This window comes from Chenopodium album, chromosome 4, assembly GCF_948465745.1.
Source record: "Chenopodium album chromosome 4, dcCheAlbu1.1, whole genome shotgun sequence".
NCBI classification, from domain to species: Eukaryota; Viridiplantae; Streptophyta; class Magnoliopsida; order Caryophyllales; family Amaranthaceae; genus Chenopodium; species Chenopodium album.
Window position 1 is genome coordinate 24,327,463 of NC_137837.1, and position 72,089 is coordinate 24,399,551.

The 72,089-nt window shown below is 37.8% G+C and overlaps 1 protein-coding gene and 1 non-coding gene across 2 annotated transcripts; one reads left to right on the top strand and one right to left on the bottom strand.

Annotated features, from left to right (window-relative positions):
- Positions 1-44,131: 44,131 nt before the first annotated feature.
- Positions 44,132-46,132, top strand: LOC145627797 (uncharacterized). Its single transcript, XM_081680143.1, has 2 exons — positions 44,132-44,553; positions 44,641-46,132. The coding sequence occupies exons 1-2, from the start codon at positions 44,132-44,134 to the stop codon at positions 46,130-46,132; spliced, it is 1,914 nt and encodes a 637-aa protein (XP_081536269.1).
- Positions 44,681-44,787, bottom strand: LOC145629667 (small nucleolar RNA R71). Its single transcript, XR_014111825.1, has one exon. It is a non-coding gene; the product is annotated as a small nucleolar RNA R71 (small nucleolar RNA).
- Positions 46,133-72,089: the final 25,957 nt, after the last annotated feature.

Below are 72,089 nucleotides of genomic sequence, written 5' to 3' on the forward strand. Positions count from 1 at the left end.
AACCCCTCCCCCACCCCTATTTCTTCCCCTCTCCCCCGCCGTTTTCTGACCCGAATCCCCTTCCCCTTCCCCTTCGTTTTCGTCGTTTCCGCCCCCTTCCCCTTCGTTTTCGGCAGGTGGGGAGTGGTGGTCGGGGGTGGGGGCAATTTTCCGGCTGCGTGGGGGGTGTTTTCAGGTGGGGTCTGGTGGAAGGGGTGGGGGAGGGCTGGTGGATGGGGTGGTTTGGGTGGGGGCTGGTGGTTAAGGGGGAAGGGGTGGGTTTATGTTTTTTTTTTTTTTTTTTTTTAAAAAAAATTTTGTTCTTTTTAAATTTTTTTTTTGACCATTCATGTAGTGACACGTGTCCAAAAAAAATGTAACACACAAATGTTGACCGGATTAACCGATTGCAGGTAAGTTGGGTGCAACGAAAATTAATACCCCCCAAAGTTCGGTGCAATAGAAAATAAACGAAAGTTGGGATTATTTTCGGCGGACGAGGCAAAGTTCAGATTAATGGGAGCAATTTTTCCTAATAATAATAATAAAAGGAATGTACAACGTCCTATACTCTAGTAGAAGTTATGGCTTGGTTAAATATAAAACCCCCATAACTCCCCACATATGTTCATAATCAAGGTATATACGTTCCAAGAGTTTTGGTGCGTAATCTCTTTCACTTTACGTTATTTACAGATTATTAAAATTGGTGATGACTCTCAAACCATAATCATTCAATTAATAATAATTATTCAAACAATCAAATATGTCAATTTAATTCTTGAATAATTAGTGACCACATAATATTTAATGTTGAACCCTTTTTAAACCTACCTCGGTTCCAATGACACCTTAAACGCATAAAGCGCCACAAATTCTATCCCTCGGTGTTAAAAACACCTTAAGTGCACTAAGGCACCAAAATATAATTTACTCCTCGTGTACAAAGACACTTAAATAGCTCCTTCCTCATTCTTATAGCATCAATAAAATTATATGAACCATAATATAATTCCTTTTCAATATTCCAAACCAAATTAAACATTTAGTTTAATTAAACATGCTCTCTAACATGCCACAAATAAATATGTGGTTCATAAATAATATTCCAAACTATTATTTTCCAACAAATAATCCATCACAAATAAAACATGCTTTATAATCCAATCACCAATAACATCCAAATCATAATTTTCATTCGAAATCTAGCATGATACTACTTGTAATCAATTAAACACATTTAACATGCTATTACATCAATAAAATTATGCTAAGTACGCGAACGTACCTTGTATACGATCTTAAAATCGCCACGGCTAATAAAAATCGCTCACTTCAAAGTCTCCTACAATTTAAAATCATAGAAGAGTATTAAAATCCCCTCTACACAAATTTCTAGCAATATATAATATTATAAAACCCCTCATAATTTAATTAAAATAAACTGAAATTATATTTTAAACATCATACTTTAATCCTAATTAATGGGTAATTAAAATTCCTTAAAGAAACTTGATTTTTAATGCTCTACCAAAAATTCCAGCAATATATTTTAATGAAAACTTGCTGTAATTAAGCCTTAAAACACTTCAATCAAAGGTTTAAACCATTATACATCATAACCCTTCAATAATTTATAAATCAAGAACCTAGGGTTTCTAAAATTGGGGCTTTTTAATTAAAAACATAATCTGAAAATTAATTAACATGATACTCATAATCAAACATCAAAATCAAATACCAAAACTCATAATTAACAATTAGATCTAGGATTAAATTGATTTTTTTAAAATAAAGTTTTAATTTTTTTTTCGAATGAATAGGTGGCAGCCGACAGCCACCAGGCTGCTGCCGGCGGCTGGCACTGCTGGCTGCTGGCTGTTGGCGGCTGGTGGCCACCGCTGCTGGTGGTGGTCGGTCAACGGTGAGGGGGAGCCGAAAAAGGGGAAGGGAAAAAAGAGAAAGAAAAATAAAGAGAAAGGGGAGAGAAGTTTACCTTGGGTTTTCTCCACTCTGAGCAAAGTTTGATTTGCCTCATGTGTTGAATATTTATACCCCTTCTCTAAAAACCCTTCTCCCTAAACTTTCCACTTTTAATTTTCCTAATCCCTTCCCTAATACAACTTTACTAAAATAAACTTTCCTTAAATTAAACCCCAACTTAATTAAAATAATTAATTAAATAAACTTTCCTTTTATAAATATTTCCAAACTTATTTAAAATAAATAATTAAAATACTTTAACTAAAATAATTCAATTTAATTAAATACTTCTCAAAATACTTATTTTAATTAAAATACGTATGAAAATACGAGGTATTATGATGAGTGACATTTATGTCACTCTTAGGGAGTAGTTTTAGAGTCATTTTCGTGTTTATTTTATCTTATTTTCCTTTCTTTCTCTTTAATAAAGTTTCTAATTTATTTTGGTAATTTTGTCGTGTTTTAATTCTTTTCGTAGTTTTTAGTTTATTTTCGTATTTTATTTGCTTTTGATTTGTTATATTTCGTTCTTTATTTTGATGAGTGGCATTTATGCCACTCTTTTATCCTTTTTCTCTAAGGATTCTCCCCTCGTTTGCACTTGTTTGGCCCTCTTTCTAAGCATTTTTACTTAGCTTTGCTTTCTCTTTTCTTTCTCCTTTATCCTCCCTTTTCTTAGTCTTCCCGCTTTGTTCTTATTGTGCTTTTCATGCTTATGCTTTGTAGGAACCATCGAGATTTTCAAGAGGAGGAAGCTAAGCTCAAAGGAAGCTCAAAGGAAGCTAGAGGAAGCATGATTCAGAAGAGGCTCGGCCGAACCTCCTGATGGTGTGGCCGAACCAAGGTGTGGCCGAACCTGCTCAGTGGTTCGGCCGAACTTCGAGGCAGGGGCAAGATGAAAATTGGCAGTTTTGCAGGGGTGGCCGAACCACAGAAGTTCGACCAGACCAGGATCAGGGAGGTTCGACCGAACCTACCAATGGTTCGGCCGAACCTACCCTGTAGTCCGGCCGAACCTACCCTGTAGTCCGGCCGAACCTTCCCATTTGTTCGGTCGGACCTCTCCTTTTCTCAGCTGACTCTATACGGACTATATAAGTCCCTTTTTTTAGAACGTTTTGGGGGGGAGGAGAGCTTCTCTCTCTAGGTTAGGTTAGGATTAGTCTTCTTTGGTAGAGAGAGAAAGTGAGGTTTTCTTCATTAATGAACTTGGATTTTGAAGAAGGAGCTTGTTCAATCCTTTGTAGACCTTCATCTTCAATTAATGAGCAATTTCTTACTCTCTCTCCTCTATTTTTATTTGTTTTTTTTATTATTATTTTAGTTGTTGGTATTGCTTTTTGATCATGTTGATTCTTGATTATTTGTTGATTAATCTTGTTATTATCATGATTAGTGAGTAATTTCCCCATTAAGGGGATGGTTGTGGTGTAGTTGGACCTTGAGCATGTTCTAGGGTTTAGAATTGATTTATTTGTGATTAAAGTCTTTATATGCTTGATATTCTTTAATCTTCTTGCAAGTGCACATTGTTGGTTGATTAAAGGTGAATCTTTGCTAACAAGAAACGGAAGTTGACTTAGTTAAGGTTCATTACTATCGATTGTTATTTAATAGTACCTCCTAGTATATGGTTCTAATGTGGAAACATAGAGGCTATGTTAGGAGAAGCCAATTGACCCCGGAAGGCGGCTAGATTGGATTCTTAATTTCGATATTCGAGCATGTTTAGTTCATAATTAATTCAATTTCTATGCCTTTGTTTATGTTCAAGTGAATGCTATACCTAAACCATTTCCCTTAATGTTTTATTTCTTGTTTTAGCATCTTTAGACTTTAATTTATTTATCTCCTATTCCGGACTAGCTTAATTGTCGATAAAATTTGGTGGTGTTTACCGTTCTCTGTGGTTCGACCCCTATGCTTGCCTTATACTCGTATTAGGTTTGTTTAGGTTGTATAAATTGTATTTGATCTAGGGATAGACAATTGACGACGCGTTTATTCCCTTGTCAAATTGGCGCCGTTGCCGGGGAACGGCTTCCATTACCGTCATGTTATCTTATTGAGACTAGTCCATTGTTTATATTTTCTTTTGATTTGTTTTTGTTCTCTTTGTTTTGTTTGAAAAAATGGCTTATATTTCTATTCCTCAATTTGATAATGAACCATTTTGGGTGTATTTCAATAGACTTGAGGATTTCCTAGATGGTGTTAAAGGTTTAACCAAGGGTGATTATTGTGAAATCATCAATTTGGGATTAAATGAGAATTTTAGAGGAGTAGTTGATAATATGTTAAATGGTAAATTTCAAGACATGTCTTCGGATGAAGCTTGGGATTTCTATTCATGGTTAGCTAGGGATAATTATGATTGGGAGAGGGCCAATCATGAGACTTATGTTCGGGATTCTCATGCTTTTAATGTTGATGCTAATTGTCATGATTTGTCTAATATGAATTCCCATGATGTGCTTGATTCTCCCCATAGTGACCATGTAATGCATGATTTCAACTCCCCTCCCTCTATAGCTCAATGTAATGAGGTACATTCTAATGATGATGAAGTGCATGCTCTTTCTCATTTTGCATCCGATTTTTGCATGAATTCTAAAGGTGTGCCCCATAGTCCCCTAGATGATTCCAATGAGCAAGCTTTTGACTCGTCTATCCATGATGATTTGGACTCATTTGAGATTATGGCCCAAATTTTTCTTGAGTTTCAAACGGTAGCCCATAACCTTATGAGTGAGTTCATTGATAAAGCTTCATTAGAAAGAGATGAGTTTGAGAGAAATTTGCCCCCATTCACTCTTGATGTTGAGATAGTAGAAGGAAAGGTTGTTTATTGTGTTGAAAAGGAGGATAAGGTTGATTACCTTGGAGTTTTTGAGCTTGAGGGAGATGTAGAACATGAGGGTTCTTCATTTGAGGATTCCATGATTGATTTTCATTCCCTCATTAGTGATGTGAAATCTTGTGATGAGGGATTAGCTACCCCTTTTTGCCTTTCTCATACACCTTTTTCCCAAAGGTTTAACCATATCTCCTACTATCCTATGTTCCTCCCTTCTTTTCTCAAAGAACCTCTTAGGGATCCTCTTCCTTTTCAAGCTTCCAAAGCCCCTAACCCTTTCATTGTTGATGAGGAAAAGAGTTATAATGCCAACCAAAAAGATTTTTGTGAGGATTTTTCTTTTTCTTCTTCTCCTTTTTCTTCTTATTTTCTTTTGATTCTTTTACTTTTTCTTCTCTCCCTTCTCTCAAGCATAAAGTCTCCTTGTACTTTATGTTTGCTTGTCATATGAGCATCGCGTATGCTCTATTTCTTGATATGTTTGCCGGTGCATATGACAAGCTATTGCGTTCCTTGTCGGGTTATTTACTAGATTGGTCATGCTTGGACGTTAAGCAAGCCTTTGCGGGAAGTAACCCGTGTTTTATTGCTTTCTTTTTCTTTCTTTTGTGTTTCTCATTTTTGTTTACTCTCTTGTCTATGTGTATAGGTACTTGATGCATATACTCATGTGCAAGGATTTTGGATTGAGCTCCTTGAGAAGAAGCACACCAATGATTGCTTGCATTTGGAAAAGCAACGAAGACGAGGAATTAGATGAAATTGTGGACGATGTGCTCAATTGCGGGTTTCAACACCCACCTCACATTTGGTTTACTCTTTCCTTCTTCCCTCATCTTGGATTTGCTTTCTTAATTGCATTTGGATTGTATGATTATGAATTGTTGTGTGAATGAGTTTTCTTCCTTCCCCTCCCACCCACCCTTTGTGCCTTTATTTTGAGCATTGAGGACAATGCTCCATTCTAGCTTGGGGGAGTAGCTATTCGCTAGCTTGGGGGGGTTATCTATATCTCTTGGTGGTTTCTTAATCCATAGTCTCATGATTGCTTGATTTATTTCTCTCATACTTGCCAAAGTCTATTATTGAGATTGGTTTTCTATGTTTGGATGGCCATGAGCGCCTTATTGAGTTGACTTTTGGTATATGTAGTTTTGATTGATCATGCTTTCATATTGCACTATTGTATATGCATTCTTGAGTATTGTTGGTTTTGTGAATATTTGTGTGTATAGTGTCTTTCCATGGCATTCAAGGCAAGTTTCAAAATGTTTTGTTTTAAACTTGGACATAATTGGGCTTTAGCACCTAGAATACCCTCTTTGCTAGTTGTTAGAGGTTTCCGTGCACTTGAATGTCGAGGTTGGTTCACACATATAACATTGCCAAGGTAGTAGAACTTAAGGGCTATGAGACCTTAGCTCACTTGGTTTGTGGTAAGATGGTTGTCGCTCTCTAGCTAGTTGAAGCTTTAAAGGTGATTTTTGCTACTCCACTACCGTCATTTTTGTGAGAATGTGTCTATTTTGTTCTAGCCTTCTACATTTCTTGCATGTGTGGCGTTTGGATCCTTGGCATTGCTAGCTTATATCGAGAATTTGGCTTAACCTACCCAAGATCGAGACCGAACCAACCTAGGGGAAGACGAAGGCAATTAGGATTTTTGTTTTGTTTTATTATTTTTTTTCTTTTATTTTTCTTTTGCATTTGCTCATTTAGTAACCCAATTTGAGCCATTTCACTTCTTTGGCATAACCACATTACAAACCAATGGACCTTTGCTTTATTTTCACCTTTATTAGTTTTTGTGAAGCATTCTTGGGACTTGATTTGTATTTTTGGTTAATGAAAGTGAGAAAAAGAATGAAAAAGAAGTGAAAAAAACTCAAATTTTGGTACTTGAGATTATTTTTGTTATGTTGAATGGTTTGAGTAAATGAAAAGAAAATAAAGGAAATGAAAGAAAAAGCCGCTCAAAGTTAAAAGAGGCGAGAGCAAAGAATAAAAAGAAATGAAAAAAAAAAGGAAGAAAATATCGAGAAAATACAAAAATATTTGTTGTTTGGTTGAAAAAGAATAAGCTTGGGGGAAGAGTTGCTAGAATTTTTGATTTGAAAGTTGGTAGTTTATTGAGTTTGAATTGAGGAATGATCAACCTTGCTTCACTTCTAAGTTTACCACCAATTTTCCAAATTTATTTCCACACCCTTTACCCTAGCCTAAACGTTTCAACCCTTTTAAGACCTTTTGACCTTAGTGAGGTTTAGTTACTACCGATGGAGGGTAATCAAGCCAAGCCTATTGAGCGAGCTATCAATGCCAAGATGTCGGGTAGCCTAAATGTTTTTCATTGATTATTTCTTCCGATTCCTTCGAGGAATCTCGAGATATCACCTTAAAAGTGGATGCAAAACTAGTGAGGATGCGGGAGTTTGGTTGGAGATAAGGAGGAGTGTAAGTCCCTCTAAGTTCTCTACCCTTTGCATGCTTTATGTGTGTACCAACCTTAACTATTCTTTTGCTTGGCTACCTTTAATGTCTAGAAAGGTTTGTATTCTTGTGCATTTAGCCCATTGTTTGTGTTTGGTTTGAAATATCAAAACTCGAGTTTTCTTGATTTCACCTTTGCCTTGAATGTTATGTGTTGCCAAGAGTTGTGGGTTAAACCTCTTAGGAAACCCTCACGAGAGCTCACTCGTCCTCTTTGGCGACATAGGGGTTTAAAGGGCTTGATGCATACGCTAAATGCATCCGTGATTCCTACGACAGTGAGTTAGTGTACATTCTTTCTCTTTGTTTCTATTTTGTTTCTTTTGCCTTTAATAATTCCATCTTGTTCTCTTTTGCCTTAGCTTTGCTCGAGGACGAGCAAAGGTTTAGCTTGGGGGAATTTGATGAGTGACATTTATGTCACTCTTAGGGAGTAGTTTTAGAGTCATTTTCGTGTTTATTTTATCTTATTTTCCTTTCTTTCTCTTTAATAAAGTTTCTAGTTTATTTTGGTAATTTTGTCGTGTTTTAATTCTTTTCGTAGTTTTTAGTTTATTTTCGTATTTTATTTGCTTTTGATTTGTTATATTTCGTTCTTTATTTTGATGAGTGGCATTTATGCCACTCTTTTATCCTTTTTCTCTAAGGATTCTCCCCTCGTTTGCACTTGTTTGGCCCTCTTTCTAAGCATTTTTACTTAGCTTTGCTTTCTCTTTTCTTTCTCCTTTATCCTCCCTTTTCTTAGTCTTCCCGCTTTGTTCTTATTGTGCTTTTCATGCTTATGCTTTGTAGGAACCATCGAGATTTTCAAGAGGAGGAAGCTAAGCTCAAAGGAAGCTCAAAGGAAGCTAGAGGAAGCATGATTCAGAAGAGGTTCGGCCGAACCTCCTGATGGTGTGGCCGAACCAAGGTGTGGCCGAACCTGCTCAGTGGTTCGGCCGAACTTCGAGGCAGGGGCAAGATGAAAATTGGCAGTTTTGCAGGAGTGGCCGAACCACAGAAGTTCGACCAGACCAGGATCAGGGAGGTTCGACCGAACCTACCAATGGTTCGGCCGAACCTACCCTGTAGTCCGGCCGAACCTACCCTGTAGTCCGGCCGAACCTTCCCATTTGTTCGGTCGGACCTCTCCTTTTCTCAGCTGACTCTATACGGACTATATAAGTCCCTTTTTTTAGAACGTTTTGGGGGGGAGGAGAGCTTCTCTCTCTAGGTTAGGTTAGGATTATTCTTCTTTGGTAGAGAGAGAAAGTGAGGTTTTCTTCATTAATGAACTTGGATTTTGAAGAAGGAGCTTGTTCAATCCTTTGTAGACCTTCATCTTCAATTAATGAGCAATTTCTTACTCTCTCTCCTCTATTTTTATTTGTTTATTTTGATTATTATTTTAGTTGTTGGTATTGCTTGTTGATCATGTTGATTCTTGATTATTTGTTGATTAATCTTGTTATTATCATGATTAGTGAGTAATTTCCCCATTAAGGGGATGGTTGTGGTGTAGTTGGACCTTGAGCATGTTCTAGGGTTTAGAATTGATTTATTTGTGATTAAAGTCTTTATATGCTTGATATTCTTTAATCTTCTTGCAAGTGCACATTGTTGGTTGATTAAAGGTGAATCTTTGCTAACAAGAAACGGAAGTTGACTTAGTTAAGGTTCATTACTATCGATTGTTATTTAATAGTACCTCCTAGTATATGGTTCTAATGTGGAAACATAGAGGCTATGTTAGGAGAAGCCAATTGACCCCGGAAGGCGGCTAGATTGGATTCTTAATTTCGATATTCGAGCATGTTTAGTTCATAATTAATTCAATTTCTATGCCTTTGTTTATGTTCAAGTGAATGCTATACCTAAACCATTTCCCTTAATGTTTTATTTCTTGTTTTAGCATCTTTAGACTTTAATTTATTTATCTCCTATTCTGGACTAGCTTAATTGTCGATAAAATTTGGTGGTGTTTACCGTTCTCTGTGGTTCGACCCCTATGCTTGCCTTATACTCGTATTAGGTTTGTTTAGGTTGTATAAATTGTATTTGATCTAGGGATAGACAATTGACGACGCGTTTATTCCCTTGTCATATTACTGTCTACCCTCCTTAAAAGAAGTTTCGTCCCGAAACTTGGGAAATGAAATTCAAAGTTTTTCCTTACTTAGTATTATATTACTGTACTTTTTGTCATACCTTTACCTTTTTGTGTCTCATTAAGAACACCATAACTCAAAATACTCATTAAAATTGTGCAAAAAAACACAAAAATAACTGAAAATATAGGGAAAAAGCGCGAAATTCTACCGCATTCTACCCCTAAAAGAAAACAAGTTACGTCCCCATAACTCAACATACCTGAAACAACTCTGGGTATTTCTTTTTTATTTCATCTTTTGCCTCCCAAGTGGCTTCCTCATACTCTTAGTTAGACCATAACACTTTCACAATCTTAACATTCTTATTGCGTGTACTACGCACTTTACTGTCAAGAATTTTGACAGGTCTCTCTTCATAGGTTAAACTTTGGTCTAGCTCAATGGTTTTAGGTTGTAGCACGTGGGATTTATCAGGTATGTACCTTCTTAATTGAGACACGTGAAATACATCATGCACTTTGCTCAGGTCCGTAGGTAAGGCTAACCTATAAGCTACACTTTGCCTGTCCTTTGTAGTATTTCATCTGGAGCAATGTACTTTGGGCTCAGTTTTCCTTTCTTTCCAAATCTCATTACTCCTTTCATTGGTGATACCTTTAATAACACCTTGTCACCAACATAAAACTCCTCTTCTCTACGCTTCAAATCTGCGTAGCTCTTTTGGTGATCTTGAGCTGCTTGAATCTTAGCTTGAATTTCCCTTACTTGCTTCACTGTATCCTTGAACATTTAAGGCCCTAGAATCATTGTTTCACTTATATCGTTCCAACAAATTGGACTACGACACTTTCTCTCATATAATGCCTCAAATGGAGTCATTCCTATGCTCGCATGATAACTATTATTGTAGGAAAATTCAATCAAATCCAAGCTATCCTCCCATCCTCCTTGGAAGTCTATAACACAAGCTCTTAACATGTCCTCCAAGGTTTGAATGGTTCTCTCAGTTTGTCCATCTGTGGCAGGGTGAAACGATAGATGTACTCATGTTAAGTGTCATACCAAAGTTTTCCTGTACGCTTTTCCAGAATTTTGAAAGAAACCTGGATCTCCGTCAGACACAATATCCTTTGGAAATCAATGTAACCTCACAACATTATTGATGTAAGCTTTTGCAAGTTGCTCCATCTTCCAAGTCTCCTTCATTGGTATAAACACCGCATATTTTGTAATTTTGTCCACCACTACCCAAATGGTGTCATTTCCAATATTTGATTTTGGAAGGCAAGTCACAAAATCCATTCAAATGTAATCCCACTTCCATCCAGGAATTTCCAATGATTGTACAGTTCCCTGTGGCCTCTTGTGCTCTATTTTCACCTTTTGGAAAGTTAGACACTTTGCTACAAATTTCGCAACTTCATTCTTCATTCTAGGCCACCAATACACCTTTTTCAAGTCCTTATATAGCTTATCCCCTCCTGGGTGTACTGAATAGGGTGTATTATGTCCCTCTTCCATTATCTTTCTCTTCACTTCCTCACACTTTTGAGGTACACACCATCGACCTTTGTACCTCAAACTTCCATCCTCATGAATTTTTAAATCTGTAGCTTTGCCTTGCTTTATTTTCTCACGAATCCTATCTAATTTCACATCTCCCGCTTGGTTTTCCCTTATCTCATCGAATATGGTTGGTTGGATAGTCAAATTTGAAAGAATGCCAGCTGGTACTCCCCTTTCTACAACTTTTAAATTCATTTTACTCATTTCCCTACATAACTCATCAGCCACTATCAAGGTATTTAATCCATGACTCGTCTTACGACTTAGAGCATGCAACCACATTTGCTTTTCCTTCATGATACTATATGTCTAAGTCATAATCCGTCGTATACTCTAACCATCTCCTTTGGCAAGAGTTCAAATCCTTTTGAGTGAAAATGTACTTCAAGCTCTTATGGTATGTATAATTCTACATTTCACTCTATACAAGTAATGACGCCAGATCTGTAGTGCAAAGATAATTGCAGCAAGTTCCAAATCATGGGTTAGTTAATTTACTTCATGGGTCTTTAACTGCCTTGATGCGTATGCAATCACCTTTCCATTTTGCATAAGCACACTTCCCAAACCATTCTTTGATGCATCAATATAGACATCATAGATACCACTATCGTTTGGCAGTGTTAGCACTGGTGCTATAACCAGCTTCTGTTTCAAGAGTTGGAATGCTTCTTCACACTTATCATCCCACTCAAACTTCTTATCTTTTTTCATTAGAGTAGTCATATCTTTCAAGTAATGAATGTCAAAATATTGGTGTCTCATTTGATCAATCTTTTCCATCTGTTTCAGACACACATGCAAAACAATTAATTAAATGCTAAATCACAGAAACAATCCAATTCAAAATCCATTTGCAATAAGCAATTCATAACTCAATAAACCAAGTATAATTCAAAATCACCCAACCATGGGTAATACTCCAAAAATTTCGGACCCCCTATACACACTTCAGGGTGTTTTAACACCAACTTTAATGCACACGTAATCGCATACTCAAGTTTTAAATAATTTCAATTCTTTTTATTTTTGAAAATAATAAATATGTACTTGAATCAAGATTAAAGGACGGTCAAGCCCGCGTCTCCCAGGAAATACCTACGACGCTGAGGCGAGCCTTTCCTAGACAGAGAGTCGAACCCATTTTAGGCCTTCGTAGAGAACTCGAGAATCCTTTTTTCCTTCATCTTTCCACAAATAGGAAAATAGTTTTTAAGTAAAAATAAGACTTTTCACTCACACACAAATGCGAAACTCTATCTATCCTATATGCCCTCTTAAGTCTACCCACAATTTTAATTACTATTCCAATTTTAATCTTTTTAGGACCTTGAAAACTGATACCACTTTGTAACACCCCCAAATCCCCCTATACGGAATTACTAGTATAATACTTATAATTATACCGTAGAGATAGAATTAGGCGTATTGCCGCCGCGTGATTACGCAAGGCTACTCAAACTTACTAAATAAATCAATACTTTGCAGCGGAAACTTCAAAACTCTTCTTTATTAATAATAATTATAAATAGTAACCAATGTCATGAGTACTCAAATTAAATACAAGATCGAAAATTCCTAATTTAGTTACAACCAAATCCCGGGACTCCAATGCATCAATTATTCATTCCACCTGAAAATAAGCAACAATGCTTACCATTACGGTAAACAGGACGAATAAAAACAAATAAGAAGTACAGGTTAGCAAAATATGCTAAGTACGATAAGTGCAAGATAATTAAAATCAATTTATTTGCAAACATGCTTTTGAAATCAATTCCAATAATTAATCTAATAATTCCAACTCATGATTCAAAACCGATTCTCAATATTCCAACATCAATAATCAATAAAACCAATACAAATTATTTTAAAACCAATTCCTCATATTAAATTAAAACCAATTCCTCTCCCAAGTGTGCACACCCCCCAAGCTAGTCTCCTTATGTTACAAGGCTATTCTTAAGGAAAGACCCGATCATACAAAGTCCAAGGCCTTATCAATAAACCAAATCCGCATAGTGGGATTACTAACATGCTTATAAAGCATAAATAATAAATTTAATCCAATGATTTAATAAATCCTCTTTAAATCCAATAATTTCAAATAATTCAAACTCTTTTATTAAATTCAGCATGCTTTCAATATCAAACCTTTTTAAAACATGAATAATAATTTAGTCATTCAAAACATGATAAAAAGCAATGCCTCAATTTAATTATTAAAATCAATCATTTAAATATACTTTTATTCCATAAATCATAATTCAATTTAATTCAGACATCACAAAATTATTCAAACATGCTTATTCAACCAATCACTTTCAAGGTATCTAACCACCTAACGTACCTTGATCCTTTCTTAGCCAAAAACACTTCAAAAGAACCCTCAAGTAGCTTGATCAAAAACACCCTAAAAATAAATATAACCTTATTCAATATAAGGTTAACAAATAATCACAAATAATTAAATTAAAACCTTCCAACTATATGTACATGAACCTTAAAATTACTTTCTCAAGAACATAATTAAAATCTGATTTTTATTTAATTAAAACCATTTATTATAATTTTATAAACTCCCCATAATATAAATAATTAATTAAATAAGAGAAAAGGAGAAAAGAAAATAAAAACCGAAGAAGAGAAGAGCAAAGAAGCGGTGGCAACATGTGGCTGCCGCGGCTGGTGGTGGTCGGAGGCGGAGGCAGGTGGCGCCGGGAGTGGTGGCTAGAGGTGGTGCTCGGTGGTGGCGCAAGGGAGGAGAAAGAAAATAAAGAAAAGGAGAAAAGAGAAGAAAAGAAAATGATGAGAGAATTTTGAGAGAAAATTATGATAATTGTGTGAGTGTTTGATCATGAATTAAAGGGGTATCTATAGGCTAGCATGTGTATGAATTATGGTAGGAAAATGTAGGAAGAATTATGGTAAGTAGGGTTTAAGGGATTACTTGGAGAAGTGAATAAAAGAATTAAGGAAAGTTTGGATATTAAGGTGATTGTGTATACTTGAATATGGAAGGTATGTATGTCATGAAAAATATTAAGGAAATTGGAATTACTTGGGGAATAATTAAGAAGAATGAATGGCAAGAAAATATTATGATTAGATATTAAAAATATGGAGAATAAGAATTAAGGAAAATAAGATATTTTAAGGAGATAATTAAAAATACAAATTACCAAAACAATTTTCCAAAAATCCACTTGGGATGGAAGAATTTTTTTGAGCTTTCCTAAGCTCATATTTTCGGCCCTCCTCTTTAGTATTTAGGAAATTATTTTGCTAGTTTTAAGGAATTAAAAATAATGGTGTAAATAATATATTGTATAAAATAATTAATTAACAAAATACCAATAATTCACCAAATAATTTAACTAATAAAATCATTAGTCAATTAAATGGGATTTTTGGACCTTATTAAAATAATAATAAAATATATATTTTTCCTTAATTAAAATATCCGAAAAATATAAATAATCTGGTTTTTAAAATAAAATATATGGATAATAAATCTTATCCAAAATAATAATTTTTTTTTAAAATACTTTTTGCGCCGAAATTAAAATATCACTTTGACTCCAAGATTTAAATTGTAAGTTGAATTACTAAAAATACCCTTTTTAGAAAATAATAATAAATTAATTAATTAGGAAAATACGTATGAAAATACGGGGTATTACATAAACTTTGGAATGTCAGCGGTGGAAAACTTCTCAGGGAGTTTGTCCTTGATAGCCAAAAAAGTGGCAGGTACCTCCACATAGGTGAAGTCCTCAGAAATCTTACTCACTTGGTCCTTGATTTTTTCCATCGCGGCCACAGTGACATTATTTTACTCCATGGTGGTGACCTTGGTAGTGAGAGTTTGCATCATGGTAGTGAGTGCCTCGATGGATTTGTTAATATTCTCAAAATCTTCTTTTGTGGCCATTGGAACGAACTGAAAGTAGTTTGAAGGTGATATATAAGTGATTTGGAGATGGTGAAGTTTTCTTTGAATGCCTCTTAGTTCTAAGAGGTTATTGTCGTAGTGACTCGAATCGCACCAATGTTTTTGGGTTTCGATGAGTCTAACTCACCGCGGAAGAAAACCCGAGCCAAGACCACACTCACAATTAATATAATCAAAAGAAATAATTAACTTAAACAACAAGAATTAAGGAAAGATTAATACCTTTGACGTGTGCTTCTCTCACAACACGAGCTCTTACTTTGAAATCTTTTAGTCTCGCTCGCTCGATGACCTCCTACAGAAGTCCACCTGTAACTCGGCCCCGACAAAGGTCCAATACTTAAAGGTTAGCTAAGATTGACCTAAAACTCGAGTAATTATATGTGTTTAAAGGTTTTCTCAATGGAGATGCCTTTTCTAACTATCCTTACTCAAGTCATTTTCCCCATACCCCAACTTAGGTATTTATAGGGAAAAGCATGACTAAGATTTGCTCTTCCATCAATGTGGGAGAATTGATTATTCCTTTTATTTTTAAATCAAAAATAAAATTAATTATCAAACAATTATTAAATCAACAAGTGGCACATTCAAGAGAAGAGTTAGGTGAGGACCACAAGGAGGGAAGGGGACCAAACTTGATCCCCAAGGAGCTCCAAATAGCTGGCCACCTACACACTAGAAGGACCAATGCCCGGCTGCCACGTGGCACCCCAAATAGAGCACCAAGGTAGCCGGTTGGGCTGCTACCTAGGCCCAGCAGTTGCGGCCATGGCGCGGCTTGCAATTGCAGCCTCGGCTCAGCTAGCTACTGCTCTTAGCCGGCTGCCGTGGCTAGCACCATGCTAGCCATGGTGCGCTGGCACGCACCAGCCAGCCTAGGCTCGGCTTGGTGCGTTTTCTAGCCACCCCGGCTTTACCAAATGCCCCTAGGCGGGCATTCCGATCCTAGGGGTATTTTGTTAAATCGTTAATTTATTAGTAATTTATAACGTCTTGTCCTTTATTATTTCGACTCGACTTTCGACGCTCAAATTCGACGCTCCAAGCTCGAATTTCCGACGTCTAAGTATTAATTACTCGAGTGACTCATTAATCCCTTCTGCAGACACCCATTTGTGTCTCCCCAAAACCAAACCCAGTGATGAATACCTTTCACGTCATTTGATTATCGAATAAAGCGAAAGTGTGAAAATTCTAGTGATGAGGATGTTTTTATTAAAATATCTATTCTTTCTGTTTTTGAAAATATTTCTTTTCTTACCCTATTTATGAAAAACGTGAATTCCAGTTTAGTTTGGTCCATGATATAGGTCCAATAATGGTGTAGTTGGATGGGGCTTAAAAAAGACCTTTCCAACGATATATTATAAGCCCAATTCCGATGAATAATGAGGAAGTTATGGTCAAAATACTAAACTGGGCTCGAACCGGATCTTACCTACGGCCCAATGATCATGTGGAGGGTCCAAAGGTCTAATCCTATTCCTAAACTAATTAGGATTAATTAGAACATTCCTTAAGTTTCTAAAAGATCTTAATTATCCTTTTTAAAAAGATAAGATTAAAGAATTTGAATTAAATAAAAACTTTTCTTTTTTAAAACTTTCCTTTTCTTAAATTCTAATTCTATTCGAATTTAAAGATGTTCAAAGACAGTCAGATTTTATTTTCGTGCCTCATAATATTTATCAAAATTTTATATGGTTGGATAGATCTTGAAATTATCTTTCCAATGATATATTATAATATTAAATCCGAGCTATAACGAAAAAGATATGAATGAGATATGAAACTCTATCCAAAACTGACACCGTCCTACTACTTCGGCCGTACCTTTTTTATCTACGAAATATTTTAATCTGATTCCAATTGAATTGAAAAGTAGACTTCACGAGCTTTCCAACGACATATTATATGCCTTATTTGGACTTCTAGATCAAAAGATACGATAAAAACAAAATCCGTAAAAACTGTTGTCCATCGAGTTCTATTTCGATTCGAATTCGGATTATCTTCTTATTCTTCAACCCTCTTTTTTCTCTATAAATAGAGGTCATATCTCCCCTTTTCAATCATCAATTCTCATCAACTCTCTAGTTTTCTAATTCTCCGCTCTCTCTAAGCTAAAGCTTACTCTCTCTCTTTTCTAAACAAACCCTTTTGCATACAAAATTCCGCATTCACAAGATCTAGACACCTAGCCAAGTTCGAAGTTGCCTTCGCCCTAGACGTGAAAGGTTTTATTTCTGAGGGTTTGGTCCCTAATATTTATTTCAATTATTTAATTTCATTCTTTGATTTATATTTTCCTTGAAGTTACTAACGTGTGTATTTTGTTAGTAGAAAGAGATACGAGGAATCCAAGTAAGTGCTTTAATTGATTTATTGATTTTACGGTTCTTAGAAATCATGTTTAGGTTGTTATTATGATTCCTAGTATCATGTTAGGATGCTTTCCTTAATTTGATGTTTTGAATGACAACAATGATTCCTATTATCATGTTTAGGGTAAAAGTTATAATATCAAATATGCTTATTATGATTTTTGTGATGCTTCCTATTTTCTTTCCTAATATTCATGTTAGGGGTAAAGCTTTGATTTTTATGCTTAGTGACATGCTAGGGTTTGTTATTAATCTTGTTAGTATCATGCTTAGGATCTTGCTATTATTATTATTATTATTATGCTTTAACATGATTATTTTTATGATTATAATTGTTATAATGATTGTTATGATGGTTATGTTGCTTGATATGATATTTATTATTTATTGCTTGATCACACCTTTTATGCATGTTTAATGGGAATTGGTACTTGTAATCATGCTTAATAAGATAATTAATAATCTTGTTTAGGGTTAATTTGATTATAATTCAAGTGATCGCCAATAATAGTTTTATTTGTGCATTAATATTCAATCAACATAGATTAAACAGGTTTATGGTTAATCCTATTGATTGTATGTTAGTCAGAAAGCACACATGAATACGATTAGAATAAAGTAGATGCCTATTATTAGGGCAGGTTCAATCTCTTTTAGGTTGGATTTGTACCTTCATCCCCGAACTACCAGTCATTGTTCCAGACCTATTGGAGTTGACAATCTCCTGGATCGTTAAGGGATGTAACCTTCACCTTGTGAACGGTTTACAAGTTCCTAAAACTTGTTGGCGACTCTTTTGCTCTATCTTCTTTCCCTTCGGACACCACCGTACTTAATTGTATGATCACAATGGGGTTCAAGTTTGGGGTAATGCTTCAAATATTCCCTACAGTTTTTGGCGACTCCAACGGGGAGGATTTCTATTTTAATTCCTGAAATTAATTTCGGCAATGATTTAGAATGAGTAGATGTGACTCGAAAAGTTCTAAGTATTTCATGTGCGTAATTTTGATTAACATTATTGTCATATGCATAAAAAAGATCTAATTTGAAAGACCATCCGTAATGAGTTAAAACATAGGGTTTTTACACGTAGGAAATTTGAGGAATATCTTTCACAACTAGAATCGAAATAATGCTGCGCGAAACTAGAAAATTTTATCGAGCACAGAAAGCTGCTGAGGCATGTAGGAACTAGCGTTAGGAAACAAAGTCTAGCGCCACTTATTTGACTTTAGTGCCAGGCGACAGCTTCTGTCGCCAGGCGCTAAAGCCAAATCGTTGGCGCCGGCCTCTGTTTGCTGGCGCCAAGTTCTTCCAATACCGAGCCAGAAATATGCGTTTTTAATTTTGACCAGTTTTTAGCACTGTTTGCTCGATCCTACTTCCTGATTGAGTTTTTCTCACTTTTCTGAAACCTATATGTGTTCTACATATGGACATAACCCTCTGGGAATTCATGCTCCATCTACCTGATTGAACGCTCTGTGCAACAAAGGGTACATCCGAGAATGTTGAATTCACCAAACCATGGAAGCAAGTTATTTTTAACTCGCGGTGTCCCATCCACTCGCGCTAACCCTTCACGGTTAGGCTTCCGCGCGGTGCATCCAGAAAATTAACCATGGACCCTCTTTGAATAACCTATATCCCGAACTTTAGAGAACTAGAGCCATGGTTAGGTTGCAAACTCATTACATCATGTTGTGACTACTTGACTACTTGTGCATCTCTTACTTGTGCATACTTATTATGTGACTAAACTAACCGTTTGGTTTGACTTGTGATTAAGCCTAAATAAACTAATTAATGACTAAAGGACTTTTATAATTAATTAATTATTTAATTTGAGCTAATAAAGATGCCTAAAATCGAGTCATAGTTCCTTTAAGTCAACCCGGATTTTTATTCCCGTATACTGTACAAACGTCAACTTGTTTTGTTCATAGCTGGAGTTCTAGAAAGAACTACGAGTCGTACAACCTATGGCTCTGTAGCCCCGAGTTTTATCTTTAATTTGGCGTTGGTTTCATCCCAATAAGAATCACAGATCAAAAGTTATGACTAAAATACCACAGCCTGTCCAGTTTAATTCATATACGTGAAGTCTTAACTTAGTCTTTGCTTGAGTCTAGTCACATAGTCTAGCCACATGGTCATGACACGAGTCTTAACATGTCACCTACACTCACTAGTATTAGCACACACTTTGAGTATACATCACCATGACCATGTCTTAGGTTCATGCATGAGTCGGTTTTTTCCATCATTTGAGTTGGGGGTACATTCTAGTCCTAATTTTCCACATCTCCCCATCTACATGCTTTCATCATATCACAACCTTCATTCTTCCTACCTTCTTCCATCCATAGATGTTGAACGAGTTTAAGTCATGTGATTGACAAACAAAAAAAAAAGAAATGATGAAACAAATGCATAAGGCAAGCTTCTCACTAAGATTTCATGCTTTCTTCTTCTTCTTTTCAAACCCTTTCCCCAATAAGTCTAGCATAGACACCTTTTTTTCCCCCTTAGATTAATTTTGTAGATTCCTTCTTTTTCCCTTTTTAAATAAAATGAGCATTTATTTCTTTGCATATGATCATTGCATTGAAAAAAAAAAAAAAATCATTGTCAAACTAAGCACAAGGTATTCAAATGATTTGAGGCACCCCTTGTAGCCACATCATATTACCTTTCACCCTTCAAATATATATAAAATCCTTTTTTGATAAACCACTTTGAGCCTCGTCTAACGATAGACCTTTCTTCTTCAACTCATATATACCTAACCTTGGGATGGGATGGTGTGTAACTTATGCAATTTCAAAAGCTTGAGTGATTTCAAAAGATCAAAATAAATAAAATAAGCAAAAAATTAATAAAAGTGTACAAAAAGGGCAAGTGTTCGGTGTTCCAATGTCTTTGATATGAACACGTCTCAGATTGCGTCTCTTATTGAGTGCTCGGTATCGTGCCAGAGAAACATAAATACCAAATGAGTGACAGACCGCATGATCGGGAATGCCCACACTTATAAAAATAAAATAAATGCTAAAGTAAAAGAGAGAGCTAAAAAAGATCGAGTAGAAAGCCTCAAGCATAAAAATACAAATATTCCAAAAGCAAAGTTGCACACCTTGGGGGCTTATCTAGGGTCTTGAGCCTTTTATCCCCTTCTTCTTCAGTGAGTCAATCGCTCTATCAGTTGGAGTTGCCTTCTATGGAGTTGGATTCCTTCAACCTTTAGCCTAACCACGTTACAAACCTTAATAAGATCTTTGTGAGGTATACACACACTTGTGTGAGGTTTGGCTAGAGCTACGTTAGGCCTGATTCCTAACGGATACCTAGGCAACCTCACATCGAGGTGCGACCGTAATAAAAATGCATTCATATTCACATTCACATTCACACATCATGATCATATCAAGGGATCCCCTATGCTCATTCCTATTTACTTGGAGCTAGACTTGGGGGCTTGATCCTTATATCATTAGCTTACCCAACCTAAGAGTCACCATTATTTGACTCTTTTCAATATATTTTCCACACACTTAACCCTTGCGGCCTAACTTTAGTATCACTTTCACACACCGCACAGATACATGACCAAATATACTTTCCCTTAGGAACCCTTTGTCATGAAATCTTAACATAACGTTGAAGCATGTCTTGTCATATCAAAATCGCTCATCAATCATCATTGCATCACAAAGTATGAAGTACTTAGCCTCCGCGCCTAAGTTACCTAAATACTTTCATTATCGAGTCAACTAGGATAGTCTAAGATGTTACAATCCTTGTACTGTGAGAGACAACATTTGATTAAGCTCATTCAACATGCACCTTCAAAAACTTCACTTCGATTCTTTTTTGTGTCTTTCTTTTTCGGGAGAAAGTCGGTACCCTCTACAAAAATGACGGAAATTTTTTGCCTTTTTGCATTTTTCGAGTCACACGATCACATTACAATGCACACACGAGTCATGTACACATTAAGTCATGTCGTGTTATCACATTGAGTGAACACTAATCCTTAGGTCAACCCTAAGATAATTAAAGAAGGATAAGAAAAGTCCTATAGTCAAAGATATAAATGCAGGTGCATCCCAGCAAGCGGGGACATTCCCGGATTTTTTTTGAAAAAACTGAGAATATGACATAGGAGATTCCTCTAAGATAAGAGGAGTTACATTGATCGAGATGAAGAGCTTTAATTTACAAAAGACTTGAGCGGGTTTGGTTGAAAGGAAATGACCAAGCTCAAAGTTCGGAGCGAAACCGAGCAACAACGGCAGAAAAGGCAGAATATGGAAGACCCGACTCTAGCGCCAGACGACAACATACAGCGTCTGGCAATAGATTTCAGCGCCTGGCGCTAGATCCCAGCGTCTGGGGACAGAGCAAAATCCCGGCGCCAGAGATATTTCAGCAGCGACAGAGCTCGAAGCCTCTCAGAACAGCAATTTTGGGTTCCTTGGTACGCCAGTTAGCCCCTATAAGCAATTTGACATGATTGAGTAGTCGATTTGATTACAACCGCAAATAAGTGATCGACCTGATGAAAGATCGTCTCACTTAGCTTAAAGCGCCTAAACATTGGCTCATCACAAAGGCACCGACATACTGGTTCAGAAGCACCGACGTAATGGTTCACAACACCGACATACAGGTTCATAATTCAAAGTACCGACATACTGGTTTACAAGTAGCAGAAGCGCCGACGCACTGGCTAAAGCAAGTTTAAGCGAGCTTTAAAGATCGACAAGCGTTGGTCTTCAGTGATTTTCTTCGGAATATTATCGCAACAACTGAGGATGACTTCAAGTAAAGTTATTTTCGACGACATTCGCTGAGATTGTGGAGGTTGTCACCCAAGATTTGAGAAGATAGCACGAGATGGGCGGTTTTTGACGACATTCGCTAAGATTGTGGAGGTTGTCACCGAGATTTGAGAAGATAGCACGAGATGGGCGGTCTTCGACGACATTCGCTGAGATTGTGGAGGTTGTCACCAAAATTTGAGAAGATAGCACGAGGTGGGCGGTCTTCGACAGCATTCGCTAAGATTGTGGAGGTTGTCACCAAGATTTGAGAAGATAGCACGAGATGGGCGGTCTTCGACAGCATTCGCTAAGATTGTGGAGGTTGTCACCAAGATTTGAGAAGATGACACGAGATGGGCGGTCTTCGACGGCATTCGCTAAGATTGTGGAGGTTTTCGCTAAGATTTGAGAAGGACGGTTCGTGATGAGGCGGTCTTCGACGACTTTTGCTATGATTGGAAAGGTTGTCACTATGATTCAAGAAAAGGCTCGAGATGTAGCAACATTGATCGACGGCGTTCCCTATATTGCGAAAGATTGTCAAAACAAGCAACAAGATGGCGTTCCCTAGATTGTGGAATGTTATCACGACAAATACAACAGCAATGCAACAACAACAAATCGGTTACTTCAGAGATGTGTGCTCGACGGTGCAAGATACGCGTTTCTTAACTCTTTTATCTGTTTTAACTAACGCTAGTTTTGCAGGTACCGGCGTTACAAGAATGTTTTAGGATCGTAGAACGTTCTGAATCATTCTCCGTCCCTATCGATACTTTGACTTTTGTTTTCGAAACTTGCGTTTCTAAAAACTCAGTCAAAGTGGGGGCATCTGTAGACACCCATTTGTGTCTCCCCAAAACCAAACCCAGTGATGAATACCTTTCACGTCATTTGATTATCGAATAAAGCAAAAGTATGAAAAGTCTAGTGATGAGGATGTTTTTATTAAAATATCTCTTCTTTCTGTTTTTGAAAATATATCTTTTCTTACCCTATTTATTAAAAACGTGCATTCCAGTTCAGTTTGGTCCATGATATAGGTCCAATAATGGTGTAGTTGTATGGGGATTAAAAAGACCTTTCCAACGATATATTATAAGCTACATTCCGATGAATAATGAGGAAGTTATGGTCAAAATACTAAACTGGGCTCGAACCGGATCTTACATACGGCCCAATGATCATGTGGAGGGTCCGAAGGTGTAATCCTATTCCTAAACTAATTAGGATTAATTAGAACCTTCCATAAGTTTCTAAAAGATCTTATTATCCTTTTTAAAAAGATAAGATTAAAGAATTTGAATAAAATAAAAACTTTCCTTTTTTAAAACTTTCCTTTTCTTCAATCCTAATTCTATTCGAATTTAAAGATGTTCAAAGACAGTCAGATTTTATTTTCATGCCTCATAATATTTATCAAAAAATTTTATATGGTTGGATAGATCTTGAAATTATCTTTCCAATGATATATTATAATATTAAATCCGAGCTATAACGAAAAAGATATGAATGAGATATGAAACTTTATCCAAAACTGACACTGTCCTACTATTTCGGCCACAACTTTTTATCTACGAAAAATTTTAATCTGATTTTAATTGATTTGAATAGTAGACTTAACTAGCTTTCCAATGACATATTATATGCCTTATTTGGACTTCTAGATCAAAAGATACGATAAAAACAAAATCCGCTAAAACTGTTGTCCATCGAGTTCTATTTCGATTCGAATTCGGATTATCTTCTTATTCTTCGACCCTCTTTTTTCTCTATAAATAGAGGTCATATCTCCCCTTTTTCAATCATCAATTCTCATCAACAATCATCAATTCTCTAGTTTTCTAATTCTCCTCTCTCTCTAAGCTAAAGCTTACTCTCTATCTTTTCTAAACCAACCCTTTTGCATACAAAATTCCGCATTGACAAGATCTAGACACACCTAGCCAAGTTCGAAGTTGCCTTTGCCCTAGACGTGAAAGGTTTGATTTCTGAGGGTTTGGTCCCTAATCTTTATTTCAATTATTTAATTTATTTCTTTAATTTATATTTTCCTTGAAGTTACTAACGTGTGTATTTTGTTATTAGAAAGAGATACGAGGCATCCAAGTAAGTGCTTTAATTGATTTATTAATTTTATTGTTCTTAGAAATCATGTTTAGGTTTTTATTATGATTCCTAGTATCATGTTAGGATGCTTTCCTTAATTTGATGTTTTGAATGACAAAAAAGATTCCTATTATCATGTTTAGGGTAAAAGTTATAATATCAAATATGCTTATTATGATTTATGTGATGCTTCCTATTTTCTTTCCTAATATTCATGTTAGTATCATGTTAGGGGTAAAGCTTTGATATTTATGCTTAGTGACATGCTAGGGTTTGTTATTAATCTTGTTAGTATCATGCTTAGGATCTTGCTATTATTATTATGCTTTAACATGATTATTTTTATGATTATAATTGTTATAATGATTGTGATGATTATAATGTTGCTTGATATATATATTTATTGTTATTGCTTGATCACACCTTTTATGCATGTTTAAAGGGAATTGGTATTTGTAATCACGCTTAATAAGATAATTAATAATCTTATTTAGGGTTAATTTGATTATAATTCAAGTGATCGCCTGTAATAGTTTTGTTTCTGCATTAATATTCAACCAACATAGATAAACAGGTTTAGGGTTAATTCTATTTATTGCATGTTAGTCAGAAAGCGCACATGAATACGATCAGAATAAAGTAGAAGCCTATTGTTAGGGCAGGTTCAATCTCTTTTAGGTTGCATTTGTACCTTCATCCCCGAACTACCAATCATGGTTCCAAACCTATTGGAGTTAACGATCTCCTGGATCGTTAAGGGGTGTAACCTTCACCCTGTGAACGGTTTACAAGTTCCTAAAACTTGTTGGCGAATCTTTTGCTCTAGCTTCCTTCCCTTTGGACGCCACCATGCTTTAGCGTATGATCACAGTGGGGTTCAAGTTTGGGGTAATGATTGAAATATTTCCTACACCTTTTGAATTAATTAATTCGTCGTGTCGGTCCGATAGTTGCTTGTGTGTGAACCGAAGGGTTCAGTCAAGATTAAGCCGTAATATTAATCATACATTTATATTACTAATCGGAAGCGACCTCCACCTAGGCATTCTGATCACTTGACCTCACTAAATAATTAGCTTTCTAATTATTCCGAACCCTCTATCGGATTAATACACTCATTCGAAGGACACCATTCCTATCAATCTCCCACTTGTCCTTCCGGACAAGTGCGTTTTTAGTGTATAGCCTTTTTCCTATGTCACCTAATGTCTCTTCCTAAACTATAATGTAATATTTATTCGTTATCCTTGTTTTGTCCAGAAGTGTTTCTCGATCTCGAGTCCGACTGTCAATAAACAGATGATTTCTAAAATCCATCCGAGTACAACCATGCATTTTCACATTCTCGCTCTTCGAGAGGCCTTGTAAACAACAAAGACATTTTCCCTATTTTAGTAGAGGGACATTACAAGTCTTTCAATGAAGCTTCTCTTACTGAGAGGACCTAGGCGCCTGAGTGTTTCCGTTATAATCCCCTTTTACGATATACGTTTGACAACATCAAAGTGGACTAGTAATCAAACAAGAAAACTCACAATACTCATGGTCGAGGAAATAGGTTCCGATAGCTATAATGAGAAGTATACTTATAACGATTTTTAATTATTTTAAAGTATTCTCAGGGAAGGCTAGTATTATGCTAAAGAGGAAAGAGAATGATTTTGGTGTATTAGAGAGGAAGAGAGAATGATTTGGTGCCCCGAAACTGATGAAATCGGGTTTGTATCTATAGAGAAAATGCATAGGGTAAAGTATGGAACCCCAGAAATGGAAAGGCTTCGTGAAAAAACCCTAATTGAACACTGCATCATGGCGCGTGTTCCGTGACACGATGCACAATACCGTCACGCGGTGTGCGTACCGTGGCGCGGTATTTTCCTATTTTCACGCGTTTTTCCTATCCGTAACTCAAAATAAGGCGTATAATATATCGTTGGAAAGCTTATAAAGTCTAATTTCCAACCCAATTAGAATCAGGTTAAAAAAATTTGTAGATTGTAAGATATGGCCATTTTAGTTAAAGGGTGTCGGTTTTGGGCCGAGTTTAGTGTTTTGCTCATATCTTCTTAATTTTAAATTGGAATTGGGCTTAAGATATATCGTTGGAAATATTATTGAAATTCTATCCAAAAAAAAAAAAAAAAAAAAAATTTGGATCAAAATTATAGGGCCACAAAATCATTTTATCTCGTTTTTGTGACGTGGACACAAAAAGTGGAAAGTAAGTTATAATTTAGCAAAATAGGCTAGGAATGGGGTTGTTTTATGAAATGTATTGGGATTGAATATGGATTTAAGCACTTCAAGACTAAATACTCAACCCGACCAATAATGGCGGTGAAAGGTTGTTCATCATCGGGTTTGGTTCTACGGAGACATTTTTAGGTGTCTACACTAACGGGTTTTTAAAACATTGAATATTGCCCATCTGATGCTCTGTACCTTCAAAATAACGAAAGCTCCGGATTTTTTGAGTTTCGCCTTAGACGGTCACATTAGTACCGGAATGAGGATTATAGTAATTGGAGGGTAAAATATTAGATTAAATTCCTTGGTTTCGAGTGAATGTAATAAATGTGTATTAAATGTCCACCGTTGTTTACTTATGAACAGTTTTTATAGTGCAAGGGAGTGCGTGCTTCATAGGTTATTAAAAATAGATAAATTTGGTGCGTCGTTTTATGGCTCCTCAAAAATTGGGCCTAAAAGTCGTTTTATCTTGGTGGTTACTGGTGCCACATGTCATGTCCTAAATGGCTCTTTTAAGCATTGGCCTAGGGGACAAGTGTCACCAAATTACTTGTCCACGTGTCTAGCTTAGGGTAGTTTATCGAGGAGTTTTAAAGAGAGTATTGTTATGTATCTATTGGTATGGCACATCACAAGAGCATAATGGCTACATAATACAACAAAAAGGTGATGGGACCAAATATTATACACTTTAATTTTCGGGTTTTAATATTTGTACCACTATAATCCATTTAGTACCGTTACAACTAATAATTACTCCATTACACTCCAATGGCATGATTTTACAACCTAATGGTACACATATTAGCTTCAAAAGTATACCATTATAACAATACATTTTTAAAATATTTACATATTTTCATGTTATGTACCAAAAAATACATAACATTACTCCATTACTACTTCCTCAATTTTATCCTAAACATATATCCCTCACGTGAGGTGACGTGGCCGTCCACGTGGGCACCTGTGACATCTGTCTGACACGTGGTTAGGGGTCCTTTATTTTAACTCTTTATCTCCCTTGTTTTTTTTCTCAATTTGCCCCTTGCTTTACCTTCTATAAATAGAGGTTTTACCCCCTCATTTTTTTATGTTTCCAAAAAATTCTTAGAGAGAGAAAAGAGCGCTTCTTTAGAGAGAAAATTTGTTGATGTTCCCTGTGTTCAAGCCGCTTGTTTATAGCCGTCTCAAAGCTTCAATACATCAACTTTTTCTTACTTTTTTTTAAGGTAATCGTCTCTCTCCTCTTCTCACTCTTTACTTTATAATTCTGTTGATCTTTGCCATTTGCATTTGCTTTCATTTTCAAATGGTTTCACAAACACACACGATATGAACTAAGATAATAGTCAGCCGGCCTTCAAGTACGGTGAAGTCTAGAACTAGGAGTGTTGTTTCACCTTTTGTGCCCCCCTTTTTTTTAATTCTTATACCCCAACCGTCTATGTGTCTATGCAAGGCACTATGGCCTGAATTAGGTGAACCACCCAAGGGTCTTCCTTAGAGGAAGATGACACCAATGACGTGTTGGTTGACAAAGCAACTGGCTAACGTGCTAGTTGGGTTAGTACTCTCGGCTCTTCCATTTCGGAAAAGTCTAATGAAAGTAAGTTTGACTCCGAAGACAAAACGTCTTAGGTAGTGATAGAGGTAGAGAGCAACGAGTCAAGGAACTTAGGGTGTGAAGCGCTTGAGGCGGAAAATGAGGCTGAGGGTCAGGAGGTTGAAGAGGAAAGAGGCGAAGAGTCCTCCAATCCAGCAAAATAAGCCCCTAAAGTACACGTGCTTGGTGTTAGGGAAATTAAAGCCTATAGGGTAAAGCAAGCCTACATACATGCATCATAAGAGAAGGATGTCAAATCTTATTTGATGAGAATTTCTTTTTTGCTTACTTCCCATAATCTTTTTATTAATGTGATCATTCTCAGATCCTTCCTAGGACCTTTTCGTTTTTGGACAACAAGTCGTGATTTTTTGATTAGGTAACATTTTTTTTTGTTTGACCCTACTTTATGTCATTATTTCAACCTAAATTTACATTGTATTAATATATAATTTGTTATATGTTGTCTCTCCAACTAAACTTATGCATGCACGCCAATCATTACCCCATTACTAGTCTATAAAAGATTAAATCATTTTTATGAATATATATCGTTTAATGATTTGTTTAATGTATTGTTGTTAATCCTATATCACAAACTTAGACATGGAAAACAAACATTTAGACTTATCTATTAATGATTCATGCGATTAAAAAGAGACTTAGGTTTACCGAGACTTATATGAAAGACATACTATTTTGACAACTCTATAATATAATATCATACGACTTAGTAATTATAATTCAATTAATAACCCAACTAAGGTATGAAAGTTGATAATTAATTACTAATGGCTCTTATTAGATACTTAATAATAGTAAGGAAGTTGAAAGAAAGAAAGGACTTGCAAATAGATTAATGCACTTGCGAGGGAGACCTCAAAAATCACAACTCGAGGTATACTCATAATAATGGCTAGCCGATTTTACCTACTTTTGTTCACTATGAACACCAATCAAGCCTTTTAGTGGTCACTTTTAAGCACTATGATAGTATGTTTTTGTTGGTAATATTGATTGCTAATATACTTTATCTATAAATTTATTAATATATATAATCAAATAAATATGCTTCCATATTGTTTGATCGACTCGGCAAAGTCAGTTATTTCTTCAAACTTAATCTTCGCTTGGTGTATTGGCAGGTGCGCATTGCCGAGGGCGATGAGCCTAAGACAACATGTGTCATCTTATGAATTCTTGGTGATGCCTTTTTGCCTCACCTATTCCCCGATAACCTTTAATACTATGATGAACAAGATTTTCCAGCCCTTTCTCGATGATGTTAAAGTCATCTATCTCAACGACATCGTCGTGTATAAATACAGCTTGTAGGATCACGTGAAAAATTTGAAAAAGGTGTTCCGGTTTTTAAGGGAGAACGAGTTGTGCATGAAAAGGAGAAATGATTGTTCGACAAGAAGAGGTGTCTTTGTTGGGGAAACAAATCAAATCCGAAAAAATCATGAAGGAACATGACAAGGAGAGTTCCATAAAAGAGTGGGGTGAGCCTAATAATGTCTCAGATATGCATTCTTTCTTGGAGCGACAAATGTCAAGAGGACTTCGATGATTTGAACCGTGTAGTTATCGAAGAACCCGTCTTAGCCTTACCTGATTATTTAAACCTATTCATGTTGCACAAGTATGCCTTCGACAAGCTTCCAAAGAGGTGGCACGAGCAACTAGACATCACGAAGGCAGACTTAGACAAAGCCGCCAAGAAGATGAAGAAGTGGGCGGACAAATATAGACGCCTGTTGGAGTTCGAGGGAGACGAATTAGTCATGGTAAAGTTTTTGCCCAATGTAAAGACGACACACCTAATAAAATTATTATCTCCATAATACAATCCATATTATATCTAGTGGTAATTGCACGAGATACAATTCCATGTTGGGGATTATGTGTTTACAAGGGTTACAAAGAAGAAATGGAAATGAAAATGAAAATGAAAAAGCAGAAATAAACTTTGAGGTGTGAATGGAATCACTTTTCTAAAAGTATAATGTCGACCCTATACTACAACCGGGTATCACGGAAATTTACTCAGAAAATACAACGAAAGTTAATTTCAATCACAAGTAGGATAATTACAATACAATGTAACTAAGCTTTTGTGATTTTGGATGATGAACAATAACTTGCAAATATAGTTTCAAGAGGATATTAAAAACTAATCTCTTGAATTCTAACTTTTCATCATATATAAAGCGCAAAAACAGCCAAAGAAAATGAGGATAACGTTAGAACCACCCCGCGCCCTACCGGGGGAGAGAAACCAAGCAACCCAAATAAATCTGGGTGCTCTCGCGCTTTGTCGGGCAACAGTGGCCCTGTTGAGTGGCTAACATCGTTTAATATTTCTTCGCTCTCGCACTCTAGGGCGCGCCACTGGGCGGAGGACCACTTTTCTAAACCGAGATATTTTTGCTTTTATTCTTTGCTTTTTTTAATCAAAAACACCATCACCTAAGTTAACTAAGCTTAGCAAACGTGAAAATGCCGAGTGCTCTGAATTATTCAGCAGTCCTCCCCCATTTAGAGTATAATATAAGACACATTGTAAAATCATCATCATCACAAAAAACAATCTTATGAATAAATGAAAGTGTACAAAGACTTGAACTCCCACTTAATGTAACATACAATTTAAGAATCCGTATCCAATCGGTATTATAAAACGTTTGAACCAAAAGAAATACAAATTGAATACTTGAAGATATTACAAACACAAGATTAATTACTTTAATACATATTATTAACTTGACACTATAAGCCATGTGTCCATATTTATTCATAATAACATCAAAGTTATGCCCCTTATAGCTTCTTGAATCGGCTAAACCTCGTACTTATAAAGGTAGAATGCCAAACATCCTATGATAAAGCACAATATCAAGAATTCTATTAAGTTAAACAACCTCTTATAAATCACAAAAAATCTGAAACTTTACCTTGGATGATTATAAAGCTCCCAATAAGCAAATGAGAAAGTAAATCTTATTGAACTTAAGATCCAACGTCTTATTGGGCATTAAGTTAAGACTTCCTCATCTGTAATTATTTAGGGCTCCAATCCTAAACCGATTGTCATCCTTTCATTAATATATCTTGCCAATGCCTTTGTGAAACAATCGGTGAGATTAAGGTTTATTTGAACATAATAAATAGTGATCACACTACCCTTGACAAGTCCTTGGATGTAATTATTTTATACTCCAATTTGTATTGACTTACCATTATAATTTGACTATAAGCCCTTGTTAAGTTAGCATTGTTATCACAATGTATCATGGGAATGCGTAAGGCTGAGTGTAGGCGTCGCTCAAAGTGCGGCTACGTTAAAGCATGTGTGAATATACTTGGCACTCTTAGGAAGTGGGAATTGACGTATACGATTAGGGACAAGGAAAGTAGGGTGCCGCCAACAAGTTTTTAAGGAACTTGTAAACCGTTCACGGATCATTAAAGGCAACCACGATAAAGGGACAACGAAAGGCAACAACGATTGACCCGTGAAGGTTAAACCCCATTCATAATCCATGAGATTACTAACTCCATATGGTTCGGAACCACAAAAGGAGGATCGGGGATGATGGTACAAAGTGAGTCATGGAGTCACATTCGCTCGTATTGGCCTCTACTCGATTCTTATAGTGAAAAGTGATTCCTGCGATCTCAAAGGTATACAAACAAAAATTCAATTTGCTCCAATCTATTATTAAGCTAAATTGGTTTAATATTAATGCAACACATAATTCTAAAATATTGTGATCACTTGATTTAATAACAAGATTAAAAAGGAACCTAAACCGGTTGTCCAAATTATCTTATTAGGCGTGATTTTCAATTACATATTCCCTTTAAACATGCAATATAGTGATCGTAAAAATAATAGAATAAACATTAATATTGGAAGAAATTTAACAATAATAACGTTAGTCCAATCAAATATAAAATAACCTAATCATGATGCTAGCAATATTAAAATAAAATAAGAGTAATTAAATTAATTAATCACTCACATTCCACGCGTTCCTTTAAATTGCTACATCATTAATAAACTGTTAGTAACTTCAATAAAAATATAAAGCAAATGAAAATTAAATTAAATAAATATAGATTTGATTTGGTCCAAACCCTCAGTTCTTTATACCTTTCACACCTTGGTTTAAGGACGGAACCTCGGGTTTAGTATAGACTCCTTGGAGTGCTTAAGGGAAAAATGGTGTAATTAGGAATATAGGTTTAAGGCTTAGAATATGGGAGAGAGAGAAGAGAATGATTTTTGGTGTAAAAGAGAGAAAGAGAGAAGGATTTGATGATCAAGCTTGTTGATGATTGAAAAAGGGGTGATATGACCTCTATTTATAGAGAAAAAAGAGGGGTCGAAGAATTAAGATAAGATCCGAATTAAATCAGAATAAAACTCGATAGACTGCTGTAGACACCCATTTGTGTCTCCCCAAAACCAAACCCAGTAATGAGTACCTTTCATGTCGAATCATAATCGAATGAAACGAAAGTGTGAAAAGGTCTAGTGTTGCGGATAGTTTTTATTTCTTTTCTCTTCTCTCTGTTTTTGAAAACTTATTTTAAGAAAACAGCCAATCCAGTTTGGTTGGTCCATGATATGGGTCCAATAATAGTGTAGTTGGATGGGGCTTGCAAAGACCTTTCCAACGATATATTATAAGCCCAATTCCGATGAATATTGAGGAAGTTATGGCCAATTTACCAAACTGGGCCCGGTTTGAGCTTTATGTACGGCCCAATGATCTAGGTGAGGGCCTAATATGATTTATCATTCCTAATGCAATTAGGAATGGTTTTAGTCTTCTAGATTCTTCTAGAAGGTTCTTTTCATTCCTAATTCAATTAGCATTGATAAATTGACTTTGTTGACTTTTCAGAGTTTTATTCAAAATCAAATAGCATTTTCGAGGAAATTATATTATTTTATCCTCCAGTACGACAAACTTATCGGATTTTTGAAAACGCGTTGGAATCAAGCTTGGCGTCTGGAACCAGGCCTGGCGCCTGGCGCTAGCCATTGGCGCCTGGCGCTAGTGCTGGTGCCTGGGGCCAGCTAGCCAGGGTTGGCGCCAGCTCTGTTTTCTGAGCGCCAGACTCTATTTTGTTAATTTATCTTTTTTGCTGATTTTCTCTATAAATATCGTATTAAAAACTCCGTTTTCATTCACCAATTATCATCATCTACATTCATTCACCAATTCTCCTCATTCGCAAGTTTTCATCAACAATCATTAATTCTTTAGCATTCTCTAAATCATTCATCTCTTCATCTTTCTCTTTTTCTAAACTAGCTTTTTAATACAAAATTCCGCATTCATTAGATCTAGAAACACCTAGCCATATTCGAAGTTGCCTTCGCCCTAGATGTGAAAGGTTTTAATTTCTGAGGGTTTGGTCCCAAATCTCTATTTCAATTATTTAATTTAATTGTTTTGATTATTATTTTCCTTGAAGTTACTAACGTGTGTATTTTGTTATTAGAAAGAGGTACGAGGCATCAAAGTAAGTACTTTAATTGATTTATCGATATTATGATGTAGAAATCATGTTTTTATTGTTATTATGATATTCCTAGTATCATGTTTAGGGAAAAGGTTATAATATCAAATATGCTTATTATGATTCCTGCGATGCTTCCTATGTTCTTCCTAATATTTATTCATGTTAGTATCATGTTAGGGCTAAAGATTTGATTTTTATTGCTTAGCGACATGCTAGGGTTTGTTATTAATCTTGTTAGTATCATGCCTAGGATATTGCTATTTTTATTATGATTTAACATGAATATTATTATTGTTATTATTATTTTGATGATTATATTTTTATAATCATAATTATCATTATTATAATTTATTATGTTGCTTGATATATATTTATTATTTATCGCTTGATCACACCTTTATTGCATGTTTAAAGGGAATTTGGTACTTGTAATCACGCTTAATAAGATATTTAATAATCTTGTTTAGGGTTAATTGTGATTATAATTCAAGTGATCGCCAATAATAGATTTATTTGTGCATTAATATTCAACCAACATAGATAAACAGGTTTAGGGCTAATCCTATTGATTGCATGTTAATCAGAAAGCGCACATGAATACGATCAGAATAAAGTAGAGGCCTATTATTAGGGCAGGTTCAATCTCTTTTAGGTTGGATTTGTACCTTCATCCCCGAACCCTTGTTTGGTTCTAGACCTTATGGAGTTGACGATCTCTTGGATCGTTAAGGGGTGTAACCTTCACTCTGTGAACGGTTTACAAGTTCCTAAAACTTGTTGGAGACTCTTTTGCTCTATCTTCTTCCCTTTTGGACGCCACCGTACTTTAGTGTATGATCACAGTGGGGTTCAAGTTAGTGGGATTTTAAAAGCTTGAAATTATTCCCTACAACTGCAGTTTTTGCGGTTTTTGTTTTTATCATATCTTTTTATCCAGAAATAGGAATAAGATGAATAAGATATCGTTGGAAAGTTCTTGAAGTTTAATTTCTAATCCAATTACATCATATTAAAATATTTTGTAGAACAAAATATATAGCCGAAATAGTGAGACAGTGTCAGTTTTGGATAGAGTTTGACATTTTATTCATATCTTTTCCGTTATAGCTCGGAATTGATATTATAATATATCATTGGAAAGATAATTTCAAGGGCTATCCAACAATATAAAATTTGGATAAAAAATATGAGTCACGAAAATAATATCTGTCTATCTTTGAATGTCTTTCAATTCGGATAAAATTATGACTTTAAAAAAAAGGAGTTTTATTCAATTTCAAACTCTTTAATCTTATCTTTTCAAAAAGGATAATTAAGATCTTTTAGAAAGTTATAGAAGCCTCCAATTAATCCTAATTGGTTTAGGAATGGGATTAAATAATTTGGACCCTCCACATGATCATTGGGTCGTAGGTAAGGTGGGCTTAGGTTCGGTTTGGGCTCATTTTAATATTTTGGCCATAACGTATTCGTTATAACTCAGATTTGGGCTTATAATATATTGTTGGTAAGCTCTTTTAAAGCCCCATCCAACTATTCAATCATTGGACCCAAATTATGGACAAAAATAAACTGGATTAAACGTTTTTATAAAAAGGACACGAAATGAATGATTTTAAAGGACACGAAATGAATTATTTTGGGTTTAAAGGCACGAAAAGAGGAAAATAAGTTATGGTTTGGGGAAATGGGCTAGAAGTTGGGTTGGTTTTATGAAATGGAAATATGGATTTAAGCACTCCAAGATTAAATACTCAACCCGACCAATAGTGGCGGTGAAAGGTTGTTCATCATCGGGTTTGGTTTTGGGGAGACATTTTTAGGTGTCTACAGAAGCCCCCACTTTGACTGAGTTTGTAGAAACGTCAGTTTCGAAAACGATGGTCAAAGTAGTCGATATGGACGGAGAATGATTTAAGACGTTCTGCGATCCTAAATCACTCTGTATACGCCGATACCTGCAGAAAAATGTTAGTTCCACAGATAAAATGGTCCGCTTGTCCCCGGACGTGTGGGCTGTAGATGGTCCTCTTGTCCCCGGACGTGGGTTGTAGTTTGTTCGCTTGTCCCCGAACGTGGGCTGTAGATGAGACTTGCAAAAATAAATTTGCCAATGGACTCGTATATATTGTGATTGACTTGACCACTGACTTGACCAAGTTTGACTTGATGTGACATTACATGTGTATGACTTGTGAGTATGTGTGTGTATATGTGTGTGTGCAGACACAAGCAAACGAAGATGCAAAAGCAAAAATTTTCCGTCAATTTTTGTCATGAGTGGAGGGTACCGACTTTCTCCCGAAAAAGAAAGACGCGAAAAATGAAGTTTTGTTTTCGAACTTCCCTCGATAAAAATTTTGAAATTTTTTTTGAACTTCCCCAATAGAAAATAATGAAAAAAGGGAAGAAGTTTTGAACTTCCTCCTTAAGCAAGACGAAATGAATCGTATGGATTGAATTGCTTGTCTTGAAAATAATGTATGCATGATGAATGTTCTTAGGCCAGGAGGCTAAGGACAATTACACCATGTGACAAGATAAATGAATGAACTTAGGTCATGGAGCTAAGCATCATATATGGTGTAAAGAAGCGATCTTGAACGTCACTTAGGTCTGGAAGCTAAGCACGTATATAGATGAAATGATTGATGAGTATTGCATAATGAATGTTTCTTAGGTCAAGGAGCTAAGCATGATATGCGTTGTATTAAAAATATATATATAAATGTTGCTCAGCACATTATGCGATGCGTGAAACAATGTACATTGCTCAGGTCAGGAAGCTAAGCAAGTATACAATGTTTCTTCTAATGAATGTTGTCTTGAAAGATGAAGAAACATGCACAGTGTTGAAACAAGATTTCATGAAAAAGGGTTCCTAAGGGAAAGATGATATGGATGTGTGAGTGAAGTGTGTGAATGTGATACTAAGGCTGGCTGCAAGGGTTATGGTGATGGAAATATATGTGAGAAGAGTCAAAGATGATGACTCTTTAGGCTGGGTAGGCTAAATGATGTGGGTTCATGCCCCCAAGTCTAGCGCTAAATGGGTAGGGGTAAGCATTGGATATTCTTTGACTCGATCATGCAAGGATATGAATATGAATGTGGCCGCACCTCGATATGAGGTTGCCTACGTATCCGTTAGGAATCAGGCCAAACGTAGCTCTAACCGAACTTTGCACAAGTGTGTGTACACCTCAAAGAGGTCTTTCAAGGGTTGTAATGTGGTTAAGATGAAGGTTTAAGGAAGAAAGGGGTAAAAGGCTCAAGACCCGAGAGAAGCCCCCAAGATATGCAATTATGTATTAGACTTTGCAAGTTTTATTTTTCATATATTTTTTTTTGTTTTGAATTTATTTTTCTTTTTTTTTTTCTTTTTTCCATTCTTATGAATCAATGTAGGCAATCTCAGATCATGCGGTCCATCACTCACTTAGCATTCATGTTTCTCAGGCACGGTACCAAGCACTCGATAAGAGACGCAATTCGAGACGTGTTCGTATCAAAGACATTGGAACACTAGCCTTTAGACATTGTTTTATTGTTGCTTTGTGTAGACATCTACTTTTAGCCTCCTATCCCGACAGGAAGTGCAATGACGATAAATAAAACCATCTTTGTGTTGGATCAAAGTAAAGAATGCTTATGGATAACTGGTTAAGCCACAAAACACAAAAGACTAGCCCAGGTAAAAGAACAAGGCCAACACAAGGTCCAAATTAACTAAACCCGATTGTAATTAGGCTTAAGCCCGTGCTAAAAACCCAATAATGACGGATTTAGGAGCGTCTAGGTTAAAATAAAAGCTGCCGCGGAAAATATCGCGCGCATCTCACAAAGTCGCGCTCAGCAGTCGCGCACAACTTATTAAGTTGCACGCGGCAGGCCGCGCAACTTTCAGAGATGCGCTCGCGTAAGATTCTGAATATTAAAATATTGGAAAATCGAATCTTACCATAGAGCTACACGCAAGACAAATAGTTGCGCGCGTATACCGCGCGCAACCTACTCAGTTGCGCGCGACACATGCTGTGGTAGAATGCTCTAAACCCTAAACCTAATCATTCCATATAAATAAGACCCTAATCCGAAGCTTCAAGACACATAAAATTAACCGAAACTCTGACAGAATACTTGTGAACTTGTGCATCCAAACCCTCTTGTCTTAAACATTCACCCTTTTCAATATTTTGTTACTACGGTGGAGGTTCCCCAACAAGAAGGAGTCCATAAGTGTTCTAAACGGAGATCTAGCAAAGAGAAGTGGTAAATTCCCGAGCACTTAGTTAAATCACCATTATTTTTATTGTTTAAAAGAACTTTAATTAATTAATTAGTGTTGTTTGATCGCCTTAAGATAATAAATTAATTGATTTCTCATAGTATTCTTTCCTTAATCGAGATTAGAATTGAATAAAATAATTGTTGGTTGATCACCTAAGTCAAGGCGAATATTGTTTATTTTATTGTTCTTTTTACGAATTTGATTAAATAAGAATAACGACCTTACGATGTAATTCCAATGTGAATTAATGTGTATAAATAAAATCAATTAACATAGTTTTTAGGTATCACGTTGCATATATTGTTTGGCAATGAAATTGTGCAAAGGAAGAGCTAGTAGAGGCCGCACTAGGGCTAGGATCGCGATTCCCCTCTAAAGGGAACGTTATCTTAGTACCCTCGCTCCCGAACTCATTTCTGGTTTTCTAGACCAATTTGGGCATGGGTAAATTATGATTCATGCTAAATATCCCTTGAACTCTACTTGGGAGAAAGGCATGAACGAGGTTTATGGGATTTTCCTAAAACTCATTGGTGACTCCTACTTGTTTCTTACAAAAAAGCGTATATGATAGAATCATCTCTAATTCAAAGGTCTCCCAAACAGTCAGGAATTCAAATCCTAATACACCCTAACAAGTGTAAAGTCCTAGGCTTTAAAGGGCCATGGGCATCTAAGGAGAAGGATCCCCTACGATGGGAACACCCTCCTTACAGTGGCGACTCCACTGGGGACTTAGAGGTTACATGATTAGTTTGTAGTTATGGTCCAAGGTATCCAACACCAGGTTACCTATATGGGTTGTAACGAGAGCTAACTTGGATAATCTCTAGTTAGAGAGCGAGACTTGAACGCATAACATCTTCCTTTTGCACAAAACTAAAAGTCAAACAAGCAACATTGCATCATGCATAAGTATAGCACACTTAAACCATGGGGATTGGCTCATTGACTAGGGGTTGCCAACACCAGGCTTCTATCCCGAAATCAATAACAATCATCCCACCCATATCACCAACAAAATGTTGGGAGAGCGATGTCATGAGTCAACTCATTGAGTGATTGATTTTTGCGTCGTTTCTTAAGATATGGTACCTTGGACACCCAAGCCTTTTCGACCTTAAAATGGCAAATATGTGGATTATAACTTGTGGCATGCTTATGTGATTGCATGACTATATGCAACGTGTTAGGGATTTCTTTCTTCTTTTTAGCTTGGTCTAGGTTCCCAATTACGAAGTCGTCTCTTCGTAATTTAGAGTCATATTCAACGGGTAACATAAAAAAAACAAAAAAAAACAAAAAAAAAAAAGAACGATTTTAAAAATAAAGAAGGGAAAATAAAAATAAAAAACGCTCGAACAAAAAAAAGTAATACGAGCAGGTAGCGCGCGCAACTCACAGAGTTGCGCGCCCATACCCAGCGCAAGAAAATTAGTTGCGCGCGACATCCGCGTGCAACTCAATTACTTGCGCGCACCCACTGTACGAATCAGTTTTGATTTTGCAAAAAACAAGTTGATTCGTTAAAACGATATCTTTATTCAAGAACTGTTGGGGGCAATGTTATCCGTTCGAATATATCTTGCGTCATTTTCTTTTTTTTTTCTTTTTCTTTTCCTTATTCCCCTTCTAAGAAAGCATATTGGTTTACTTATCCTTTCGTACTTCTTTAGGGCCGGTTTCCAATCTTGGGAAAGAAGAATCTCGGACGCTCGACTTCTACGTTTACCACGTAAAGATCCAACCCTTTCAAACCATTCTCCTTCGACAACTAGTCCTAGTCCAATAAAAATGTCTACCATTCAAGAACTTCAAGATGAGATTCTTCGTTTCAGAGAAGAAAAGGCTCAAGAAGCCGAGGAAAAGAGAATTAAGAAAATTGAAAAGGCTAGTAAGAAAAATGTTGAAGCTTTAGGCTTACAAGAAAAGATGGAACAATTATCCATCAAAGAAAAGTCGTTAGAGAAACTAGTTCTTCGTTCTACAATGGGGAACAAGTACTTTGACGTAGAAAAGTTTTCTCCTCCCGCAGGACTTGCTTTACCGGAAAAGTTCGTAGCTACGGACTTACCAATATTCAAGGTGACCAATAATCCACAAAATTATTTAATGTGTTTTACTGGCACCATGGCACTAAAGGGGGTTGATCCTAAGCTTTACGCTTTGACTTTCCCCTTGTCTCTAGACCCAACCGCAAGAGAGTGGTACTATGGGCTAGACCCAAAATTCAAAGCAACATGGGAAGATGTAGTTTCGGCTTTCATCACCCAATATGAGAGTAACGTAGAGTTCAAGTCCACTCTACGTGAACTCAAAATGCTTAAGCAAGGCAACAATGAAGGTTTCCTTGCTTTCTATGGTAGATGGCGAGAAAAGGCGGCCCACCTTGCCCAAAGGCCGCCCGAACTCGAGCTAGTACAAAAGTTTATTGACAATTGTCATGAAAAGTACAAAAAGCATCTACGTTACCTTGGTTTAGACACTTTCCAAAAGGTCTATTCCGTGGCTACTAGGATTGAAGATGATCTTGCTAAAGAAAAAGCAAATAAGCCTCATCATCATCAACCTAAAAATAACTAAAAGAAGGGGAATGATGGCTCATCATCCTTTATTGATGTATTTGCGACCTCCACGCAATACCACAACACAAATCAATATAATGATCCTAGGAAAAGATGGAAAAAAGAAAGAAAATTTACTCCATTTCCTGTAAGCTATAAAGAATTGTTAGAAAAATTAAATGAAAAAGGCTTACTTGCACCAACAGGACCAACACCACCCACTCCACCAGAAAGAAGGTTTCCTAATTGGGATTGTAATGTTTATTGTGCTTATCATAGAGGCAATGGACACGACACTGAACGTTTCTTTGTCTTAAAACATAAAATACAGGATTTGGTAGACGATGGGAGAATTCCCATGCCTAAACCAAACAATAATGCGTCCCCCTTGGGGGTGTTTCACATTGATGAGGACTATATGGGAAGCGATACGTTCAATCCATTGAACTACATCACACCTATAGGAGAACCTCTACCCACAATACTCATAGGGGCAACTAATGAAGTATGTGGGCTATGGGACGACGACTTTCAAGACTTATATATCTCTAAGTATGCCGCCGTCCCACCTCCATCTTGTTTACAAAATGAAACAAATGGAGCGCTTGATTGGGATCATTTCTTGGGGAAGTCACAAGACTTATCAAATCTCTCCTTGGATGAACAATGACATCAAGCTCAACTCATGGAACATCTTGAAATGGAGTCACGCTCAAAGCCTCTAGAAGAGAGTTGGTTCATAAGTCCTACAACTAATCCAAACGAGATAGATCATTTAACTCGTTCTGGACGAATTTATCAGGCACCACCACCAAATGGATCTTCGACCACGCAAAATCAAGGTCAAGTACAAAGTACAATATCACCTCCTCTTGAGGTGGAAGATCCATTGGTCAAACATCACCAATCCAAGGCGAATGTTAGCATTTGGGAACTCCTAAGTACTTCTAAAGAACATAGGAATTCCCTTATGAACGCTCTAACGACTTTGTCTGTAAGCACGGACACAACCCCTCAAGATCTCGTTAGCTTGCTTACTAGCGAGAAATTTGACAATTTAATCATTTTCACTAATGATGATTTGCCTTCAAAAGACACTACCCACAACAATGCATTATACTTAACTGTGGGGTGCAAGGGATATAACATCCCTCTAACTTTGGTAGACAATGGGTCAGCTGTAAACGTATGCCCATTGCGAACTGCAAAATATTTAGGCCTTAATCCAGAAAAAGATTTTCAATCAACAACACAAAGCATTAGGGCCTATGACAACTCGAGAAGATCGGTTTGTGGAACTGTTAAGCTACCAATTACCATAGGCCCAATACAAAAGATGGTTGAATTCCATGTTATGGACATAAAACATACATTCAACCTTCTACTTAGACGTCCTTGGATACATGAGCTTGGTGCAATACCATCCTCACTTCATCAAAAGATTAGGTTGAACTATCAAGGGCTTTCTATGACTATACATGCTCCTCCACTAAAAATAGCAATAAACGATCAATCACTCCAAGAAATAAACCATGACAATGATGAAGAGGACATGTGGGGATTCGCAGCGGAGCCAATCTGCACAATAGAAATGGAAGAAGACTTGGAAGAACCTTTCAAGCTTGATCCATATTCCACCCAAATAGTAAACAACATCTTATTTAAGAGTAGTTACTTTCCTGGGATGCCTTTGGGAATAGGAATGAAGAAATCTTTCTTACTTCCTATACCAAAGAAAAGCTTCTCCTTTGGATTGGGATTTGATAACTTGTTATTTGGTATGATTTTAGGGTACTTTTGAACCTTTTTTTCGTGATTATTCGACATCAAAGTTCATTATTTATCCTATTTTTATACAAATTTTGCACCATCCATTCTTGACGGTTTGTTTGTGTTTTTGATGTAATGTAGCTATTTTTAGAACTATATATGGACGTGATCAAGCATGAGTGAACAAGGAGAAGGGAAAGATTGGTTGATAGAGCAATGGAGGAAGAAGGATGAGTGCCTTAAAGAGAAATGAAAAGCTTTTGGAAAGTTTTGGAAGGATTTTTGCACTAAGGTCAACTTCAACTGACCATAACTTTTGTTACACTCAACATTTTGAAGTGATTCAAATTGGACATTAAATTTTATTTCAAGAGCTTTCCAACGACTGGTCACATGCCTTATTCCAATGAGGAACGAAGAGGTTATGACCTTCCGAAAATAAGTTATTTCGCCAGAAAAGGTCTGCACGTCCGTGCCAATAAGTGGCACGTCCGTGCAAGTCACTGCACGTCCGTGCCAAACGAAGCACGTCCGTGCAAGGTCAGGCAGTATTTTAACAGTTCTGCACGTCCGTGCAACCTTTGGCATGTCCGTGCCGACCTGTAGACGAGCCCGACTCTTGTTTTCTCCGTCCTTTTTATTTGGGGGTCATATAAATACTCTTCTTAGCTCATTTTGTACGGGGGATCCAAGTTTGGAGTGCCTTCTCTTAATTTGTAATTTTAGAACACAAATATTCTCAAATCATTAGTTAGATTTTTAATTAATAGCTTGGAAATTTCAATCTCAATCATTGTAGAAGACAAGTTCCACCATTGTTATTCATGTTAAAGCTTCTAGTAACATTTTCTCACTCTTCTCTTCCATTTTAATTGCTTTAATTGTTAATTATCTTGATTAATTCTTGTATGCTTAAATTGTTATTTAGCTTAATATTTAGTTAATTCTTGTTCATGAGTTACTTGAAATCCTTAATTGCTTTAATCTCCATGGATTGTGAGTAGTCTAATTTTCTAGGGTTTGGGTAAAACCCTCAATGTTGTCACTAATTACTTGTTGCATGTGTTAATTTGGTCATTGATGGGTGTTAATTAGTTGAGCTTAAGTGGTTTAATTGCTTAGTTCTTGTATATGGCCATTGTTAGAACTATTATCTAAGCTTTCTCAACGAAGGATCGAGAGATGAACTTGAGTTAGCTCCCTTATGCTTAATTGACTTGAAATGCCATGAGAATAGGAATTTCCAGTCAAGGGAATGTTTTTGTCATCGTGATTATGCTTTAATACTTGTTTTATGCTTTGTAACCACGAGAGTAGGTTATATTCATGATTCGAGTAATCCCTCTAGCTTGAGAGAGTAGTTGGGTTCTTTAGATGACTTCCCCTATATTATCCCCTTAAATTACCATTGTTTGCTACTTGCTAATTGTGATTTGTGATGAAGTTGAGTAGTATATCCCAAGCCCTAGAATTCTCTAAATATTGTTAATCACCCCTTAGTAGTAGTTAATTTGAATTAGTACATGCTACATAAAACCAAACCAATTTCGACTTCATTTAGCTTGTTTAAACGGTAGTATCTCGGTGGTTGATTTAAAGCCTCTCTTGGGTTCGACCCTTTCTTATCCTTGCTATTAGATAGTGAGACCAAGATAGGACTTTATCTTTGGTAGGCTTGACGACGGCCTATCAAATTTTGGCGTCGTTGTCGGGGAGGCAAAGTCACATTGAATGTATTATTGTTGAATGAGACTAAATGTGTGTATTTGTATCATAATTTTTCTTATTTATTTTTGTATATTTGTGTTTTTAACTTGTGATAGTCATTGCTAACGTCTTTCTTAGCTTTGTTTGACTTTGCATGACACGAAAGAGTAAGCCATCACCGCTTATTCTCGTGGATTTAGAGTTGAACAAGACCTTGAGGAACGTCAAGAGACTTTTGCAAGGCACACCCAAGTTCTCTATTGTATATTTGGATTCTGATCCGGAAGAGGTTTTTGAAACCAACAACGAAGATATCATGGGTGATAACAATCCTCCTCCACCTTTACTACGAGACTATGACCACCCCAATGCCTTCACACTTTGGAGTGGCATACGTCTCCCCACCACAAATGCAAACAATTTCGAGCTTTCACCTCAACTCATCCGTATGATTCAAAGTGATCAATTTGGGGGTAGTCCTTATGAGTGTCCTTTTGCTCATTTAGAAAACTTTCTTGAATTATGCACAACTATCAAGCAAAATAACATTTTGGAAGAGTTTATTCGGATGCACATGTTTCAATTCTCCCTCCGTGATAAAGCCAAGCATTGGTTGAGGACGGTTGAAGAGGGATAGTTAACTACTTGGGATGAAGTGACTAGAGCTTTTCTTGGGAAGTATTGCCCTCTCGAGAAAACCGCCGAATTAAGACGGAAAATCACCAACTTCAACCAAGAGGTTGATGAAACTTTGTGTGAAGCATGGGAGCGGTTCAAAGATTACACTAGAGCATGCCCTCACCACGGTTTCACCTCATGGATCATAGTGCAAAGATTCTATGATGGTCTTACTCCTACCTCAAGGGCCAACCTTGATTCCGGGGCCAGTGGTAGCCTTAAAAAGCTATCGGTTGATGAGGCCTACAAAATGATTGAAGAGGTTGCCAAGCATTATGCTTATGGGGCTGACAAAAGACAAAGTCATCCTAAGAAGGGCGGAAAGCATGATCTTGAGGCAATAGATCTTATTGCTTCAAAGGTTGATATGTTAGCTCGAAAGCTAGAACAAGTGAACAATGTGCCCGGTAGCTCCTCCTTGCAAGTCATGTCTTGTGAGACTTGTGGAGGAAACGATCACATGGCATCCTATTGCAACTCTACAACAACGAAGTATGTGGTTTCTATTGGGAGAAATGATCCTTACTCTCAAACCTATAACCAAGGTTGGAAACAACATCCAAATTTTGGGTGGAAACAACCTAACCAAGCTCCCCCTCCTCAAAACAATTATAACCAAGCTCCTCCTCCTCCTCAAAACAATATCAATCAACCCCATTCACAACAACAAGCTCCCTATCGCCACCCCAACCAAAGAGACAATGTCCAACAAAGAACCCAATACAATCAAGCCCCTCCTCCTCAAAAATCCAACATTGAATCCGTTTTGGAAACCTTCATGACCCAACAAATCAAGATCAATGGGGAAGTTAGTAGCTCAATTCAACAACTCCAAGCACACAATAAGATGATTGAAAGTCAATTATCTCAAATTGCGCATCAAGTTGGATGCCCTTCTAACCCCGGTGGTCAATTTCCAAGCACAACGGTAATGAATCCAAAAGAGCATGTGAAATCAATCACCTTGATTTTGGAAGGAGGGTATGAAGCTCCAATTATGAGAGAAGAGGTCACCAAAAAGGGAGATGAGGGAGATGGTTGGGTAGATGAAAGTGAGTTTGAAAATGAAGTGAGTAAGGAAGCAAGAGGAAGCTCAAAATTGAGTGATGAGGGTGCCTCAAAGAGAGAAGAGAGAGAAGAGGGAGAAGTGCAAAGCCAAGCTCCATTGAAAGCATATGAGCCTCGTATTCCATTCCCTCATCGAATAATAGAGAAGAAGCTAAATGAGAAACTTTCCAAGTTCCTTGATGAAATGAAAGGACTTCAATCAAACATTCCACTTCTTCATGCTTTATCACAAATGCCTACATATGCAAAGTTTTTGAAAGATTTTCTTTCTAAAAAGTTTAGGCTTGAGGTGAGTGATTCTATCTCCCTTCCAACGGAGATAAGTGATATTCCTAAAAATGAGCTTCCCGAGAAGTTTGGTGACCCCGGTAGTTTTGCTATACCGGTGAAGGTTGGGGATCTTGAATAAAAAAATGCGTTGTGTGACCTTGGGGCTAGTGTTAGCCTTATGCCTCTCTCTATGGCTACAAGGTTGAATCTTGGGGAGATAAGTCCAACCAAAATGTGAATCTAACTAGCCGACCACTCGGTTAGAATCCCATTGGGAGTCTTAAAGGACATCTCGATTCAAGTGGAGAAGGCTCTTGTGCAATGAGATTTTGTAATCATGGAGATGGATGAGGATTCAAAAGTACCTCTCATATTGGGTAGGCCCTTTTTGAAAACCGCGGGTGTTAACATTGACATGAAACAAGGACGACTTAGCTTGCATGTTGGGAATGAAAATATTTTCTTCTCATTTCCGGAAATTTCAAGTGAGCCCATAATGAAACAAGTTCATCGGATCGATGTTTTGGCTAGTACTTTGAAAGAAGACATGGAGGAGCCACAAGAATTGACTCATGCTCCGGAGGTGAAAAAGAAAACGGGGGTTGTAGAAACCTAAAAATGTCTCCCCAAAACCAAACCCGATGATGAACAACCTTTCACCGCCACTATTGGTCGGGTTTGGTATCTAATCCCGAGAGTGCTTAAAAATCGTATTTGATTAAATTCGTATTTTTTAACGGTCCATGGATTAGTCTTGATGTTTGGTAAAAGCATAGTTTTAATTTCAGTCCAAACTTATTATTTAATTTTAGCCCAAACCTTTTTTATTTTATTGTTTTATTATTTATTGTTGGCCCAAACCTTTTATTTATTTTTATTTAATTATTTTCTTATTTTTAGCCCAGATAATAATAAGTCAGAAAAGGCTCGAAATTATCAAGCGGCACTTAAAATGCCGAATGAAATTGGGGTTAAAAATGTATTTAGACGGAAAAGTGGGCTGGGAATTCCCGCGCCACGGCAGGTAACCACCGTGTCACGGGAATCTGTCCCATCTGACGGTGGGATTTCCCGTGACGCGGGAAGTCTGCCGTGACACGGCAATTTCCGTGTCTTTTCCGCGTAAACCCTTAACGCGTTTTCTTTCCCGTTTTCTGAAAATTTCCCGCGTCACACCAAAAATGCACCGTGTCCCGAGAATGCTTCCCGTCTGACGGTGGAACTTCCCATGTCACGGTACAGTTTGTCGTGTCGCGGGATACTTTTTTAGGGTTTTTATCATTTTAGGGTTCCGTGTGCTCCCTCAGCACATTTTCCGTATAAATACCCCCTCATTTCGGATGTACGGGGCAGCAATTAATTCTCTAGTTTTATTTTTCTCTCTTCTATGCTTTAGCCTAAACACTAGCCTACCTTTCTCATTTCAAAATTCCTTCTTCAAGTGCTCAAAGGAGTCCATACTTTACTCGTGGTTCCGTCCTTAAGCCAAGGCGTGAAAGGTAGAACTGTTTGAGGGTTTGGCCCCAAATCAACTCTACTTCGTTTAATTTAATTTAATTGTTGTTTTATTATTATTTCCTTGAAGTTACTAACTCGTTTATTATTTTGTAGTTGAAAACAAACAGAATCAAAGTAAGAATTATGTTCCTTTTATTTCTATTATTTTTCTAACGATTTCATATTGTTGGAATTATTGCTAAATTGATTCCAATATTGATCTTATTCTATTATATTTATTGATCACCATATTTCATGTTTAAAGGGAATATGTAATTGAAAATCACGCCTAATAAGATAATTTGGACAACCGGTTTAGGATCCTTTTTAATCTTGTTGTTTAATCAAGTGATAACTAATATTTTAGAATTATGTGTTGCATTAATATTAAACCAATTTAGCCTAATAATAGTTTGGAGCGAATTAAATATTTTATTTGTATGCCTTTGAGATCGCAGGAATCACTTTTCACTATAAGAATCGAGTAGAGGCCAATACGGGCGAATGTGACTCCATGACTCACTTCGTACCATCATCCCCGATCCTCCTTTCGTGGTTCCGAACAATATGGAGTTAGTAATCTCATGAATTATGAATGGGGTGTAACCTTCACGGGTCAATCGTTGTTGCCTATCGTTGTCCCTTTATCGTGGTTGCCTTTTATGATCCGTGAACGGTTTACAAGTTCCTTAAAAAACTTGTTGGCGGCTTCCTACTTTCCTTGTCCTTAATCGTATATGTCAATTCCCACTTCCTATGAGTGCCAAGCATATTCACACATGCTTTAACGTAGGCGCACTTCAAATGACGCCTACAATTTGGCGACTCCACTGGGAAGGATTCTTGATTATTTATCGATTTGAGTGATCGGTATTTAATTAAGATGAGTGGATGAGACTTGAAAGATTCTTGAAAAAATATTCCTGTGATTAATTTGGCATTTTTGCATCTGCATAGACGTTTTAACGTCGCATTCAGGTCTGTCCCGTAGGAAAAATTGAATAACTTGGTTGCGCACGAAGGAAAACAGGGCACCAGTCAGATTTTCTGACTGCCGTGCCACGGCAAAATCTGCCGTGTCACGGTACAGTGTACCGTCTGACGGTACACAGTATCGTGGCACGGGAATTTTTGCCGTGTCACGGCAGTCCTAAAATCAGTCCGGTGGCTTATTTTCTCTTCTCACAGTCAACTTCCTTCGATTTTTCTGAAAAAACGTATGTGTTCTACATGTGTCTTAGCCCCGGGGGATTTAAACTCTATCAACCCAAAAACGCTCATGGCAATAAGGGTTCATCCGAGTTATTAAATCCACCCAAACCATGGAGTCGAGTTCGATTTCATCACGAACTCGCGGAGCCGCCCGTTGGCATACACCCTCAAGGGAGGCTGCCTTGCTAACGCGTCCAAACTCTTAACCATGGTACCCTTTTGACACCCAAAGCTTGACCAATAGTTGAATATAGATCTCGACTCTAGGTTGCGAACTTTTTTTTACATCATCGTGCCTAAATGCTATGTGGTTGTTTGGTGCTAACCTTCATGTGTTTACTCTTTTGTTTAACCCATGACCGAGGATTTTTATTCACATAGTAATTAGTACGGACCTAAAATCGAGTAAAATCTGGAAAAATTCCAAAAATGACCTGGAACTGTGCACCGTGTCACGGCATATTTTGTCGCGCCACGGTAAACAGTGCCGTGACACGGGGCTTTCTACTGTCTTACGGAAGACTACACCGTGTCACGACAGTCTGCACCGTGACACGGTGCCCAGGAAAAGTGTCCTGTCAATTTTTTCGGTTTCTATGCGAACGTATGGGGTTGTTGTGTCCAGTTTGGTGTCATGTCTAGCTGTACGGTCAAAACACGCATCCATAATCTCACTTAATCACTCACATATCGTGTTCACACAATTTTTTCTTTAGTCGTGCACTACTTTTTGACCGTATTTTAGGGTAGTCTTGTTTTTGTGTCGTTTTTTTTTTCGGAGTAAGTCGGATGGTATCCTCCCTTTAAAAATAAACAAGTAGAATTTCAAAATTATAGATTTTTCTTTAAAATGAAAAAAAAAATTCTTTTTCCTTTTTTTTAATCCGGATGGGTTAAGGTTAAGTTTGGTCATTAAAGGTGTGTTTGTTTCGGTGTCACAGCACTTGGTCAAGAAGCAGGGGTAGATTGTTACGGTTCGAGTCAATACCTCAACAACCTCTTATACCAAAGAGGCGTACAAGGAAACCACCTCAATCATCTCCACAAGATTCATCTCCAATCTACTTTCAACCAATGGCTACTAAGGAAGACATCGAGAACCTCAACAAGACAATTGAAAAGTTGTCTAACATGATGCAGACACTCACCACTAGAGTCAGCACGGTAGAACAAGACAGTCAAACAATGTCACTACCGCTGCAATGGACAAGATTAAGGAACAGATGAGCAAGATTTCTGAAGAATTCACTTATGTGGAACAGCCTGTCACCTCTTCGTCCATAAGAGGCAAGCTTCCTGAGAAGTTTTCCACTGCTGACATTCCCAAATTCAAGCCTACTGATAATCCGCTTTTCCATTTGAAGGTTTTTTCTGCAACTATGGCTCTTAAGGGAGTAGATGTGACACTCTTCCCTAAGGTGTTCCCTCTTTCCTTGGAGCCTGCCTGTCAACAGTGGTTCTATTCTTTGGAATCCAAACATGTCGCGACTTGGGAGGATGTTGCTGAAAGCTTTATGAATCGTTACAAGTGTAACATTCAGGCAAAGACTTCTGAACGTGAACTCTCCATTCTCAAACAGAAAGAGAATGAAGGCTTCACCACTTACTTAAGAAGGTGGAGGGAAAAAGCTACGCTCCTGGTGGATCCCCCCAAGGAGAAAGAAATGGTTCGCTTGTTCATTGCCAATCTGACTCATAAGTACAAGCAACACTTGAAGTTTCTGCCTCTGAGTACCCTTGAAGCTTTATACGATATTGGAATCAATATCGAGGACGAACTAATGAAGACTACTGGTAGCAACAATAATAACAGCACTTGGAAAAACAAGAAGAACGACACTCCTTCTTCTTCGTCTTCTAAGCCCAATAATGCTACCAACAATATCAATATCAATGATGTGTTAGCCCTTAATGCTCCTCCTCAAATATTCCAAAGGCAAAGGAGGGTTTACACGCCTTTGGGAATGACTTATGATGCTGCTTATGACCGTTTGCATGGTCAAGGACTGATTATACCAATCGGACCATTTCCAGAACCTCGACCAGAGAATAGGACCGCTAGCTATGACCCCAATGCTTATTGCAAGTTTCATCAAGGCAAGGGTCATAATACTGAGAAATGTTGGAGGTTGAAGGATACAATCCAAGACCTGATTGATGCTAATCAACTTCCTGTCCCTCCAGGGGGCAAGAAGCCTAACATTCAAACAGGTCCTCTTTCTGATGCTTTGGCTATCATGGGAGATGAAGTCTCCTTTGATCTGTCAATACTCATTCAACCTGTGAATGAACCTCTGCCGGAAGTTGTATTTGTCTCGAGTTTTGAAGAATTGAATGTAATTTGGGATAGTGACAATGAAGACGTCTATCTCAAGGATATAGCCTGTTCATCTCTTGGCACAAGTGAAGATGTTTGGGGGGACTTTGAGGTCAAGGTTCTTACCAGAAGTGGACGGTTGCAACAACCTAATCCACCTCCACCACAATCGCATCCGATAGTTGATCCCATTGACCCTGTGAACAGCGATATGGTCAAACAATTGCAAAAGACCAAGGTGGAGATGAATGTATGGAAGCTTTTGGCCACCTCCCACGAGCATCGAAAGGCTGTGATGAATGCTCTGGTGAAAATAGGAGTGGATGATGACATGACTCCTCAAGGATTGGTCAACTTTCTCACTACTGAATTGCCAAGTACTAGCAATCTGATTTCATTTTCTGACAAGGATCTGCCCCCGGAAGGAGACCAACATAATAAGGCCTTACACCTCACTGTAGTGTGTAGGCAGATGAATGTTCTCATGAGCCTGGTTGATAATGGCTCTGCAATCAATGTGTGCCCACTCCGTACTGCAAAGAATTTGGGCATAAAGAATGAAGAACTGGCTCCCTCTACTCAAGGGATTCGCGCTTATGATAATACTCGCCGTCAAGCCGTGGGTACTATCATACTGAACATAACTATTGGGGCCATTGAACGTCGTACTAAGTTTCAGGTGGTAGACATTAAGGCCTCTTTCAATCTGTTGTTCAGACACCCTTGGCTTCATGAGCTAAAGGCGGTTCCATCATCGCTGCACCAAAAAGTGAAAGCCATAGTTGGAGGGATTCCAATTACCATTGATGCCTCTCCTATGCGCATTCAAGTCATCGACACTCCTATCGTCCATGTCGAGCACGACGAAGAAGACGAAGATCTTTGGGGGTTTTCACTTGATGATGTTCTCGTGATTGAAGAGGAGGAAAAGTGCCATCTCGATTTCGATCCCTATTCAAACACCAATATCAATGCCATCCTGAAGAAGCAAGGTCATTTCCCTGGAACGACCCTTGGGCTCAAAAAGAAAATGGCTTAATCTTGGGGCCATCCTGGTGCACTCAAGAAGGACACTTTTGGCTTGGGATTCAAGCCAACAAAAGAAGATGTGAAACAAGCTCTATCGAAGATGAAGGCTCGCAATAACGCTCGAATCATGAAGAAGGAAATGGCCATGGATCCATATCCATTAAGACTCAATGGCCAATACATCAAGGAAGGGGAAGATTTTCCGTGCTATGAATTCCCCGAGCCATTCGTCCACGATGGGATTCGTGAACCAGGATTCGAAATGTTCCTCGATTGTGAGTTTGTTGATGAAGACGAAGAACTCTTCACAACTGAGAAGTTAGATAGCCCAAGTTCTGATGATCTAGGCATCAACCTGCTTTTTGGAAGGGAAAGGAATGAGTCTAAGTCCGTCTGCAATGATAATTCCGAGATTGTTCAAGCTGTTATAGCAAACAAGGATTTAGATCCCTCCGAATTGATCGTCCAAGCTGATAATATTTCAAAGGGATGGCGCAAGACATTGAGGATCACTACGCTAAGTGGAGAGAAGTTGGAAATAACCACTGGCGAAGGTCCTATGTTTGATGAGTCTGAGTCGTCTGGGTCCGAGTCCAAGTCTGAGTCTAAGTCTGTAGACGAGTCCTTAGAGTCTGAGACCGACCCTCTTTCTGCTATAGAGTTCAATCCTGAGTCTCTTGTTGAGTCCTCTCTTTCTAGTCTAAATAACTCCGGTGAGGTCGCAGCCGACCTTGCCCCTCTTGATGTATTAGCCAATGAATTCAATAAAATGAGTGCCTTTGCTTACGATGCGTGTCATTCCCCTATCCCTGATCAATATTTCTTTGCTAATGATAAAAATGACAAAGAAATAATAAAAGCAATGGAAGAACACGAAAATAAAACAACAGTTATCGAAGATACAGAAACAGTTAACATTTCCAATGATACGACTGTTAAAGAAGTAAAAATTGGATTAACACTAAGTCAAGATGAACACAAAGAGCTAATTAACTTGCTTAGTGAATTTGTTGATGTATTTGCTTGGTCATACCAAGATATGCCAGGAATTGACAGGGATATAGCTCAGCATACGATACCACTCATTCCAGGTATGAAGCTTGTCAAACAAAAGCTGCGTCGCATGAAACCAGATGTGGCTCTCAAAATCAAAGAAAAAATCAGAAAGCAGTTGGCCGCAGGTTTCATCAAAGTATCCAAGTATCCAGAATGGATAGCAAATGTGGTTCCAGTTCCAAAGAAGGATGGAAGGGTCAGAATGTGTGTTGATTACAGGGACCTCAATAAAGCAAGCCCGAAAGATGGGTTCCCTCTACCTCACATTGACATTTTGGTCGATAACACAGCAAACCATGCACTCCTATCATTCATGGACGGTTACGCCGGATATAATCAAGTATTGATGGCCGAAGAAGATATGGAGAAAACCACATTCATCACGCAATGGGGTACATATTTCTATACGGTAATGCCATTCGGGTTGAAAAACGCGGGTGCCTGTAGACACCCATTTGTGTCTCCCCAAAACCAAACCCAGTGATGAGTACCTTTCACGTCGAATCATAATCGAATGAGACGAAAGTGTGGAAAGGTCTAGTGTTGCGGAAAGTTTTTGTTTCTTTTCTCTTCTTTTTGTTTTTGAAAACTTTATTTTAAGAAAACAGCCAATCCAGTTTGGTTGGTCCATGATATGGGTCCAATAGTAGTGTAGTTGGATGGGGCTTCCAATGACCTTTCCAACGATATATTATAGGCCCAATTTCGATGAATATTGAGGAAGTTATGGCCAATTTACTAAACTGGGCCCGGTTTGAGCTTTATGTGCGGCCCAATGATCTAGGGGAGGGCCTAATATGATTTATCATTCCTAATGCAATTAGGAATGGTTTTAGTCTTCTAGAATCTTCTAGAAGGTTCTTTTCATTCCTAATTCAATTAGCATTGATAAGTTGACTTTGTTGACTTTTCAGAGTTTTAATTAAAATCAAATAGCATTTTCGAAGAAATTATATTATTTTATCCTCCAGTACGGGAAATTTATCAATTTTTCGAAAACGCGTTGAAATCAAGCTTGGCGTCCAACCCCAGGCCTTGGCGCCTGGAACCAGGCTTGGCGCCAGACGCTAGCCATTGGCGCCTGGCGCTAGCCATTGGTGCCTGGCGCCAGCTAGCCAGGGTTGGCGCCAACCTTGTTTTGCGTGCGTCAGACTCTGTTTTGTTATATCTTTTTTGGCTGATTTTCTCTATAAATATCGTATCAAAAATTCCGTTTTGATTCACCTACAATCATTCATCATCTACATCTATCATTCACAAGTTTTAATTAATATTCATCTTTCTTTCTTACTTTGTTTTCATACAATATTCCGCATTCACAAGATCTTGAAACACCTAGCCATATTCGAAGTTGCCTTCGCTCTAGACGTGAAAGGTTTAATTTCTGAGGGTTTGGTCCCAAATCTCTGTTTCAATTATTTAATTTAATTGCTTTGATTATTATTTTTTCCTTGAAGTTACTAACGTGTGTATTTTGTTATTAGAAAGAGGTACGAGGCATCAAAGCAAGTACTTTATTGATTTTTATTGATATTATGATGTAGAAATCATGTTTAATTGTTATTATGATATTCCTAGTATGATGTCTAGGGTAATTTTAATATTAAATATGATTGTTACGATGCTTCCTATATTCTTCCTAATATTTATGATTGTTAGTATCATGTTAGGGTTAAAGATTTGATTTTTATTGCTTAGTGACATGCTAGGGTTTGTTATTAATCTCGTTAGTATCATGCCTAGGATCTTGCTATTATTATGCTTTAATATTAACATGAACATGATTATGATTTTAATTGTTATAATTTATGATGATTATTTTATTGTTATGATTATAATTATTATTCATGATGATTTATTATTTATTATGTTGCTTGATGCTTATTTTTTATTGCTTGATCACACCTTTTATTGCATGTTTAAAGGGAATTAGTACTTGTAATCACGCTTAATAAGATAATTAATAATATTGTTAGATTTAATGTGATTATAATTCAAGTGATCGCCAATAATAGGTTTGTTTGTGCATTAATATTCAACCAACGTAGATAAACAGGTTTAGGGTAATCCTATTGATTGCATGTTAATCAGAAAGCGCACATGAATACGATCAGAATAAAGTAAAGGCCTATTATTAGGGCAGATCCAATCTCTTTTAGGTTGGATTTGTACCTTCATCCCCGAACCCTTATTTGGTTCTAGACCTTATGGAGTTGACGATCTCTTGGATCGTTAAGGGGTGTAACCTTCACCTCGTGAACGGTTTACAAGTTCCTTAAAAACTTGTTGGCGACTCTTTTGCTCTATCTTCTTCCCTTTTGGACGCCACCGTACTTTAGTGTATGATCACAGTGGGGTTCAAGCTAGTGGGATTAAGGCTTGAAATTATTCCCTACAGTGCCACCTACCAAAGAGCAGCTACAGCATTGTTACATGACATGATGCACAAAGAGGTGGAGGTCTATGTCGATGATATGATCGTTAAGTCTAAAGATCGCCCAGGACATATTATTGCACTTCGCAAGTTCTTAGAGAGACTCCGCAAGTACAACATGAGATTAAATCCAGCAAAATGTGCATACGGAGTCACGTCAGGCAAATTACTTGGATACGTGATCAGTTCTCGAGGGATTAAAATAGATCCTACAAAAGTAAAGGCGATCATGGCCATGCCACCGCCCAAGAATGAGAAGGAGATTCGAGGTTTCATTGGAAGGTTGCAATATATAAGTAGGTTCATATTGAAGCTCTCAACAATATGTGAACCTATATTCAAGAAGCTTAAGAGAAATGTCCCAATCACATGGGATGACGATTGCCAAACAGCTTTCGATAAAATCAAAGAGTACCTGGCAAACCCACCCGTGCTAGCGCCAGCAATACCTGACTTTCCTCTTCGACTCTACCTTACGGTCACAAGATAAACGATGGGGGCAATGCTAGCACAAGAGATCGAAAGCAAGGAGAATGCAATCTACTACTTGAGTAAGAAGCTTCAAGGATATGAGACACGATACACACCACTTGAAAAATTGTGTCTCGCACTTGTGTGGGCCACACAGAAACTAAGACATTACATGCTCACTCATACAGTGCATGTCGTGTCCAAGATGGATCCTCTCAAATACTTGTTCGAAAAGGAAACACTCAATGGCAGATTATCAAGGTGGATAATCAATCTTGCTCAGTTTGACTTGAGATTTGTACCACAAAAAGCCATCAAAGGTTCTGCGGTTTCTGATTTCTTAGCAGACTTTCCATTAGAAGAAGTTGAGAAAGAAGAAGATGAGTATGATTTCCCTGATGATATGAAGATTTACTCATGACCGAAGATGATAGCTGGACGCTCTATTTTGATGGAGCTTCAAACCAAAAAGGATGTGCAGTGGTGTAGGAGTCTTGCTTGTATCACCCAATGAAGAGCACATTCCAATTTCCATGAAGCTCGACTTTGATGTCCCCAACAATGCCGCAGAATATGAAGCATGTATTTTGGGATTAGAAACAGCTGTCGCCTTGGGAATTAAGAAGCTCAGAATCTACGGTAATTCTTCACTAATCATTAACCAAATCTCCAAGAGATGGAAAGTGAGAAGTGAAATTCTCGCTACGTATCAAGCTCATTTAGAAACTCTCACGAAGCAACTAGATGAAGTGGAATATACGTATTTGCCGAGAGAAGAAAACCAATTCGCCGACGCACTAGCTAAGTTAGCATCAATGGTGCGAATTCCAACTGATACAATCAAAATGCCACTGACCATAGAAAGAAGATATGAACCGGCTTATGTGCACACACTCGATGATGAACAAGAACCACAAGAAGAAGATGAAGAGCCATGGTATACAGATATCCTTAATTATGTGACAAGAGGAGAATACCCTCCTAATACTGATAAAAGGGCACGCCGTGCTTTGAGGCTCCTGGCCTCACAGTATGTGCTCATCAGGGGAGAACTCCACAAGAGGACTGCAATGGGGAGAAATCTCTTATGCATAGCCAAGAAAGAAGCACACAAAACCATGGAAAACCTCCATGCCGGTATATGTGGAACGCACATGAACGCAAAGATGTTAGTCCAAAAGATTCAACGACAAGGTCATTATTGGACTACTATGGAGAGAGATTGTCACGAATACGTCAAGAAATGTATGAAGTGTCAAGTCTACGCAAATTTACAGCATGTTCCACCTTCGCTCCTCTACACATATAATTCTCCATGGCCTTTCTCCACGTGGGGCATCGACATCATTGGAAAAATAACACCACCAAGACAAGGGGGGCATGAATTCATCCTCGTAGCAATCGACTATTTCACCAAATGGGTCGAAGCTGCCTCATATGCTAAGCTGACGGCGAAACATGTAGCTCAATTCATTAAGAAAATATCATATGCCGCTATAGGGTACCACATGAGATGATCAGCGATCACTACAAGAAAAAGCCAATTTAGCAACTGAAATTTGCAACTACCATAATATTTAGTCGCAAAAAATTATTTTGCGACTAAAAAAAACTGGTAGTCGCAAATTTTGCAACTAATTTTTCAACAGTTGCTATGCCGCCTCTAATTTGTGACTGATATATGTAACTAATCTAATACTCAGTTGCAAAAAATAATTTTGTGACTGAAAATACAGGTAGTTTCAAATTTTGCGACGAATTATTTAATAGTAGCTATTCTGTTGGTAATTTGCGACTGAGATTTGCTACTACCCTATATTCAGTCGCAAAAAATACTTTTTGCGATCGAAAGAGATTGGAATATTTAGTTGCAAATCTTTAGTACTCCTACTCCGTATCAGTTTGATGTTCATACTTTTCAAAGAATTAATTGTTTTTTTTTAAATTTAGGAGGGATATTTAGATTTACTCAAATTAATCAAAGGCATTGAAATGCGCGCTCATCTTCACTTCACTTTCACGGGAGTACCTTTGTTTAGTATTCTTAAATAAAGAAAAAATATACAGAGTATTGTTTACTGCTTCAAGAAGTAAAACCTCCGTTTACAGGCTTAATCAATTTATCGCTTATTGCTTCGCCGAGCCACCGCACCAACGATCACCGCTACACCGACCATCGCTCCACTGCTGCCCACAATGATGAACGTCTACAGCACCGCACCACTCTGCTGTGCCACCATTGGTAGGTTCGAATTTTTCTTGTCATGGAGTAATTGGATTCCGATAATTTGTAAATATAAGAGCATGGATCTTTTGAATAATACAGTAAATTTGTAGTTTTCATCAATTAAAGAAAATTAAGATTCCAATTTTAGGTGATTGAAAAAAATAATTTCAAAGTTCTAGTTTTAGGGATATAATTCGATCGGTTCGTTTAAACGCAAATAATTCAGTCGAAATGCAGGAAGTTCAATCAAATTACACTTAATTTTGTCAACTTTACATTTATTTTAGTATTAATAAAAATGATTTTAGTCAAATTAATCTTACCTAAGTTCAATTTAGAACCCTAATCAGATGAAGAACGAGAAATACTTTGCAAAATATTTTAGAAATATTGTTTTGTTTTTCTTTTCTTTAATTAAAGGGTTCGCATGAGATCTTGTGATTGAAATGATTTGATGATTAAATATTGATTATTGTGATCGAAAGACATGTATTAGTCGTTATTTATGCATGGGTTTTGTGTTTCGTCTTGCGAAAACCTGACTATGATTTTCATTGAGGAGCTCTATTCTGATGGAAATCTTCTCCTATTGCATTTCCTTCGCCAAAGAAAGCTCGGCCGTTGTCAACTCCACTAGGAGAGGAGGCAAGGGTGCTAGAGTTAGAGAAATATCGCCGGAGTTTGTACCTCTGTCCCTCTCTTTGAAATCTTTTAATTTTCGTGCCTGTTTTAGGTAATTCGTAATTTTTGTCATTTTCACTTTGGTTTCTTGGTTATGATTGATTGGGAAAACTTCTTCTTTATCGGGTTATTAGAATACTATAAGCTAAATGAGATTAAACTCTCTGATAGTCTGATTTTGCTATTTAAATTTGTAGAACTAAAACAACTAAATCTAACTAAAACAACAATATTAAACTCTATGAAGTCCACTTATCACTTTGTTTTATCATATCACTCGCTGTAATTAATCTTGTGTTTCTTACAGCTACTAAGCAATGGAGCCAACTACTTGAGGTAAATTATCCTTTGAGATAACATTACTAGCAAAGTAACTAATAAACCTCGATATTGTGAGAAACTAATTGACAGCGGACCACTTCCTAATCCAGGCATTGCATAGTTTTGCAACCTCCTCCCCCAATGTACATGTTGGTGGTGATGAACTAAGTTCTGTTCTCACTATTTGAGGTTCTGTTGCTGGCTTACTGCTCCCATAATCATTGTTATTGTTGTTGCTACTTGCTGCTACTTGCTGTTGTTGCTGCTCTGTTATTGTTGCTGCTGCTGCCAAATTGTTGTTGTCCTACTGTCGCTACACTGCTGCTGCTAATGCACTAGCCATTGAAGCATATTGATGAAGATTATCTACTGCCTCGTTTTGCAGTACAGTATAAATTTGTAATTTTTATACTTGTAAATTATAATATAGTGTATATTGTATTATAAACAACATATATACTTTCCAATATTGTAACATTTATGTATATATAGAATATCTATTATTAACTTTTAGTGATGTTATATTGATATCAATGATATGCGTGGGTACCTAATGTTTTTGACCCTGCTATTGTTCATCCCTAAATTAGTCACAAAATATTAATAGTTAGTTGCAAAATCTAGCAACTGAAAGTATGTTTTAGCGACTGATTGGTTAGATGTAATAAATTGGATTTAGTAGTCGTTAATCTATCGTGAAAAAATTGGTCTTCATAGTCGCAAAAATTTGGTCTTTGTAGTTGCTAATCAGTCGTAAAATATTGGTCTCTATAAACTTAAATATTTAGTCAAAGTAGTAGCTAATCCGTTGCTAATATTTTGCGACAGAAAAATTTTGTTGCAAATATCATCAAGTTAGTTACTAAATAGAAATCGCAAAGACGTCGCTAATCCGTCGCTAAAATTGCGACTTACTCAAAATTAGTTGCAAAAATGGATTTGCGACCAGGTGTTTAGCGACTGACCAAAGTAGTCGCAAGTCCGTCGCAGATCCATTTTAGCAACCGATTAGCAACTACTTTTGCCGTCGCTAAATTGGCTTTTTCTTGTAGTGGATAATGGAACGCATTTCCAAGCCGAATGCGCGGAATTATTACAGAAATATCATATCAAGCATCACAGATCATCACCTTACATACCACAAACAAATGGTGCAGTCGAATCGGCCAACAAAAATGTGAAAACTATCATTGAAAAGACGACAGAAAATTACAAGGATTGGCCAAGTAAGCTACATTTCGCCCTTTGGGGTTATCGAACCTTTGTTCGTACATCAACGGGGGCTACCCCTTTCTCTTTGGTCTACGGATTTGAAGCTGTACAACCAATAGAACTCGAAATCCCTTCTCTTCGGATCGCATTGGAAAGCCAATTAGATGAAGTCGACTGGATTAGAGCAAGATATGATGAACTAGTCTTACTTGATGAAAAACTCTTAGCAGCTTTGCATCATATCCAAACCTACCAACAGCGTATGGCGCGACATTTTAATAAAAAAGTCAAGACTAGGAACATCAAATAGGGTGACCTAGTGCTTAAGGCACTTCGTAAAAATGTGTTAGATCCAAGAGGAAAATTTGGACCGAATTGGTCAGGCCCGTACATTGTTAAAGCCATCTTGTCTGGCGGAGCCGCATAATTGGTAGACATGGACGGTAACGGTTTCCACAATTTAACCAACTTGGATCAACTCAAGAAATTCTATGCCTAGTCGCATGGGTTCTTGACCCAATAGAGCTACGTTTGGCCTGATTCCTTTTTAGGATACGTAGGCAACCCCTCAAGGGGGCCCGACCACTTTAAAAAATAAAAATCCTCCCTCCGTCGATCAAGTATACGCGTCAGTTCAGCATTGCGTCACGACAAAAAAAAAAAAAGATTTCTGCCGCGACACGGGACATTCCACCGTGTCACGGTACAGTCCACCGTGGCGCGGTGGACCCGACAAAAAAAAAGGAATTGTCGTGACGCGGGAATTTGTAACGTGTCACGGGATTTTTCACCGTGACACGGTGGAATTTCAGGTTTTTCAATTTTTTTAGTGACACATTCGCTGCGAATTCATTGTTTGTTCGAGGTTTTATTTTCGTTCTTCCATTACGTCCGACTCCTTGACTCGGATAAATAAATAAAAAAGGTCATTGTAATTTTTTATTTAAGGCTGAAATAAATATGCTATTATTGAAATAAATGTGACTACAATTATTGGCATCATACGCCTTATTTTAAATAAATAAATAAAAAAAAAAAAAAGCAAAGCAATATTGATCTAACCCCTCTTCACTTTAGGAACCTCCTTCTCTTTTTCAATTAGGTCGGCCTTCACCATTAAAGTGTCTTTTGTAACCCGAACCATCACACCCCTAGTCGAACTTTCACCCCTTTCACCTTTCTTAAAATTCTTCGGTTGTTTTTCTCTATAGACCATCTTCTCTTTTCCCTTCCCTTTCACATAACTCTTCCTTTTCGGCATTATAGGAGTCTTAAACTCAATCCCTTGTGTTCTTGGACCTAGGCGATCTTTAGGAGGTGCTTTCTTGTTTCCAAGACGACTCTTCACATCAGACTTGCGTGATCCGAATCGTTCCCTCCTACTTCTAGGGTTCAACCATGCCTTGTATGCACTAGATAAAGGAAGAGGAGCTTGGTCACTTGTAGAAACGGTCCACAAAGGTCTTCCAATCCAGTAAGTCTTGTACTTGTGAACGTTACTTTCATGCAACGATACTTCACGAGGACTATCGTTATAGAGTGGAACTACTTGTTCAAGTCCATATTGCCGCATTAGTCGAGAAGGAAAATAAAAAGTCAGTTTTGAGATACTAGGAACACGGCAATATGGAGTATCATTCATGCCAACCATCCTAGTAAGCCTCCACCACGGCACCACCCAACGAATGGAAAATTCCCTCTTTGCAAAGAAATTTTTCCAGTCTTCATACGACATGTTCACAGAGTAATTCTTTTTCCTGCAAACTAGGTCGTTAGGGCCATATTTTTCAACATCGTCGGGGGCTTCAAATAATTCTAAACGCTCCATCAACCAAATCTGCGCCAAAAAAACAAAAAAAAAAAAAAAAAAAAGTGCAGCTTCCCGTGACACGGCAGACACCCAGCGTGACACGGTGCCTGTTTTGTGTCACGGGGGTTACTCGGAGCGTATTTTTACCTGCAGCAGTACCAGAGAGCCCTTCCTGATGGCTTTCCGGTCAGCTTTTGCTTCGTCAAGGCCACGAAATGTTTCTCCAAGGCACGTAGGCATAGGAGATCTCCCAGATTCGACATGTTCAAGCACAGACGCTAGACAAGCATGTCCTACCCTACCGTTTGCAAATAAAAGGTTGCTAAACATGCAAAAAATATATGCCCTTCTACGATATACATGATAAGACTCAGAGATAGGGCGATTAAAATATAAATTTGCAAGTTTTTCTAAGTCTACCTCATTACCACATACAATTCTATTTAAATCTGGATCTGTTAGATTCAGATGGCGTTCAAAATCTTGGTAATAATATTCACGCAGGGTAGGCATGGCAATAAGATTTCTAGCAGGAAATCCAAAGATTGCACCGAATTCCTCCAGAAGGGGACAGATTTCATTGTAATCAAGTTTAAAACAATGTGTTTCTAAACTCCAATAATCTAATGTTGCCCTAAGAAAATCATGTTCAATAGCTACATGTCGCAGGGCTAGTAAACCCCTGACATGAAATAATTCTAACTCTCTTTTGTCAGCATTGGTCAAAGAATAAGACCAGTCGCGCAATGTATTATCAAAATTCTGAGACATGATTATTGAAGTATGAAATTCTAATTATTTTGTGTTTCGTAATTATGCATATCATGAATATAATGGTCCTATTTTATAGCAAAAGCGCTCGGAACTACTCAGAAATTATCTTTTTGTACGCGCAAACCACACCGCCATAGAATACGCGTACCGTGACACGGGAAATTCCACCGTGTCACGGGAACTTTTGCCGTGACACGACAGTTTTTGCCGTGACACGGTGTACAGTGTCGTGTCACGGCACCCCACGCGTTTTATTTTTTCATCTTTTCCCGTACCTATCCGGATTTTTTTAGTATTTTATCTTCACCGTTTATTTTTCAGTTTTCTGAGAGTTTTATTCCTAATAAAATTCTCAACTTTTTTATTTTTATTTTTATTTTTATTATTATTATCTTTATCATCTCATTTTATTTATTTATTCATCACTTTAATATTTTATTTTCTATTTCTCTTTTATTTATTTATTCTATTTATTTTTACTTGTCTTTTTTCTTTTTTCTTTTGGGGAAGGTCGATACCTTCCAATTACTCCACTTACGTCTTTTGTCGCGTCAATAATAAATACACGATCACACACAATGAGTCTCAAGCACACACTAACACACAATAATAAATACATAAACTGTGAATAATGTACAAAAGAGTCATAATAAATAAACAGTGTCAAGTGTCATCATAGTATGTACAAATAAAAACCCTCGGTCAAAAGTCTCTAGAAACAGAATCAGTATCATCTCCACCCTGTGAATATAGGAACGGTGAGCCAAAGAGTCCCTCCATCATCCAAGTACAGGGAGTAGTGTCCCTACTAGTCCCTGTGACCCCAGCAGTAGTCAAACTCAAGGCAGGACCCGTCCAACCGGCAAACGGTGTAGACTGACTCAAAGACACGGGAATCGTCGGTGAAGGCATCGTCCCATACATCGGAACCGAGAACAAGCCCGACACCGGCGGAGGAATCCCAGACAATGGAGCTGAAAATAAACCAGGATCCACGGGAGTCAAAACAGACCCAAGCTTAGGTTGTGAAGGCTGTGAAAACGACTGCCGCTGCCCCTGACTCTGGCCCGGAAAGCGCTGGGAAGACTGAGGCTGCTGCCGCTGAGCCTCCTGAAATGGCTGAGTAATCTGAGGCTCTCGCTGAGAATGAGAACGCCGGTGAATCTCAGGAGATCGTCTACCACGACCAAGCTCCTCCTCGTCCGAGCCTCTATCGAGCGCGAGCGGGACCTCCGTTGCTCCTGAAAGATACAAAATCAAAAGGTGTCAACAATGCAAAATAAAACAAATGGTAGAAGTGAAAAAAAATGAATGATACCTCAAGAACGTCGCTAGAACTGCTCCGACAACTCGCACCACGCCGAAGCTTGATGATGCAGTACTTCAGGGCGTCAACCAACTTCATAAATCCCATCATCTCCGGGCGGTTAGGCTGAGGATAAAACAAAGAAAAGTCAGTAACAAGCGGTGTTAAAAGAATGAATAATGCATCAAAAAACTTACCGTCTCAAAGACCTTGGGCAGAGACTCCTGCGCCTGTCTGTAACCCTCTGGCGCGTCAGCAATATGGTCCTCGGTAATACCAATCGGGCCCGGGTAACGAAAAAACTGAGGCGGAATCTTGATCCTCCCCACAGGGCGAATAGTCGTCTGAAAATATGATCGGATAATCAAGTTATTCGACTTTTTAAAACAGAGACTAGTAACAAAGATCCTCAAAAGAAATCATACCTTAGGATGACGGGGTGGAGGAGCCAGAGAGGGAAGCAAGTCCTGCGCATAATCACCCTCCATGTGCACAAGCTCCTGCCAAGGAAAAGTGTAGCGCTCTCCCCTGTTTATCAACTCCCTAATCAAGCGCGAGTCCAGCATCGACTCTGGTGGAGACGAGGGCACCATAAAGCGATCGCCGCTGTGCTGACGAATGATACGCTCCCCCAAATACCAGACAAAGCGTCCGGTACTAACCAGAATGGTGCGGTGCGCTGAAAGACGCAAGGCCTCAGGAAGATCAGTCATCCTGGCCCAAGGACGATACTGGACATCAATGGCAACCTAAGAACCATAAAAAGTGGCATGAAATACCGGAAACAACGTCAAAGGGAAAATAACAGGCAACAAAACTAGTTCTTACGCCAACAGAAGAGGTGCCTCGGCGTAGCAGCCCACGCAGCGCAGGGACAGACTCCACCCGTGACTCTCCTCGGTCACGCCAGCTGGCCCTGACAGGGAAATCATGAACCGCTCCACGACGCCATCGAGGAGCCAAGCCTGGGAAGTACTCATAGAACCGTAGCTGCAATGAAAAGTAATCTTTGAGCACATGAGTCGAACAAATTAAAACAAGAAGAGGAAAAGATCATCACCTTTACAACTCTCCACAGACCGTAGACAGTGATAGGTGACTCGTCGTTCAGCTGCCGACAGCCATGACGTAACGACAAGAGAAGGTCGGCATATCCGAGACTGGCCCAACTCTAGGATCCTATCTCACTGATCCTGACCAAAGAAGGGAGGTAGCAAAGGAGTACGTGTGAACTCCTATCAGGAGAAAGAGTCATAGAGATCAGAATCAGAATGAAGATCCGCACTCGATGCTCAGCCGATGTCTCCTCCATGTCGAAGCCATGAGCTAGAACTGAAGCCAGCTCCGATCACCCGCTCCTAGGACCACCTCAAGACACTGGTCGAGTCCTGATATGCTGAACGATCGGACCTAGCAAATCAACTGCCTCAGCCGCTCCCCAAGACAGATCAGACATCTAAGCTACGGCCCGGTCAGTGAAGTGCAGCCCGCTAATCATACTGAAGTCCAGAGGGGTCACTGTCATCTCCCCCCAAGCAAAATGAAAAGTGTTGGTAGTATCCCAAAAATACTCCAACAATGCGCGAACGACCATCGCACCGCAACCCCGGGGGCTACGAAACCCTACGACTGCTGTATAGAAATCTACTAAACCAGCCGATTCCCATAGGGCGTTCGTAGCAGGATCCCTCGTAATGATCTGGTGAAGTCGAGGAATCAAATCTCCGGCTCCAGAACCGTGGTGGCGAAGCGTGCCGTCGACTATGCCGGAGAGTGGGCGATGAGAAACGTGGTTTTCACGGCAGAAAACCAACGGGTCTGGAGTCCACAGAGGTGGAACCCACCTACCTCTACTCGTAGAAGCCCGAGGCTCGGGCTCTAAGGCATCGTCGTCCATACCCTCAGGAATAGTGGGAGTGTCCTCCCAAAAAGCCTGACGTCGGCCGTGGGTGGAAAGGTCGCGATCCCGTTGCCTAGGCATGCTACTATAAAAATAAAAGATCTAAATGCTTAGCATCATTTCCTAAGACATTTAATTCGAGCTGCATTTTAATAAATAAATCTAAATGCTTAGCATCATTTCTTAAGTTAAATAGTTGTTTATCGCATTATACGCTAAATTTTTACCTCAAGGCTAAAAATTGGCGAAATTATGGAAGTATTTATAGTATTTAGTTTCTCCATGACAAACTAATACTACAGTTCTCCTAGCCGCATGATACTATGTTCTCCATGACAATATAGTACATACACGAAATATGTTTCTACCACCAATATTTCACCATTTCAAGGGCAAAGAAGTAACATGAACAACAAGAACATCAATTCACAAAAAGTAGTACTAAAAAATGGTGATTTGCTCAATTCTCCATCAAATCATGCAATTTTTGTCTCAAATTTCTCACAAACACACATACATACATATACAAGTAAATTCATGGCAAGAATTTCAACATAAAACCTCAAAATCAAAAATCCCCAAATCGATTTTTAAGGGTTTTTCATGAAATTACTCATTTGAAGCAAATTCGAGACAAAAATTAAGAGGAACTTACATAGATCCTTGTAGAGGTTCGAATATGAGGAGTATAGCAAAAATTTGGAGTGAATTTGGTGAAAAATCGAGCAACAAAAGCTCGAAAAAACTCCGGCAACCCAGCTCACTCACCGCGACACGAGAAGCAGCGCTGCGACACGGTTGCTGCCTAACGTGTCACGGAGCCTCTGAGACGGCGACGGAACTCCAGCGACACCGGCGGCAGCTTCAGGAAATAGCAGCACGACAAGCAGTAGTGATTAGCAGTGAGTTGCAGCGAAAATAAAATAAAAAAAAAATAAAAAAAAGAAGAAGAAGATGAAAACACAGAAATGCCGTGACACGATAGGTGACTCCGGCTGACGGGAACAAGCTCCGAGCACCGGTGAGAAGCCGCCGAGACACGGCAATCCGAGCAAAAAGAATTTTTTTGGGTGAAAACCGGACAAGAAAGAGAAATGGTGGATGAGCAAAATGGGAGAAATAGTTGATATTTAAAGCCAAAAAATCCCGTGCAAACGGATCCCGTTCCCACGTAACGGTCATATATTGTGTGGTGCACATGCTTTGACTGGTCAAAGATTCCAATTGACCGGTTTTCAGCCAACAGGATTCCCGCGTCACGGGAGTTTGCTCCGCGACACGAGAAATGATCCCCTCTGACGGCAAAATTTTACCGTGGCACAGGACTCAGAATATTCTTTTGCACTTCTTTCTAAGCTAGCTGCAAATATTTCTGGTATTTTTTATCAAAGCTGCACGATTTTCCGCGCAAATTGGACAGTTATTTTTCGCTAGAATTACGCGGAAAATTCTAACTGATACTTAAAGGGGACTATAATTACCATTTTACCCCTAGCAAGCATTAAGGTCATTTTGTCGATATTTTAAGCACTATATAGTCGGACAATCGACTTGAAGGTGTGAATCATCTACGGCCCACGTTCGGGGATAATCGAACCATCATACACTTGCAAATTTCAGTGATACAGTAGTCGTCGGCTTTCCTCAAGCTTGGAAAGCGTTATCAGTGGATTTTTCTTCAAGTATAGAAAACCGCCAAGTCGGCTTTCCTCAAGCTTGGAAAGCGTTATCGGTGGATTTTTCTTTACGTATTGAAAACCGCCAAGTCGGCTTTCCTCAAGCTTGGAAAGCGTTGTCGGTGGATATTTCTTCAAGTATAGAAAACCGCCAAGTCGGCTTTCCTCAAGCATGGAAAGCGTTATCGGTGGATTTTTCTTCAACTATAGAAAACCGCCAAATTCCCTTGTCGGCTTTCCTCAAGCATGAAAAGCATTATCGGTGGATTTCTTCAAGCATAGAAAAACGCCAAAATCATATGTCGACTTTCCTCAAGCATGGAAAGTGTCATCCGGTAGGTTTCTTCTGGCTTAGAAAGCTACCAAACTCATCTGTCGGCTTTCCTCAAGCATGGAAAGCATTTCAACAAACGTCATCCGGTGGATTCCTTCAAGCATAGGAAAATACCAAACTCATTTGTCACCGATACACTGGTGTCAGATAAGTGTTCTATCCCTTACTCTTTTATCTGTGGAATTAACATTTTTCTGCAGGTATCGGCGTATACAGAGTGATTTAGGATCGCAGAACGTCTTAAATCATTCTCCGTCCCTATCGGTTACTTTGACTATCGTTTTCGAAACTGACGTTTCTACAAACTCAGTCAAAGTGGGGGCTTCTGTAGACACCTAAAAATGTCTCCCCAAAACCAAACCCGATGATGAACAACCTTTCACCGCCACTATTGGTCGGGTTCGGTACTTAATCCCGAGAGTGCTTAAAAAATCGTATTTGATTAAATTCGTATTTTTGAACGGTCCATGGATTAGTCTTGATGTTTGGTAAAAGCATAGTTTTAATTTCAACCCAAACTTATTATTTAATTTTAGCCCAAACCTTTTTTATTTTATTGTTTTATTATTTATTGTTGGCCCAAACCATTTATTTATTTTTATTTAATTATTTTCTTATTTGTAGCCCAAATAATAATAAGTCAGAAAAGGCTCGAAATTATCAAGCGGCACTTAAAATGCCGAATGAAATTAGGGTTAAAAATGTATTTAGACGGAAAAGTGGGTTGGGAATTCCCGCGCCACGGCAGGTACCCACCGTGTCACGGGAATCTGTCCCGTCTGACGGTGGGATTTCCCGTGACACGAGAAGTCTGCCGTGACACGGGAATTTCCGTGTCTTTTCCGCGTAAACCCTTAACGCGTTTTCTTTCCCTTTTTCTGAAAATTTCCCGCGTCACACCAAAAATGCACCGTGTCACGGGAATGCTTCCGTCTGACGGTGGAACTTCCCATGTCACGGTACAGTTTGCCGTGTCGCGGGATACTTTTTTAGGGTTTTTATCATTTTAGGGTTCTGTGTGCTCCCTCGGCACATTTTCCCTATAAATATCCCCTCATTTCTGATGTACGGGGCAGCAATTAATTATCTAGTTTTATTTTTCTCTCTTCTATGCTTTAGCCTAAATACTAGCCTACCTTTCTCATTTCAAAATTCCTTCTTCAAGTGCTCAAAGGAGTCCATACTTTACTTGTGGTTCTGTCCTTAAGCCAAGGCGTGAAAGGTAGAACTGTTTGAGGGTTTGGCCCCAAATCAACTCTACTTCGTTTAATTTAATTTAATTGTTGTTTTATTATTATTTCCTTGAAGTTACTAACTCGTTTATTATTTTGTAGTTGCAAACAAACAGAATCAAAGTAAGAATTATGTTCCTTTTATTTCTATTATTTTTCTAACGATTTCATATTGTTGGAATTATTGTTAAATTGATTTCAATATTGATGTTATTCTATTATATTTATTGATCACCATATTGCATGTTTAAAGGAAATATGTAATTGAAAATCACGCCTAATAAGATAATTTGGACAACCGGTTTAGGATCCTTTTTAATCTTGTTGTTTAATCAAGTGATCACTAATATTTTAGAATTATGTGTTGCATTAATATTAAACCAATTTATCCTAATAATAGTTTGGAGCGAATTAAATATTTTATTTGTATGCCTTTGAGATCGCAGGAATCACTTTTCACTATAAGAATCGAGTAGAGGCCAATACGGGCGAATGTGACTCCATAACTCACTTCGTACCATCATCCCCGATCCTCCTTTCGTGGTTCCGAACCATATGGAGTTAGTAATCTCATGGATTATGAATGGAGTGTAACCTTCACGGGTCAATCGTTGTTGCCTATCGTTGTCCCTTTTCGTGGTTGCCTTTTATGATCCGTGAACGGTTTACAAGTTCCTTAAAAAACTTGTTGGCGCCTCCCTACTTTCCTTGTCCCTAATCGTATATGTCAATTCCCACTTCCTATGAGTGCCAAGCATATTCACACATGCTTTAACGTAGGCGCACTTCAAACGACGCCTACAGGGGTCAAGAAGAAAAAAAGAAACAAGATAAAGTTGATGGAGAAATTATTTGGTTGCATTTCTAGTGATGATAGAAATGTGATTATTTTGCCTAAGGAAAATGGCAAGTGTGTGGGAACAATGAGATGGGTCAAAAAGGTGTGCCTTGACCCTCCCTAATTATGGATAGCACAATGTCGTCAAGCTAGTGACGTTAAAGAAGCGCTTCTGGGAGGCAACTCGAGTATTTTTTTTGTTTGGATTAAGTTGTTAAAAAAAACAACAACAACAAGCGAAATTAAAGTCTTCCAACAAAAACCGACAAGAACAAAGGTACCAAGGAGGTTCAAGCTTCAAAGAAGGTCCGATCCTTGAGTTAGTCTTTTTTCTCCCCCTTTTTATGTGCTTTTATTGCTAACATTGAGGACAATGTTAATGATATCTTGGGGGGGGGGGGGAGTCATTTTTATTCCTTCTTGGCATGTTGGTTTTTTTTTTGTTGTGTTTGTTTTGGTTGTTTCATTTCCCTTTTTAATCCAAAGCCCTTAAATCCAAACTTGCTTCCTTTAAATCAAAACTTCTGATCATGTGTGAATACTTCTCTTCTCTCCTTATTTAGATGTATATTTATGTTTTATTTTTATGCTTAGCTTAACTTAACATTGTAATATTCTTGATTTCTAGTAGTAAAAAAAATGAACAAAAAAAAACGAAAAAATGCCCAAGGGTGAGACTCAAATGACGATGCTTATATGATTTGCTTGCTTGACTCTTGAGTGATGAGTAAAAGTTCTTTCAAAATGGTGTATGCTAGAGTTGGGGTCATTTAGAGGCTTATTAATCTTGATTGCATTAGAGTATATGAAATGAAAACCGATGAACGCTCAATTACACGTCTAGCATAGGATATTGTCAAATTTGCCCAAAGTAGGATATGTTTGAATCGAATTGCGATCCCTTGTGCCCTTGATGTTCCTCCCCTCCTCCCCAAAATAATGAAACTCTATTAGGGAATTGTATCTATTTGTATCTTGTGTAATAAGTGGCATAATAAGCCACATGCCTCGAATAAAAGAAAGAGCCGCTCACAGTTAAAAGAGGCGAGGGCAATGAATGTAAAAAAAAATAAAAGAAAAAAAATATAGAAAAAGAAAGGGAGATCAAAAACTCCTCCAAAATTTTCAAAATTTTCACTTTTTCTTATTTAGAGGTCAACTTGTGGACGCCTCCCACACTTTGTCTATTTTGATGTTTCTTGTGTAAATTCCCGAGTTAGAGTGTAGTTAAAGGGGATTAGGAGTGCATTTTGGGAGTTGGACTTGTATTTTGAGATTTTATAACCGAAAAAGGGCTTGTTGCAACTTTAGAATATCTAGATGTGCTCTAATGAACTAGTAAAAGGTCTAAAGAAGTATCCTAGTGCAACCTTGCTTAGTTTTCCTCTTTACCACCAACTCATGTGTACATTTGTATGATTGGTAATTCTTGAAATTTGCTCACTAGTCTTGCTTGTGTCTCATATCCCGATGAGTTGACTTGGGCGGAAAAAAAAACATTGAAATTGTATGCATGATTTTTTTATGATGTGTTGTGGTTTGTGTGAGTTGTGGGTTAAGCTCAATGGAAACCCTCACGAGATAAAAACTCGTCCTCTTAGGCGACTTAGGGGTTTAAATTGCTTTTCACTTGTGCTAAAAGTGCTTATGGTTGTTACCATGCGGATTTGTGTTTTTGTGTTTCCTCTTTATTACCACTCCTTGGTTTTATCATTAGCAAGTTATCTTCTTTCTTGATTTGACATGTTTATTTTGCTCGAGGACTAGAA

Excerpts from the sequence above, each read along its gene's own strand:
- LOC145627797 (XM_081680143.1), top strand. The coding sequence starts at position 44,132 with ATGACACGAAAGAGTAAGCCATCACCGCTTATTCTCGTGGATTTAGAG. Across the intron at positions 44,554-44,640 it reads GAGTTTATTCGGATGCACAT|AGCTTTTCTTGGGAAGTATT; the intron begins GTTTCAATTCTC and ends TGAAGTGACTAG.